Raw genomic sequence first — 72,089 nt, forward strand, 5'->3', positions numbered from 1 at the left:
TCAACCTATTGACTGTGCTGGGGAGGGGAGGTCAGGAAATGCCTAGGGCACATTGGCATCTTCCCCGCCAATGCAGTCACACACTCGCAGAATCAGAACTCACATCCATTGTCCCAAAGGCCAGGACCATCACCATCCCCAGAAACGGCAGGGCAGGCCCCCAGAGGGTGGCAGGTACTCTCTCTGGATGCCTCCAACATTGAGTTCGAATTCCATGACGACTCGATGCATTATGTCCAAGACAGGCCAGGAATTCTGGAGAAGCAGCTTAACAGCAGGTTTCACCAGAGTTAAGAACACGGCAGTGAATTAGTGTTGAACTATCATATCTTCTGTCAGGCGGGACACAAGGAACTCAATGTGCGCGCAGCAAGCTCTACAAACACCAGTGACATAATGGCTAGAGAATCTGTATCATTGATACTAATTGCCAGATTAATATTGGCCCCAAGGCATCAGGTGTAACTCCCCAACTCTTCTTCCACTAGTGGCTTTGGGGTATATTCGAGGGTGGGGGATTGGGAAATCAATAGAAATATATTGACGTTAATTCACAAAGTAAGTGGAGGGAAGATGAAGAGAATGTCTTTATGACGCAGCGAGATGTTGTGATCTGGAATGTGCTGCCTGAAAAGGTAACAGAAGCAGATGCAATAACTCCTTACAAAAGGGAAATTATATGAATATTTGACAGGGCAAGTAATAACAGGGCGATGGGGGAAGAGAAGTTATGGGGGAGGCATGATTTGGTAAACCTCTCAATGAACCAGCAGAGACACGATGGGCCAAATGGCCTTCATCACAGCTGAATGATTCAAAATTTTTCACAGTGAAGAATTCCTTTAATCCTTCACCTGGTCAATCATTACACTTTTCAGTGTCTCTGCTGATTAATAAAATCCGGTTTGGGAGGCAGATTTAGACGTGGATTCCAGTTACTGTCGGACTCAATTAGTAATGTATTCCTTTGACGTGCACAAGGTTGAGCCAACCCTCACCGTGGGTCTGCAATTATCAACGACAGAATTCTCTGTCTGTTCATATAAAGAGCCTCCATATACCAACCATCTCACTGTGACTCTGGCGAACTCAGGGGATGAGGTGGAAAGCATTCGTCTCGGTGCTTTGACTGCTGGAGCTGGTGGAGTCCCAGCGTATTGGTAGGTTATCCAAAGAGGTTATCTCAGAGTTGTCAAACTCTTGAAACATTCTCTGGAACAGGAAAAGGCCATTCAGCCCCTAAAACATGTACACTCATTCAATTGGATCTCGGCTGACAACTGTCTTAACGCCATTGGACAATTTCCGTTCCATGACCATTAAAATCCTGTCCAAACAGAAAGCTGTCAGTCTCAGTGTGAGCCTTTTTTTCAAAAACTGGACAATTTATGACCCAACCTCAACTATTAATCACTCAGGAGCTTTCCTTTGGTGATATCTTGAATTAATCATACAGAATGTTCCCCAAAGTCTCCATTGTCTCGTCCCACTGTCTCTCTGTAATCTCCTTTAACCCAAACAGCCATCCAGATACCCATGCCGCACAAATTCTGCCCTCCAATCCATTCCGAAATATTAACTGGCCTGCCATTGGTCACGGTGCCTTCAACTGATTGGGACCAAGGCCGGAAGTTCCCACTGTAAAACTATCCAATGCTCTCTCCTCCCTGGTATTAGCTCTTCCATCCACCATCTTCGAGTTAGCGTTGGGTCACCTTCCACTAATCCCTGTTGATGTGACTCTGTGTCAAATCATTTTTCTAACATGCTATCTTTAGGCACCGCGTACAATTTCATAAAGATCTTGCATAAGCTGCATCATTCTGAATGTGCACTGTTCTGGACTCCATATCCCTCAGTTCGACCACAGATAGAGCATTGTGCACAATTCTCGTCTCCAATCCTCTTGGTTAGAGAGCACTTTAAGCACTTTGCACAGTTTTGGTATCCATATAGCTCAGTTAGACCGAATTCGGAACACTGTGCACAGTTCTGATCTCAATATCCCTCGGTTAGATCACACTTAGAGCGCTGTGCACAGTTCTGCCCTCTGTATGCCTCGGTTGGACCACACATGGAGCACTCTGCACATTTCTGGTCTTCACATCCCTCGGTTAGAACACACTCGGAGCACTGAGCATATTTTTGATCGCCAGATCCTTCAGTTAGATGACAGTCCGGCAATGTACATAGTTCTGGTTTCCATACTCCACGGATAGACCACACTTTGAGCACTGTGCAGAGTTTTGGTCTTGAAACCTCTCGGTTAGACCACAATCGGAGCACTGTGCTCAGTTCGCTCTCCATATCCCTCGGCTAGACCACAGTTGGAGCACTGTGCACTGCTTTGGTCTCCATATGCCTCGGTTAGACCACATATGGACCACTGTTCACATATCTGGTGTCCATGTGCGCACTTTAGCCCACAACCGGTTCAGGTGCATGTGGGTGCCCAGCGGTTCTGACCAGCGTCACTAATGAGCTCTTTCTTCCTGTTTCCATTCCCTATCGTGCTGTGCGATGGGGCTGGAATGTTCTGTAGAAGACTCCCATGTGAGGATTGTGATGTGTACAGGGCCAACGGGAAATGCAACCTCCCCTTCATGTTCACGTGCTGCCAACATCTTTGAGTAACCAGGAGGCAGGATGTCCCACCGCGAGACCCGCCAGAGTCTCCGACTGAAGCGAATTGGAATTTCTCTTGCTCAGGCTCTGCTTCCTTCCAATGACCAATGATTCAATGTTTTGTGAATCATGTGCATAAATGTGGCTGCACTGATCACCGCTTGTTATCCGTATCTCATTTCTCACTCAAGTCGGTGTATCAACCTACTAACATGGAGTGTGGGGAGGTGAGGTTATGGCCAGGCCATTCTGTCTTTCTTTAGATCCAAAACAGACACTACCACAGTATCTTTCCTTATGGTTAATGCCCTAGGTTCACCTATTGCCATCCCTGTGTACGTTCTGCCAGACAGACCCTCAAAATCTGAAGGCACACTAGTAGACTTCGGGTGAGGGAGGTGGCATAGTGGTATTGACAGTGGGCTGGTAAGCCAGAGACCCAGGGTGAAACTCTGAGGACCTGGTTCCGAATCCCACCACGGCAGCTGTTGGAATTTCGATTCAATTAATTTCTATAGGTAACAATTCTAACAATAACCAATGGGACAAGTATCAATTGTCATAAAAGCCCACTTGGTTCACTAATGCTCTTTAGGGAAGGAGCTCTGCCAGTTTCGTCTGCATGTGACTCCAGCTGCACAGCAATGTGCCTGATTCTTGAAAATCGCCTCTGAACAAGGGCAATTAGGCTTGGACAATACATGCTGGCCTCCAATGTTAAGTTTATAAAGTAATAATCGAGCCCACAACCTTGCCTACAGCATCTATAAAGTCTCGAGGCAACAGAAAAAAAACTCAGGAAAGAAAGGTTCCTCTTGATTTCTGATCGCCAACCCCACCCCTCGTGGCATGAGGACTGAAAAGAGACAAGGGCACCTCATTCTGATTCCTACCCTCCCTCCCTTGGCTGATCAACCTGTTCTCCTCCATGTCAAACAACAATTGGGATACATCTGAACACAAGGGGACACAGGATGTCATCTATATGAAGGGAGAGTGGGTGGGGACTTTAACTTGCGTCACCAAGAGTTGCTCAGTAACTTCACGCCTGACCATAGTCGTCGAGGCCTGAAGGACATACCTGTCAGGAAAGCCTGCGACAGGAGGTCAGAGAACCAACAAGAGGGTGAAATTTCACTTTACCAGGCCTCAGAAATCTACCCGCCGCAGTTGCCTCAGCTTAAGGCGGCATGGGGAAAGGTGACCACCGCCCAGCCCCTGTGTAGATAAATCATCAGGACACACGCCTTTATGTTGTTTGGAATTCCCTTCGTGATAAATGGGATAGATTCAGAGCAGGTCCAGCAGCTCAAAACGGGGGGGGGGGAATCAATGAGCCCAGTTGGCTCACAGGGTGATAGGTGTGTGGGGGGAGTTGAGGAAAGATTCGGTGCATCTGGTTGAGGTGGCAGCTGTTACATGATTTCAGAGTGTTGTGTATCTGACTGCAGGTTGCCTATTGTACTTTGTGCTTACTGTGAGTATTAGAGTGTAAGATAGTTTTTGTAACATGTGCTATCCTTACAAACCTGTATATATCTGTAAAGGTATAGTTGTGGGCAAAGAAATATTCTAACATAGATCAACATTTCTTCTTTAATAAATGTTTTGTTCTTTTCTTAGAAGCTCATCAGCTGTCTCCAGTGACTCTTCAGTAACCCCCTGCGCGTATCTGAACAAACAAGTAAAAGTTAGTGTCTATCAAGTTGAGCTTCAGACTGGAATCACTCTTATCCAGGGGTAACCTCAGCTGGCATTGAAAAGCTGACATCGGATGTACTCTGGGTTTGTGGGGTCCTCAGTGCCGAGGAGTAACAGTGACCCAGCAGCAACATTGCTTACTGACTTGGCTGAGTATTGAAGGATCTATCAGATAGGCTGGAAGGAAAAGAAGGTCCCTGTCCTTCATTGAATTCGAAAGCCTGCTTGGGACTTTTTCCTGTTCCACTCCAATCGATTCTTGGGGGCTTTCTTTAGCTTGGGCTAGGCTATCTGCCCCCTTCTGGGCTGTTTCAGCCTGGCACTTGATGAACAGCAGCAGCTTCAAAATCTAGCTCCTGTTTCTAGCTTTTGCATGTGTTTCTGAGAGACCATTTGCCTTTCTAAGCCCCCGTGAGCAGGCAGCAGCCAAAACCTTCTATTTTTCTCCACTCCCATCTTGCAGTAGCAGGCGGTGAGAGACTTAACAAGAGGAGGAAAACTTGCTTGCCCCTGTCCTCGCTAATCTAACCTTGAGCAGATTAATTTGTCCATGACAGGTATCGGCAGGAGTGATTGGCACAAAGAATTTGCAGGGGAAAAGTCCAGTCTTCACTCTGAGGGCACCTTCCATGGTGTTGTGCGCCACTCCCAAATGTGTCCGGCAGCGCAAAAGTGGGCATCCATGATGTACTGAGGGCCAGCTGCCGTGGAGGCAGGATTGAGCGCAAACCCAATCTGTAACCTCATGTCACAGCGCAAACCTCACTCTCCGACTGTCTGTGGGTGTATAGGCAACACATGGGCTGTAGCGGTACAGGGAAGCAGACCACCAGCAATTTCTCATGTACAGGTAGGAATGGTCAATAAATGGTGGCCTCGCAAGTGGGACACACAATCCAAGAATGAATAGGCGCAGGAGATGAAAGAGGGCGGAATGCTTGTTGCTTTTCACACTGCACCAATTCTGGACACCATTCTGGCCATCCTTGCAACACGTACTGCTCGTCTCCGGCTGCTTATCAGCCTGTTAAACATTTGCTTCGATCACGGAACTGACCGGCCACCGGTAGCCATGCCGTCTGACGACTGTGAACATGGGCGCCAGGATCTGGCAGGAATTATTCGCTCCAGCACAGGGCTCCAGCTGCTTCCCCGCCGCCTGTGTGTAAAATGCACAGGCTGGCATTCATCAAGGTTGTGAAAAATCTGTGATCTGAATCCATATTGTGACCATTGCCTGGGGACATTAATAGCCCTGGGCCACAGAAACCTATCAATTTTACAGTTAAATGTTAGCAATAGATCTCGCTCCTGTTGCAATTTAAAGAAGGGAGTTAGCTTTGTGTTACGCCCTGTACAGCCGTGTTCCCTAAATGTTGCACTGAACAGTCTGACTAGACATTTTAGACTCGGTCCCAGCGCCTGAGTCTCCTCTACCAGTGAAAATAATTTGTGCTTATCGGCCTCACTTGTTCCCCTTAACACCTTGAATACTTCAACACAACTATTCTGGAACATTCCAAAGTCCAGGGAGCACAAGCATTATTTGTGTAATCTCTCCCTGTCTGTTACCCTTCTAGCCCAGGTATCATTTTTGGCAAACATATCCTGCATTCCCTCCACGCCCGACAGCTCACATTAGGGTAACTTGTCTGCACTTGCATCGTTTCTCTCTCTCTCTCTCTGTCTCTCTGTCTCACTCTGTCTCTCTCTCTCTACCTCTCTCTCTGTCACCCCATTCTGAAGTAAGAGCGTGCCTTTCAGAATTAGCCAGCCTGAATGAATTATTCTCAGATGAATGGGACTGCGAATTAATAAAGACCGGACGTCCACAATTTCTCAGCTGTTCTCTTCAAATGCTGGGATGCAAACTATCTGACCCTGGGGATTTGCTATCCTAACGCCCCATTATTTTCTCCATTTCCGTTATGTTGCTTATTCTAGCTCTTTCATGTGCATGATTTTAAAAATTCTGTCATGCTATATGTTATCTTCACTAGAAAGGCCAGAATTTGTTGCGTGTGTTTAGCAATGTTTTTTTTTTGTGATTCTCAACCAATGAGTGCATCCCGACAACATACCACCCTTAGCTAGTACCCTGGTTTGACCATTCTCGACCAATGGGGCGAGAGCCTCTGACTTTCCTACAACAAGCTAGCTTTAACCTCTGCCCATCCCTTACAATTCTAGCCCTCAGTCGACCATTCTAGCCAATCGGCATCCAGTTTTGGCTTCTGGTTGACTGATAACGCTAGACTCTCCAGATCCCACGATCAAAATGTTTCCCATCTGCAACCTCATTTCCATTCTGTGCTGTCGTTTCTCCTTAAAGTTACGTTACAGCACTTTACCATTTGTAGGGTTGCCATCTATAGGTCAAAATAACAGTATTCCAAAATGTGTAGGAATTGAGATCGTACATTTCTCAGCTGATATGAAGGGCCTTTGGCAACTTAAGCCTGAACAACTAGAGCAATGATTCAATGTGGTGACAGCTCACAGGGTTGACTCGTCAGTGTTGCCTGCTGCTCGTCATTTCATCGTCTCCTGCACTCTTACACTGAGTTTGTAAGTGGAGAAACGTTTTGCTTTTGGGTTCTGCAGAGTCTCGGATTGTCATTCAATAGCTGCCAAAACTTAATGCCAATTTGAGGCTAGATTGTTGTAGAAAAATCAAGATTTCTCATTCCATTGTCCATGATCCATGCTTGTTTTCTTGATTTAAAGGTAATGGTCATGGGAGGGTCAGGCGTATATCGGGCCATAATCTTGCAGATTGTGTCTGAATTTAATTCTGCTGCTGGTGACGGCCCAGGTCGTCTCATGTATGTTGAGAGTTGTGCTGTGTGAACTCTTCTGAATCTATCCCATTGAAAGCAATGCTTGTCACAAAAGACAATGGAGTGTGTACTCAGTTTGAAGACAGAGGTCTGTTGTCACAAGGGCTGTGTGGTGGTCATTACTAGCAACACTCTCAGAGAGATTTGAATCTGCAGCCGTTGGTTTGGTGATGCTGAGGTCAAGTGGAAATTTCCCTCCTGTTGGTTCACCTGCCTCAAGCCTATTCTGCCTTACAGGGCTTGGCCATGACCTGATGACATTGGCCAAAATTGAAGCCTCCAGTGGAAAGCCCTTCCGGCTGCATAGCAAAGTGGCACTGCCGGTGGAAAAGGGGCATTCCAGGAATGGCGATGGACACATCTGGGATAATGGCTCTGAGGCATGACTCTGTGAAAATGATTATGTTGGAGCTACAGGACCTGAATGTGGCCCTGCCATTGACGGACCTCCCCATTCCCTTCCTGTCAATGTCAGGTATCTGAGTGAGAAATTGGAAAGCTGCAGGAAGTGGTGTTCAGCGATGCCCGTTTTATTCATATGATTGAGGAACCAGTGGGTCAGGGGGTACGTGGACTACACAGTCCGTGGAGCCTCAAGGCAGTGCTTGAATCACGGGCTCTGAAGTCGGGCTGTTGTCGCTGGCCTTGGTTGGCAACCACTGATTTTTTTTTTTCTCTGATTCGCTTTGCCATGCAGCTTTAAAACAACCAATAGAGGTTGTTGCGATTCAAACTCTTGTTTCTGCGGCAGTGTCCACATCGACAGGTGCCCATTAATTCTGTCACATGCAACGGTCAAACCTGAAATGCAGAATGAAATCCTCTGTTGATGCCACCAGTAAGGACCCTCCACTCTCGCTTAAACGCTTCTTACTTATCACCTTCAAAGTTGAATGCCCTCTTTCATAACCATACCCGATATTGCATCTTTGCCAGTTTGGTCTGTGAGGTATTTCCAAAGGACATGGAGAACAGAACAACGCACAGTGCTCTACGGGTGGCGTAACCAAGGTAGATGCAGAGCAGAACTGCACCCAGTTATCTAGTTGTGGTCTAACCAAGCGATATGGAGACCAGAACTGTGCACAGTCCTTCAAGTGTAGTCTAACCAAGGGATATGAAGGCTACAACTGTGCACAGTGCTTTGAGTTTGGTCCAACCGAGGGATATGGAGACCATAATTGTGCACAGTGCTCCATGTGTGTTTCAACCAAAGGATATGGAGGCCGGAAGAATGCATAGTTCTCCAGGTGTTGTCCAACCAAGGCATATGGTGACCTGAGCTCTGCACAGTGCTCCACGTGTGGTCTCACTGACAGATATAGAGACCAGAAAAATGCACAGTGCTCCATGTGTGATCTAACTGACGAATATGGAGACCACAAATGTACACTGTGCTCCAAGTGTGGTCGCACCGAGGGATATGAAGACCTGAACTGTAATTAAAAACAACAAATTTATAGAATTTTGCTGCAATATTAAGATTCCATCATGTCAGATGTGGTGGCTGGAGCAAAATTAAACAAAAAAATAATCAGTATAAAAACATGTCCTAATTTTGCGAGCATTCCCACACTGAGATTGGAAGGTTTGGGTAACATGGTGCGGTTCATGTTCCAGAACAAAGCCAGATAAATTGATTTAAAAACAGATCAAAATGATCCAGTCGAATGGCAGCACGTTTGATTGGGTGAATGGCCTACTTCTATTCCTGTGAATGGTTTCATAGATTGGCGACAGAGAGGTTAGCTAACCTCCCTAAATATACTTTGCAGCGATGATGTGTCCCGGCATCAGGAATACAATTACCAAGAGCAGTGCTTTCCTCATCTTCCTTTGAGATACTCACAGCTACAGTGAAGTGCCTGGGCTACAGGAGCTCTTTGTATGAACTCAGAGTATAAACTGTAGTAAATGAACACACCTAGATACCCATACAGACAAGCTGAGGATTGGCTCCACCTTGGGCGCATTGAAGGGATAGGTCACTCACTGAGAGGAACAGTGACTAGCAACAATGAGTAAATGTGCCTCGCAGGGCAAGTATGTGTCAATCAAAAGAGACCGCCCTGTGTCAGGATTGAACATGGGAAGGTTTATAGAAATATCTTTCTGCGATTAAGATAAGGATAATACAGCAGAGAAGAGGGCCATTCGGCCCATTGTACTTATGTCGCCTCCCTGAAGCAACTATCCAAGTATTCCCACGCTGCTTTCCTCTGTCAATATGCCAGCTGTTTTGATTGGCCCTCATGATCCACCCTATAGCGTCACGTGTCCCCACACCCACCCTTTCAGTACCCGTTCTCTTACACTGAATCTACTTTCCAACGTACGGGTCACCAGAGAATAGTCAGCAATGGATTCTCTTCCTGTTTCCGAGCTGACACCTTTAGTATTCCCTTAGGATCTGCGACCCTGCCTCCCAACAGCCACACCCCCACCAACCCCCACAGCCACTACCCCACCACCCCTCACCCACCCACAGCTCCCACACATTACGCGAGGGAGAGAACATAAAGGTAAGGATGATATGCTTCAGTTATAAAGGGCATTGGAGAGAACGCACCACGAATACTGTATGCAGTTTTGGTATCCTTATTTAACTAAGTATGTAAATTATTTGGATGCGGTTCAGAGGAGGCTTAAGGGATTGATACCTGGAATGAATGGGTTGTCTTATGAGGAAAGGTTGGAAACACGGGGCATGTTTCCAATGGAGTTTAGAAGAGTAAGGGGCGGTTTGATCCCGCACTGCCTCAACAAGGAAGACTCTGTGCCTCAGAAGGCAGTGGAGCTGGGCTCATTCAATATTTTCAATGCTGAGTTAGATGTATTTTTGTGGGGCAAGGAGAGCAAAGGTTCTTAGGGGTTATGGGCGTAGAAATGTGAATTGAAAACAGAAAATTCTGGAAAGAACCTCAGCAGCTCTGACAGCATCTGCGGAGAGAGAAACAGCGTTAAAGTTTCGAGTCCAAATGCCCCTTCTTCAAAGATTAGAAGGGAACAAATTAACCTTAACATATTCCCTATATTTACAAACCTTGACCAATGTGAAGGGTGCTCCTGGATTCCCTATAAAATCGAATATTTATGTGTGCCTTCTTTGCACTTCTCTAATCCCCAGGCTAACATTCTAGCCAATCGGCATCTAGTTTTGGATTCTGCTTCATGCTATTGCTAGGCTCACTGGCACACAAATACAAAATGCTGCGTTATTCCACTTAGGCTTTTAATATGATGTCAGCTAAAAGGCATTGAAACAACATTTCAATCTTGACATTAATTTAAGAAGGCTAATGGGATGTTACCTTTCATTATGCGAGGGAGAGAACATAAAGGTAAGGTTGATGTGCTACAGTTATAAAGGGCATTGGTGAGACCGCACCTTGAACACTTTGTGCAGTTTTGGTCTCCTTATTTAACAAAGGACGTAAATTCATTTGATGCGGCTCAGAGGAGTTTTAAGGGATTGATACCTGGAATGAGTGGGTTGTCTTATGAGGAAAGGTTGAACAGATGGTGCATATTTCCACTAGAGTGTAGAAGAGGAAGAGGCGATTTGATTGAAGTATACAAGATCCCGCACTGCCTAGACAAGGTAGACGTGGGAAGGATGCTTCATCTTGTGGGTGAGAACAGAACTAGGGTCGGGGAGCAATGTCTCAAAATCAGGGGTCGCCCTTTTAGGATGGAGCTAAGAACAATTATCTTCTCTCAGATGTTTGTTTGGGACACTGTGCCTCAGAGTTCGGTGGAGTTGGGCTCAGTCAATATTTTCAATGCTGAGTTAGATATCATTTTGTGAGGCAAGGTTACCAAAGGTTCTCAGGGGTTATGGGCGAAGATGGGAATGTGGAATTCAAGACACAAAGAGGTCAGTTGGATGTCACAGCAGACTTGAGTGTCCGAGTGGCCCACCCCTGCTTCTACATCGTATCTTTGTATGTAAAATTCCAATAATATATTCCCATTAAGCCGTTTCATTGCCCAGCTTATGTAGAGTACAATTGCTAATGTCAGCCTTACCAATTAGTGCAATGTGTCAATTAGGTGATGTTTAACAAGGTGAGCACCTCATTTTTATAGTTATGCCTGGGTCTGCTCTTCACCTCCTCCCCTTGTCTTTTCTGGGAACCAGGCGTGTTCCCTTGGCATGATGGTATTTGCAGCATGAGCAAAATGCCAGGCCATGACCTTACAGGTTTTGTTCGAATTCAATTCTGCTGCTTCCGATGGCCCACAGCGCCTAGTGGATTCCATGATTGGAGTTCTGTGATCGGCTCTGTGTCTATCACATTGAATATCATTAGTTCCACAAAACACAATGCCCACCATGTGAAGGCAGGAGCCTATCATCAAAAGGACTGCACAGCGTTCATTCCTACCAACACCGTCAGAAAGAGATGCACCTGCAGCAGGTAGATTGGTGAGGATTTGCTCGACTAGAATCTTCCTTCTCATTTGTAAACCAGCCCCGGGACTATTCTGCCTTGCAAGGCTCGGCCACCTGGGTCTGTAACGGTGACCATGAGCAACTCTTGGTGATTGACATTCAGGTCCCACAGCAAAGACCATTATGTGCCCCTGATATGGTCAGTGCAACTTTCAGGTCGTGTTGAACAAGGTTGCTGAAATCTGGAGGTTTTCATTCCCCTGTTCGAGAGACTTGAGTCAATGTCAAGCCTCTATTCACTGTATGTCCCTGTGGCATCATGTCGGACAGGACTGCCCATTCATTGTGATATAACTAACCCAGGGTTGTGGGCGATGAACCTATGACATTGGATTTTAAGTTACGATTCCTAGATTGTGATGTTGTTGGAGCTGCCTGGTGTCAACTTGGCCCTGTCATGTCCTGACCTCCCCCCTTCCCTTTCGGTATGGTGACACATCCATCAGAGTGAGGAATGAGAAACGGACAAGGGGTAGTGATCGAAACAGCCAGTTTTATTCACACGATTCAGAAAGCAGTGGGTCAGGGGTCATTGAATACACACAATGTATCAGAGCCGGGATTACAGGAAATACAATTTGCTTCAGTCGGGATCACGGGCGAATCACACATTGGACATGTTATGTTTATCCAACCAAGTAATATCTGCAGCACCTGAGCCATAATAGGCAGTCTCCATTGATCTGTCTCCAATATCTGGAACATGGTGCCAATCTGCAGACGCCTCCTAAATCCTCGCATCCTTCGAGAGCTTCAGGGAAACAGAAAGGAAGAGTTTATTGATAAAAACTTTCAGAGCCCTGCGGCACCAAGGTGTGAAGTAACCAAATTCTCTGGAGGCTAGAACTGTGAACAGCGCTGCCAGCATTGTCAAAACCGATGTATATGGAGGCAGGAACTGTGCTCAGTGCTCCGGGTGTGTTGTGCCTGAAGGATATGGAGACCGGAACTATTCACGGTGCACTGAGTGTGGTCTAACTGATGTATATGGAGGCAGGAACTGTGCTCAGTGCTCCGGGTGTGTTGTGGCTGAGGAATATGAAGACCTGAACTGTGCACACTTCTACGAGTGTTGTCAAACCGAGGCATATGGAGACCAGATCTGTCCTTAGTGCTCCAAGGGTGGTCTAACTATTGGTGATGGAGACCAGATCTGTGCACAGGGCTCCAAGTGTGGTCTAACTGATGGATATGGAGACCAGATCTTTGCACATTTCTCCGAGTGTGGTCTAACCAAGGGAAAAATAACACAAGATATCACCGAGTGCCAGCACATAGATAGGAAGTACAAGGCGACTAGAATATTCGAGAAGGATGAATAATTTGAAAAAAAAAAACAGGAAACGTGCAAAACTGATATGGACAGCTTTCTGTCTGGGCAAAGTTTTAATGGATGGGGAACAAAGTTGGGCGGATCAAGTTACAGCACCAATCGATTGGTATCACAGGCTGAAGAGGCTGAATGGTCTCTTCTTCAATCACTGAATGTTTCTGCTGAGTTATTCCTGGGAGATTTGTACTCACCGGGCATCCTTGCACTCAGCACTCCACCCTCAGCGATTGGCTGTAGCTGCACCAGGAGTCCAAGCACCAAGAGTAGTGCTTCCCTCATCTTCTGCCGATTCCCTCAGATTCACAATGAGGTGAGTGGTTAACGGCTGCCCTTTATATCAACGCACGGAACATTCTGTAGTTAATATTCACACAGCCACACGATTAGCGCTGGCTCCACCTTGAGCTTGTTAAACGATCTATTCATTAACTGAGACCAACAGAGTGAAAGACTAAATGTTTCTCCCAAGACTTACGTCATCAAGGCTGTGTAAAATCGCAGCAAAACCTCCCTTGAATCCTCTCGATATGAAGGCCAACATACCATTTGCCTTCTTTAACGCCTGCTGCACCTGCATGCATACCATGAACAACTGGTGTACGAGGACACCCAGGTCCCATTGCACATTTCCCTCTCTCAATTCATAGCCATTCAGATAATAATCTGCCTTCCTGTTTTGCCTACCAAAGTGGATAACTTCTATTATCCACATTATATTGCATCTGCCAAACATTTGCCCACTCACTCAATTTGTCCAAATCACACTGAAGCATCTCTGCATCCTCCTCACAGCTCACCCAGTTCGGAGACCCAACTATGTGTCATCTGCCAATTTGGAGACCTAACATTTAGTGCCTTTATAAAAATCATCAATACATATTGTGAATAGTTGGCTTTACATCACCGATCCCTGTGGCATGGCACTCGTCATTGCCTGCTATTCAGAAATGAACCGTTTATTCCGACTGCTTGTTACCTGTCTGCCAACCTATTATCTATTCAACTCAATGCACTACCTCCACACATCAAAGACACACACAAAGAAATATGCACACTCACACACAGAGACATCCACACACACACACAGACACACAGCCATGTACACACAAACAAGCATGCCCACTCACAGAAACACACACACACACATATATACACGCACACACGGACACAAACGCTAGCACACACAGACACACACATACATACATGCACATACATACGTAGAGATGCACACTCACACATACGTGAACATGCACACACATGCACACAGAGATGTGCCAACACACATGCAAACACACAGACAAGCCTGCTTTAAAGTACCCCACAACAATGTTAGGAAAATATGATAGTTCATTGGCAGCATTGTTCAATAGAGCAGTTCATGATTGACTTCTTTACCTGTCCCTATATAGCTTATATTCCGTCTCCTATGTGCGACTCTATGCTCAGCCAGCGCCAGGAACACAAGGACCAGGGACAGTACCTTCTTTACCATTCCCCAAATGGCTCAGAGTAAGAGGTGAGTTGACTGCAGCTCTGAAACTCTTAACATGAGTTCAGGGAGGCATCTGTGGTTAATCTTCACACACACACACACAGTGAGGATAGGTTCTTCTTTCACCTTTTTTTTAAAGGGACAGTCCACTAGCTGAGGCCAGCTAGTGAGATGTCGAATGGAATTAATGTATTTAAGAGATAATTTAAACTCAAGCCAGGTTTTCAATAATAAATGTGTTTGTGGGGGAGGAGGCGCAAAAATATGAGCAACTATTGAACTGGCGTAGGTTAAAAGGAAGGTTTTGGGGTGTTTAATGTAAGAATCCTACAGCAAACAAGGAGGCCATTATTCCCAACGTGTCCATGCTGGCACAATCATTCCTATTCTGTCGCCCCTCCTTCCACATCGCCCTGCCATTAAAAAAAAATCCTTTCGATTATTTGTCAAAATTCCCTTTTGAAAGATGCTCATACGGTCTGCTCCTGCCACCAACTGAGGCAGCACATTCCTGATCAGAACTCTCAGTGCGGAAAGAAATTCTCCTCACTTTCCAACTGATTGACTACGGAAGATTTTCAATGCGTTTCTATTTTATAGTGAATCCTCCACTCTGGACACTATTCCATTCTCAATATTGGAATGAGACTTGTGTGGAGCTCTGCCCAGTGCCCAATTGGGAACAATATTTTCCCACCAACCACTGTCACTAATACCCCTTGCCCAGTGCTGCATGGTTGATGGTGGGAGCTTAATATGAAAACACCGCCTTCCATGTGTTCCTAGTTTAGACCAATTGCTACACTTTAAAGCGATTTCTTTGGTTGTGCTACACGTTGGAACATTCCTATGCTTGGAAAGGTGCTATGCAAATGAAAGTCTTTATTTCATGCCCGCATTTTTCTTCATTTCCTTTGCTCCCAGCCATGTACTCTTTCTCTGTCTCAACCTCCTCTCTGTCTCTACCTATTCATCCACCTATCCAACTATTTATCAATCTATCTATCTATCTGTGTATGCATCTATCCATCTATCTATCCATCTATCTATCTGCCCATCTATCCAAATGTCCATCTATCCATCCACCTATCTATCTATCGATCAAACTCTATAAATCTAACTATCCATCATTCTCTGTTTTTTCTCTCCTCCCTCTCTTTCTTGCTGCAGATTTCTCTGTCTCTCTGCCATTCTACCTTTCACCCCAATCTCTATGCCTGTCTCTCCCTCTGCCTCTCGTAACCTGCCTTTCCCCATCTCTCGCTCTTTCTTTCTCTATCTCTCTCTCTCTCCCTATCTCTCACCCGTATCTTTCTCTTCACCTCTCACTCTCTTTCCTCCCTCTCTCTCTCAGATACACTCTGCCCCGCTCACTCCTCCATTGTGGACTGAAACACTCCCTCTATCCCATTTATCTTACTGCTCCATCTAGCTTTCTCTCACGATGATTTGTTTTCCTCTTTTCCTATTCTCATTGTCCCCTTCTCTCGCTCTCTCTCTCTTTCTCTCTCTCTCTCCTCACTTTTCCCTACTTATCATCGAAACATCGAACGACTGCAGGTCAGTAAGAGGCCAGTTGGCCCCTTGTATCTGTCCTGACTCATTACAGGAGTAACTCACCCTGTGATATTTAGGGTTCTTTCCACTGAAGAGCCACACATGTTTTTCCTGGTTAGGTCACTGTACAATTCTTTTCTCGAAAGGCTCCATTGAGTCTGCCTCCACCGCGCTATCTGCCTGTGCATTCCAGATTTGAACAATTTGCTATGCAAATAAACAGTTTCTCCTTGCACCAACATTGCTTCCTCAGTCAATCTCCTTCAATCAGAGCCCTCAGCTCCTCGAGCCTTCCTCCCTCACCTTCTCCATCTTCCTATCACACTATCTCCTTGTTTTTCTCTCTCTCAATCTGCCTTCTACATCAGCCGAGAGTGTTAAATATTTCTCCTTTTAAGCCGTTGTCAGTCTGTTAAACATTTGCCTCTGAAGCGGACCTTTCCAGTCCCCAGTCACCATTCTGTCTGGTGGAGCTTGTTGCTCAGCCAACCGACAGTTAGTTGATGATCACCCTGCTGGCCCTTGCAACTCCTGCACACTATCATCCAAAGGTCATTGGCTGTGAAACACATTGAGATATCCTTACGCTGGGAAAGGCGCTATAAAAATGAAAGCCTTTATTTCGTGCAGACTTTTACTTCATTTAATTTGCTCTCTATCACTTTCTCTTTCTGAGTCTCTCTCCCTCCATTTATCTATCTATCCATCTATCAATCTTACTATCAATCTATCTATCTATCTATCTATTTATCTATTAAAGTATCTATCGATCTGCCTACCAATCTATCTATTTATCTGTCTACTTATCTATTTATTTATCTTCGAACTGTCTGCCAATCTCTCTGTCTGTCTGTCTACCTATCCTTCTATCTAACTATACACCTACATACCTATCCTTTGATATGCCTATCATTCGATCTATATACCTTTCTAACTATCTATCTATCTAGCGACCTATCTGTCTTTAACTCTCTTTGCCAGCTTCTCTCTATATATGTTTGTTCCTCTGACTTGCTCTGTCTCTCTGTCTTTCTACCTCTGTCCCCATTTTCTCAGCCTCTACATCTCTCTATCTCACCCCAAGCCGTCTCACGAATGCCCAGCTTTGGGCCGCTCGATCTGTTCTGAATCTGTTCCATTTGCACGATGGGAGTTCCACAGCACACTCGAGTGTGTACTTCGTGTGAGGACACGATTTGTCTTGACCAAGACTGTGTGGTGTTCACTCCTACCAAAACGGTCATGGCCAGAGCCACCTTCATGATGTCGCCTCGTGTGGGTGAGGTCAATCAGGTTTAGGCCTGCTGTTTGTTTCCCTTACCACTTGCCGAAGACTTCACATGTAGCATTGTTTACAATTCCGCCCTGCAAGTACCTCGGTTAGATGTCTCCTTCAAAGTTGGCTGAATTGGATCAGCCGTGGTGATATCGAGCCACTCTTGGTGATGGATATTTCAGTGCCTTACTCACTGAATTCTGGCTGATATTTCTAACTCGTTCCCAACAGAAGAGCCAATAAAGTCTGTCAATAAGCATGACCCAGACTTCCCTGTCGTTTACCATTTCAACACACCACCCTGCTCCCATGCCCACATGTCCGTCCTTGGCTTGCTGCAATGTTCTAGTGAAGCTCAACGGAAACTGGAGGAACAGCACCTCACCTTACGACTGGACACTTTACAGCCTTCCAGACTGAATATTGAGTTCAACAACATTAGATCATGAACTCTCTACTCCATCCCAACCCCCTTTCCGATCCCCCTATATTCCAATAATTTATACACATGTTTTCCTTTCCCATTTTTTAAAATGTATTTCCATCCATTGTTTTATCTCAACTTTTAGACTATTTCGATCCCTTCGCCCCACTACAACCCATTAGGACAGTATTTCAGGGCTGCAATGTGTAAACATTGACCTAGGGTTTCATGACCTCCCCTGTCTCAGTGACACAACAATCCGAGAGAGAATTGGCGCACAGACAAAGGGCGCTGAGCAAGTATGGTGTAACCGAGGGATATGGAGACAGGAAATGTGCATAGTGCTCCGAGTGTGGTCTCAGCAAGAGACACAGAAATTAGCACTGTCCACAGTGCTCCAAGTGTGGTCTAACAGGTGGATATGGAGACAGGAAATGTGCACAGTACTCCAAGTGCTGTCAAAGCAAGAGATAAAGAAGTTAGAACTGAGCACAGTGCTCCAGGTGTGGTCCAAAGGGGAATATGCTGACCAGTACTCCGCACAGTGCTCCATGTGTGGACTAACCGAGGGATATGGAGACTAGAGCTGTGCACAGTGCACCGAATGTGGTCTAAACGAGGGATAAGGAGACCTGAACTGTGCACAGAGCTCCAAGTATGTTCCAGCCGAGAGATGTGGAGACCAGAACTGTGCACTTTGCTCCAAGTGTGGTTTCCCTGATAAATATAGCGACTGGAATGTGCATGTTGCCCCGAGTGTGGTGTAACCGAGGGATATGTAGACCAGAATTGTGCACAGTGCTCCAAGCGTCGTCCTACTGCTAAATATGGAGACTGGAACTGTGCACAATGCTCGCAGTGTCGTCGAACCGAGGGAGATGGAGATCATACCTGTGCACGGTGCTCCAAGTGTTGTCTAAATAAGAATGTGGAAAACGGAACTGCGGACAATGCTCCAAGTGTGGGCTAACTGAGGGAAACGGACATAAGTATTTTAGAACCAAGATGGGCAAATGGAGTTAAGGTAAAGATCACATGTGATCTAACTGAACGTCAGTAAAAGCGCTTAAGGTTCTCAGTGGCCTCGTCCTATTTCTATGAATGGTTCCAGAGATTAAATACTGTGAGGAGCATTAGCCTCCTTACAAACCTCTTGCACTCATTCATATGTATCATGTGCAAATTGTGAGACATTGCTTTTAGTTCCCTCATCTGAATCATTGATATATATTGTGAATAACTGGGGTCCCATCTCCGGTCCCTGTGGTACCCCACTCGTCACTGCCTGCCATTCGGAAAATATCATTTTCCTCTTATTCTTTGTTTCCAGTCTGCCAACCAGTTTTCCAACTATCTCAATAAACTCCCTCCAATCTCATGAGCTTTAATTTCACACCCTAATCTCTTATATGGGGCTTTGTCAAAAGCCTTCTGAAAGTCCAAATAAACAACATCCACTGGCTCCCCCTCATCAACTCTACTCGTTACAGCCTCGAAAATTTCCAGTAGATGTGCCAAGTACGATTTCCTTTTCAGAAATCCACGGTCAGTCTGTCTGATTCTGCCACTGTTTTCCACATTCTCAGCTGTTAAATCTTTTATAATAGACTCTAGAATTTTCCCCACTACCGACATCAGCCTGAGTGGACTCTAATTCCCTGTTTTCTCTCTGCTTCCCGTTTTAAATAGTGGGGTTACATTAGATACCCTCAAACCTGTAGGAACTACTCAAGAGTCTATATAATCTCGGAACCTGACCATCAATGCATCCAGTATTTCGAGCATGAATTCCTTAAGCATTCTGGGATTTAGATTATCTGGCCCTCGGGATTTATAGGCCTTCAATCCAATCAATTTCCCCTGCACCATTTCCCTTCTAATGCTGAATTAATTCGGAATTTGCCTCTCACTAAACTCTGTGTTCTACACCATATCTAGAAAGTTATTTGTGTCCTAATTTGGGAAGGCAGAAAAAAGGTACATACTTAGTTGGCCAGCCATTCCCTTTTCTCCCGTTACAAATTTCCCTGATTCTGACTGTAGGGGCCCTACATTTGTCTTCACCAATCTTTTTGTCTTCACATGCCTAGAGAATGTTTAACATTCAGTTTTTATGTTCCACGCAACCTTATTCTCATGATCCATTTTTCACTTTTTGATCAATTCTTTGCTGAATTCTTAAGACCTCCCAATCCTCAGTCTTGTTGTTCTTTCTGGACAATTTGTATTCCTCTTCCTTGGATCTAAAGCTATCTCAAATTTCCTTTGTAAGCCATGTTTTTGCCATTTTTCGTCTTTTAATTTTGCAGCAGACAGGAATAAACAATTGATGCAGTTCACCCATGCGCTCTTGAATGTTATGCATTGCCTATCCACCGTCATCCATTTAAGTAAGGTTTAGCAATGCTTCATAGTCATCACGCACCTCACACCATCGCAGTTTTCTTTGTTAAGAATCGGGACCCTAGTCTCAGAATCAACGACGCCAATGTCCATCTTGATGAAGAATTCTATGGTGGGTGGCGTGGGTGGGGTGTGTGTGAGGATCTCATCAACTTAAGATACTCATCAGAAAATACAATAGGGGTCTCAGGAGAAGCTTCTTCACTCAGTGAACCATATAAATAGCAATGCCAGCTGATTACCACCCCAACTCAACCCCCCCACCCCCCACCACCCCCACCCTCATTGCCAAGCGTTTTCCTCTGAGGCAGAACTGCCCTGTCACGAGTCGCCAACCTTCCTAACGGAGGACGTTGTTCAGTAGGTGGTGCTCCCGCCTCCTGGCTGGGAGTTTCCTGGTCATGTTCCACTCCGTGACATGTCAGCCATGGGCGGTGAGGACGTGACCTGGTTCGTCTTGGACGTATCCAACCCGTTGAACCTTCCATTGTGTGCACGCTGTTCTTCAAAGGGGGTAAGGGGTGTGAGTGCTTGTTTGTGGCAGAGTGCGAGTGTTTAAATGTGTGTGTGTGACTGTGTAAAGTGTGTGATTGTGTAAATTGTGTGTGAGAATGCAAATTTAGTTTAATTGTGTGGGAGTGTGTGAGGATATGTGTCTGAGAGCTTGTGTGTGAGTGTGTGTGAGAGAGAGTGTGTGAGGGTGTGCTTTTGCGCGAGTGTGTGAGAGAGTGTGAGAATGTTTGTGTATGTTTGTGTGTGTTAGAGTTTGTTTGAGTATCTGTGTGCAAGTGTGTAGTGTTACTGTGAAAGTGAGTGTGTGAGTTTGTGTCTGAGTATGTGTGTTAGTGTGTGTGTGATTGTGCAAAGTGTGTGTGCGTGTGAAGTGTGTTTGGGTGTGTGTTTGTGAGTGTGAGAGTTTAAGTGAGTGTGATTGTGTGAGAATGAGTGCTCCTGTGAGTGTGTATGTGTATGTGTATATGTTTGTGTGTGTGTGCCTGCGTGTAAATGTGTGTTACTCTGCGTGAGGGGATGATGCAATCTAGCAACCCTATAGTTAGGCATGAGGATTGAACTGACCCGGAAGGTTAAATAGACACTCACGGTCCATCGTTGAGGCAGCCTACATCTTCAGCACTGCCCCCAATTAGTGTTCGCTCACCTGATTCTTGAAATCACATGGAGTGAATCAGCTAGCTCTTGATAGTAGAATGGGGGTCATATGCCGGGTCATGAGGTTACAGATTGGGGTTTGAATACAATTCTGCTGCTGCTGCTCGCCCAGGGCACCTCATGCCTGCCCCGTTTGGAGCTGCTGGACCTGCTCTTATCAGAAACAAAAATAACAATAAAAATAACTTGAAAATCTCTGCTCTGAATCTATCCCATTTAGCACGAAGGGAGTTCCAAACAACTTAATGGCGTGTGTTCTGACGATTTATCATCACATGGGCTTTGCGGTGGTCACCCCTCCCCATGCTGCCATGAGCAGAGGCAACTGCAGCATGAAGACTGGTGATGACGAGCTGAAGTGAAATTTCCCCCTCTTGTTGGTTCGCTCACCTCCTGCCGCAGGCCATGTCTGACAGGAATGTCAGTCAGAGCTCGACCAGTACAGTCAGGCGTGGTGTTACCTAGCCATTCTTTTTGACGCGCATTCAAGGCTCCCCTGCTCCCCCCTCGACGAGATGACATCCTGTGTCCCGTTGTTCTCGGATGTCACCCAATTGTTGATTCTCATGGAGGGGAACAGGTTGATCAGCCGAGGGGAGGAGGGAGGGTGCGAAGGAGAATGAGGTGTACTTGTGTCTGTTCAGTTTCATGACATGAGGGATTGGGGGGAAGGGATCAGTAATAAACAGGAAACTTTCTTTCTTGAGTTCGACCGCTTGTCTTGAAACTTCATAGATGCTGCAGGCAAGGTTTAGTGCTCCATTGTTATTGTTTAAAATTTGGCGAGGTCAGCTTTTATTGCCGAAGCCTAATTGCCCTTGTTCAGTGGCCACTTTCAAGAGTAAGCACCATTGTTCTGCGTCAGGAGCCAAATGTAGACCAGAGAGTTTAAGGATGGTAGATTTCCTTCCATAAAGAGCAATGGTGAAACAAATGGGCTTTTATGACAATTGGTAACAGTTCCTTGGTCATTGTTAAAATTGTTACCTCTAGATTTGTATTGACTTCAAATTCCATCTTCTGTCTTGGCAGGATTCCAACCGAGTCCACAGAGCATTACCCCAGGTCTCTGGGTTACCAGTGAGAACACCACTATGCCACCGCCCCTACCCATGGCCTCCCTATGTCCTACCAGTGTGCCTTCATACCATGAATGTCTGCCTGGCTGAAGATTCAAGGGGTGAACCTGGGCCATTAGCCGTAAGGTACAAAACTGTGAGGGTGACTGTTTTGGATTTGGAGAAGGACAGTGTGCACCTGCCATATCCTGAGAACTCCCCTCACTCACTGTAGATAGGGTGACACACCGATCTGAGTGGGAAATGCGAAACCGATAAGAAGCGGTCGTCAACGCAGCCAGTTTCATTCACAAATTCAGAAAGCAGAGGTTCACCGGCCATTGGACCTACAGAAGGTAGCACAGCCTGAACGACTGAAATTCCAGTTCACTTTTCAGAGCCTCAGGCGGGTCTCGGGGTAGGACCTACTTCCTCTGGGTTACTCAAAGAGTTTGGCATCACCTGAACACAAAGGGGAAGATGCATTTCCCATTGGCCCCGGCCGTGTCACACTCCTAACATGGGAATCTGCTACATACACTTCCACCCGAGTCACACAACACAATAGGGACTAGGGATCAGTAAGAATGATCTCATTCGTGACGCTGTTCAGAACAGATGGGCGCCCACGTGCACCTGAACCAGGTGTGGGCTAGGCAGCACATATGGAAACCAGAACTGTGCACAGTTCTTCCGATGTGTTCTAACCTAGGGATATAGGGATCAAACTGGGCACAGTGCTCTGAATGTGGTCTAACCGAGAGTTATGGAGACCAGAACTGTGCATAGTGCTCCAAGTGTGACCTAACCGGGGTGGGGGTGGGGGTTGGGGGGGTATGGAGACCAGAACTATTCACAGTGGCTGAGTGTGGTCTAACCAAGGGATATGGACACCATAAATCTGCTCAGTGCTCCGACTGTGGTCTAACCAAGAGATATGGAGAGCAGAATTGTTCACAATGTTCTAAGTGTGCTCTATCTAATGTATATGGAGACCAGAACTATGCTCAGTGCTCCGAGTGCAGCCCAACCGAGAGCAATGGAGACCAGAATTGTGCACAGAGCTCTAGGTGTTGTCGAACCAACGGATATGGAGCCCAGAACTGTGCACAATGAGAATGATACAACTCCATGGAATTTCACCCGGTGCCTCATGAGAGCATGTTAGAAAAATGAATTGACACAGGACCATTTCAACATGTATTAGTGGCAGGTGACGCGACCCTCACTCGAAGAGGTTAGATTGAAGGGCCATCTCCAGGGAAGAGAGACGGGTGAATAGTTTTACAGTGGGAACCCCCAGTCTTGGTCCAAATTAGCTAAAGACACGGTCGCCCATGGCAGGGCAGATAACATCTCAAAATGGGCAGAAGGACAGAATTGGTGGAGCACAGGTATTTGTGAGGTTCATTGAGATGTAGAGATTGCAGGTAGACAGAGGGGCGAGACCATGGCTAGATTGGGAAACATTCTGCATGATTAGTTCAAGATATCACCAAGGGGCAGCGTGTGGGTGGGAAATACGAGGTAACTGAGGATAGCTCCTCGGTGATTGATATTTGATGTTGGGCTCATTAAAAATAACGTGTCCAGTTTTTCAAAACACTCACACTGAGACTGGCAGCTTTCTGTTTGGAATGGATTTTAAAGGTCGTGGAACCAAAATTGACAATGGCGTTAAGACAGCTGTCAGCAGTGATCCAATTTAATGGTTTTTAGCGGCTGAATGGCCTTCTACTGTTACAGCGAATGTTTCTAGAGTTTGGAAACCGAGAGATAACCTCCATGCATAACGTACCGATAAGCTTGGACTCCAGTAGCACCAGGACCCCAGGCACCTAGAGCCATGCTTTATACATCATCAGCTGAGAGCCCCAGAGCCACAGCGAGATGTCTGGTGTACGGATGCTCTTTTTATAAACTGAGAGAGAGTTCTGTCGCTAATAATCACAGACACACGGTGGGGGTTGGCTCTACCTTGTGCACGACAAAGGAACACTTCTCTAACTGAGAGGGGCAGTAACAGGAATTCACGTCCAAATTTGACTTCCAGACTGGATTTTGTTAAATCAACAGAGACACTGATATGTGTAATGATTGACCAGGTGAAGGATAAAAGGAATTCTTCACTCTAACAAATTTAGAATCATTCAGAAGTGATGTGGGCCATTTGTCCCATCGTTTCTCTGCTGGTTTATTGAGAGCTTTACAGAATTATGCTTCCTCCAACACTTGTCTTCACCCATCACCTTGCCATTATTTCCCCTGTCAATTATTGATACAATTACCCTTTTGACACTTTCCATTGAATTAGCTTTTGTTACATTTTCGGGCAACACATTCCAGATCACAACAACTCGCTGTCTCATAATGACATTCTCTATATCTTCCCTGCACTTACTTTTTTAATTATCACCAATGTATTTCTATTGATTTCCCAATCCCAGTGGAAAAGACCCCACTGCCACTACTGGATGAAGACTTGCGGAGTTACACCTAATGCCATGGGACAAATTTGTATCCGGCGATCAGTATCAATGGTACAGATTCTCCAGCCATTTTGCCACTGGTGTTTGAGGGAGCTTGCTTCGGGCAATTTGAGTTCCATGTGTCCCGTCTGACAGAAATGATGACTTTTCAACACTAATTCATCATTTTCTTCTGATCTCTGGTGAATTCTGCTTCTCCAGATTTCCTCTCCTGTGTTTGACCTAATGCCTCCAGGCATCATGGCTCTGGGCTCGAAGTTGGAGGGATCCAGAAACAGACCTTCTCAATATCTGGTGGGCCTGTCCCGCCGGTGAGTCCAGGCCATTCCCGGGGATGGTGATGGCCCGAGCCTGGGGACAAAGGCTGAGAGCTCCGACTCTGCCAGTGTCTGACTGCGCTGATGTGGGAAGATGCCAATGTGCCCTAGGCATTTCCTGATCTCCCTCCCCGCCACAGTAAATAGGTTGACACAGCAGCACTCTGGTGGCCCCAAGGGGTGGTGATCAATGCACGTAGTTGTAGTCACGTGAGTTCAAGAGGAGTGGGTCAGGAGTCATTGGGTCTACACATTACGTCAATGGACCACAGACACTGGGATCTAACCCTCCCATTGCAAAGCCCCACTCCAGCCCTGTGCAGCGATCTGGCCATGCAGCATACTGCCCCCCAGATCCCGGCTGTTGAACGCAGTGCCTGCTTCCTTGGCTGCACGTCCCCAACAACCACACATTCCTATCACCTCCCTCCACTTGAAAGGCTCCCAGTACCATGGTGCCATGGTCATTCTCCCCCTGAACTCTAGAGCTGCCGCATCCAATCTTACAAGCCGCAAGGCCTATTGCACAATCGTTAATCCTGAGGCTCCTGCATTTCTAACTCCAGAATCCCCATGCGCCCTCACTCCCAGCTTATCCCTGACCATTGATCAAATCGGAAGATACTGTCTGGATAGTAGGAGTATTTGCAAGTAGCAAGTGCCCAGGTAAGTGCACCAATCATTGAGGCATTAATTTGACTGCAGATGGGCATCAATCTCACTGTGGCTGTCAAGCTCCCTCTTTCCCTAGCAATGTCTCCCTCCATTTCCCTCTATCAGGCACTATCAAAACCCCCACCACCTTCCATGTTTCTCCACCTCTTTCCTTATTCCATCCCTTTCTGAATCTCTTGCTGAGTTCCTCCCTCTCTACTTCTCCATGTGGCGATTACTATCTCTTGATATTTTTTTTCATTCATTCACGGGATGTGGGCTTCGCCGGCTAGGTCCAGAATTTACTGGACAACCCAATTGCCCTCTTGAGATGGTTGTGGGTGAGCCGCCTTCTTGAACGGCTGCAGTCCGTGTGGTGTAGTTACACTCACCTTGCTGTTAGGGAGGGAGTTCCAGGATCGCGCTCTGTTCCCCTGTGTGGCTATTTTGTCACATTTGCAACCCCTTCCTCATCTCCACCTTGCTCTCATGCTAATTCCCCGTCTCTCTCTTCCTCTCTCTCTCTAACCCTGCCTTCCTCACCTGCCCAGATGGTTAAATATGTATAATGTTAGGCCCCTGTTGGTTTGTTAATAATTTGCACCAGAAGCTGAACTGCCTTTTCCCTGTCGCCATCCTGTCTGACTCTGGATAGGAATGAGCTGTCCCTGGATATGATCCAGAAGATCACTGCCTGCCTGTGGGGACAATACACAAACCCTCAGCTACTGAGTGTCAACATATCTTCAAATTAATTCATCCAATGCTGAGTAGTCATTGAACACATGGACCAAACTGTACATAAAACCCAAACTGAACTCATGGCCCTTAATGAACAGCAGGCAAAAATTGTGTAAAAAGCCCAAGCTAAAAATAGAGCCCACACAGAAAACAGAGCCCACACTGAACACAGAGCCTACACTGAACATAGAGCCCACACTGAAAACAGAGCCCGCACTGGACAGAGACCCCACACTGAGAACAGAGCCCGCTCTGAACACAGGGTCGCATGGAGCACAGGGCACACAGTGAACCGCGGGCCCAGTCTGAACACAGGGAAGGAATTGAACACAGGGACGGCAGTGAACCCAGGGCCCACTCTGAAAGTAAGTACGGAATAGAACACACCCACACAGAGCACTTAATACATGGTCCACACTGATCACACCCCCGCAGAAAACAAAGCCCACATCGAACACAGAGCCCACACTGAACACGAAGCTCACACTGAACACAGAGCCCACACAGAACACAGAGCCCACACCGAACACAGAGCCAAATCTGAACACAGAGCCCACAATGGACACGGAGGTCACACTGAACACAGAGCCCACACTGAACACGGAGCCCACACCGAACACAGAGCCAAATCTGAACACAGAGCCCACAATGTACACGGAGGTCACACTGAACATAGAGCCCACACTGAACATAGAGCCCAGACTGAGCACAGTGGCCACACTTATCACAGAGACCACAGTGAAAACTGACCCCAAACTGAACACAGAGACCACACTGAATACAGAGCCCACACTGAACACAGGGCCCACACTGAACACAGGGCCCACACTGTACACAGAACCAACACTGAACACAGAGACCAAACTGAACACAGAGACCACACTGAACACAGAGCCTGCACTGAACACAGAAACAAGACTGAACACAGAGAACGCACTGAACACAGAGCCCACACTGAACACAGAACCCACACTGCAAACAGAACCCACACTGAACACAGAGTAATCAGTGAGCACATGGACAAAACAGGACACAAAACCCAAAATGAACTCAGGGCCCATAATGAACACTAGGCAAAAATTGCACAAGGAGCCCAAACTGAAACAGAGCCGGCACTGAACACAGAGTCCACACTGAACACAGAGTCCACACTGAACACAGGGACCACACTGAGCACAGAGATAAAACTGATCACAGAGTCCAGACTAAGCTGAGAGCCCAGATTGAACACCGAACCCTCTCTGAAAACAGATGCCAGGCTCTTCTAAAGATCACACTGAGCACAGAGCCAACACGTAAAGCGAGACCACAATGAATACATGGACCGCACTGAACACAGGGCGCGTAGTGAACACATGGCCGGAATTGAAATAAAGAAACCGCACTGAACCCAAATCTGCACATAACACAGCTACACTGATCACAAAGCCAACATTGAACACACAGTTCACAGTGAACACGGAGCTTCACTGACCACAGAGAACACAATGAACACGGAGTCCAAACTGAGCTGTGAGCCCAGACTGAACACCGAGGCCTCACTGAGAAGGGATCCAGACTGGTTTTAATGATCACACTGAACGAAGGGCCAACATTGAACACAGAGCAAACACTGAACACAGCCTATACTGAACGGAAAGCCCACACTGTACACTGAGCCCAAACCAAAGAGCGAGCCCACACTGAGCACAGGGACAACACTAAACAGCGAGCCCACACTGCACACAGACCCCATAATGGACACAGAGTAATCACTGAACACATGGACCAAACTGGACACAAAATGCAAACTGAATTCAGGGCCCATAATGAACATCAGGCAAAAATTGTGCAAAGAGCACAAACTTAAAATGGAGCCCACACAGAACACACAGTCCACACCAAACACATCGCCCACACTGAACACAGAGCCCACACAGAACACAGAGCCCACACTGAACACAGAGACCACACTGAACACAGGGTCCAGGCAGAACAGAGGGCCCGCACTGAACACAACCAAAGAGATCATAAAGCCCACATTGAACACAAAGATCACACTGAACACGGAAGCACACACAGAACACAGAGCTAAGGCAGAACACAGAGCCCACAATGAACACAGAGCCCTCACTGAACAGAGAGCCCACACTGAATACAGAGCCCTCACTGAACACAGGGCCCAGGCAGAACACAGGGAACGCATTGAACACACCCAAACAGATCATAAAGCCGACATAGAACAAAGAGATCACACTGAACACAGAGTCCTAAAAGAACACAGAGCCCACACTGAACACCACGTCCAAACTAAGGTCGAGACGTCACTGATACGAGAACAATGCTGGTTTCGACGCTCACACTGAACATAGGGCCAAGATTGAACGCAGACCACACACACAACACAGAGCCCAAAGTGAACAAAATGCCCACAAAGAACATAGAGCCCACACTGAACACAGAGCCCACACTGAACACAGAGTCCACACTGAACACAGGGCCCACACTGAACACAGAGTCCACACTGAACACAGAGCCCACACTGAACACAGGGCCCACACTGAACACAGGGCCCACACTGAACACAGAGTCCACACTGAACACAGAGCCCACACTGAACACAGAGCCCACACTGAACACAGAGCCCACACTGAATACAGAGCCCTCACTGAACACAGGGCCCAGGCGGAACAAAGGGCCCGCATTGAACACACCCACACAGATCATAAAGCCGACATAGAACAAAGAGATCACACTGAACACAGAGTCCTAAAAGAACACAGAGCCCACACTGAACACCACGTCCAAACTAAGGTCGAGACGTCACTGATACGAGAACAATGCTGGTTTCGACGCTCACACTGAACATAAAGCCAAGACTGAACGCAGACCACAAACACAACACAGAGCCCAAAGTGAACAAAATGCACACAAAGAACATAGAGTCCACACTGAACACAGAGCCCACACTGAACACAGAGTCCACACTGAACACAGAGTCCACACTGAACACAGAGTCCACACTGAACACAGAGTCCACACTGAACACAGAGCCCACACTGAACACAGGGCCCACACTGAACACAGGGCCCACACTGAACACAGAGTCCACACTGAACACAGAGCCCACACTGAACACAGAGCCCACACTGAACACAGGGCTCAGGCAGAACACAGAGCCCTCACTGAACACAGGTCCAGGGCAGAACACTGGGCGTGCAATGAACACACCAAAGAGATCATAAAGCCCACAATGAACACTGAGATCACACTGAACACGGAAGCACACACTGAACACAGAGCCAAGGCAGAACACAGAGCCCACACTGAACACAGAGCCCACACTGAACACAGGGCCCACATTGAATACAGAGCCCTCACTGAACAGAGGGCCCAGGCAGAACGCAGGGCCCTCACTGAACACACCCACACAGATCACAAAGCCAACATCGAACAAAGAGATCACACTGAACACAGAGCCCTCACTGAACACTGAGCCCACACTGAACACAGAGCCCACACTGAACACAGAGCCCACACTGAACACAGAGCCCACACTGAACACAGAGCCCACACCAAACACAGAGCCCACACTGAGCACAGAGCCCACACTAGACACAGAGCCCACACTGAACACAGAGCCCACACTAAACACGGAGCCCACACTGAACACAGAGACCAGGCAGAACACAGAGCCCACTCTGAACACAGAGCCCAAACTGAACGCACCCACAGAGATCACAATGCCTACATTAAACACAGAGATCACACTGAACACTGAGCACACACTGAACACAGAGCCCAGGCAGATCACAGAGCACACACTGAACACAGAGCCCGCACTAAACGCACCCACAGAGATGACAATGCCTAGAGTAAACACAAAGATCGCACTGAACAATGAGCACACACTGAACACAGAGCCCTGGCAGAACACAGAGCCCACACTGAAAACAGCGCCCACATTGAACACAGAGCACTCACTGAACACAGAGCCTTCACTGAACACAGATCCTCACTGAACAGAGTCCAAACTAAGGTCGAGACCTCACTGATAACCGAACAATGCTGGTGCTGATGCTCACACTGAACATAGAGCCAAGATTGAACGCAGACCACACACCGAACACAGAGACCAAAGTGAACAAAATGCCTCCACTGAACACAGAGCAAACAGCTGAACACAGAGCAAACACTGAACACGGAGCCCACACTAAACACAGAGCCCACACTGAACACAGAGCCCACACTGAACACAGAGCTCACACTGAACACAGAGTCCACACTGAACACAGAGCCCACACTGAACACAGAGCCCACACTGAACACAGGGCCCACACTGAACACAGGGCCCACACTGAACACAGAGTCCACACTGAACACAGAGCCCACACTGAACACAGAGCCCACACTGAACACAGAGCCCACACTGAATACAGAGCCCTCACTGAACACAGGGCCCAGGCGGAACAAAGGGCCCGCATTGAACACACCCACACAGATCATAAAGCCGACATAGAACAAAGAGATCACACTGAACACAGAGTCCTAAAAGAACACAGAGCCCACACTGAACACCACGTCCAAACTAAGGTCGAGACGTCCCTGATACGAGAACAATGCTGGTTTCGACGCTCACACTGAACATAAAGCCAAGACTGAACACAGACCACAAACACAACACAGAGCCCAAAGTGAACAAAATGCACACAAAGAACATAGAGTCCACACTGAACACAGAGCCCACACTGAACACAGAGTCCACACTGAACACAGAGTCCACACTGAACACAGAGTCCACACTGAACACAGAGTCCACACTGAACACAGAGCCCACACTGAACACAGGGCCCACACTGAACACAGGGCCCACACTAAACACAGAGCCCACACTGAACACAGAGCCCACACTGAACACAGAGCCCACACTGAACACAGAGCTCACACTGAACACAGAGCCCACACTGAACACAGAGCCCACACTAAACACAGAGCCCACACTAAACACAGAGCCCACACTGAACACAGAGCCCACACTGAACACAGAGCCCACACTGAACACAGAGCCCACACTGAACACAGAGCCCACACTGAACACAGAGCCCAGACTGAGCACAGTGGCCACACTTATCACAGAGTCCACAGTGAAAACTGAGCCCAAACTGAACACAGAGCTCACACTGAACACAGAGCCCAAGGTGAACACAGAGCCCACACTGTACACAGAACCAACACTGAACACAGAGACCAAACTGAACACAGAGCCCACACTGAAGACAGAGCCCACACTGAACACAGAGCCCAAGGTGAACACAGGGCCCACACTGAACACAGAACCAACACTGAACACAGAGACCAAACTGAACACAGAGCCCACACTGAACACAGAGCCCAAGGTGAACACAGGGCCCACACTGTACACAGAACCAACACTGAACACAGAAACCAAACTGAACACAGAGACCAAACTGAACACAGAGACCAAACTGAACACAGAGCCTGCACTGAACACAGAGACCAAACTGAACACAGAGCCTGCACTGAACACAGAAACAAGACTGAACACAGAGAACACACTGAACACAGAGCCCACACTGAACACAGAACCCACACTGCAAACAGAACCCAAACTGAACACAGAGTAATTAGTGAGCACATGGACAAAACAGGACACAAAACCCAAAATGAACTCAGGGCCCATCATGAACACTAGGCAAAAATTGCACAAGGAGCCCAAACTGAAACAGAGCCGGCACGGAATACAGAGTCCACACTGAACACAGAGCACACACTGAACACAGGGACCACACTGAGCACAGAGATAAAACTGATCACAGAGTCCAGACTAAGCTGAGAGCCCAGATTGAACACCGAACCCTCTCTGAGAACAGATGCCAGGCTCTTCTAAAGATCACACTGAGCACAGAGCCAACACCTAAAGCGAACCCACAATGAATACATGGCCCGCACTGAACACAGGGCGCGTAGTGAACACATGGCCGGAATTGAAAAAAAGAAACCGCACTGAACCCAAATCTGCACATAACACAGCTACACTGATCACAAAGCCAACATTGAACACACAGTTCACAGTGAACACGGAGCTTCACTGACCACAGAGAACACAATGAACACGGAGTCCAAACTGAGCTGTGAGCCCAGACTGAACACCGAGGCCTCACTGAGAAGGGATCCAGACTGGTTTTAATGATCACACTGAACGAAGGGCCAACATTGAACACAGAGCAAACACTGAACACAGCCTATACTGAACGGAAAGCCCACACTGTACACTGAGCCCAAACCAAAGAGCGAGCCCACACTGAGCACAGGGACAACACTAAACAGCGAGCCCACACTGCAAACAGACCCCATACTGGACACAGAGTAATCATTGAACACATGGACCAAACTGGACACAAAATGCAAACTGAACTCAGGGCCCATAGTGAACATCAGGCAAAAATTGTGCAAAGAGCACAAACTTAAAATGGAGCCCACACAGAACACACAGTCCACACCAAACACAGAGCCCACACTGAACACAGAGCCCACACAGAACACAGAGCCCACACTGAACACAGAGCCCACACCGAACACAGAGCCCACACCGAACACAGAGCCCACACTGAACACAGAGCCCACACAGAACACAGAGCCCACACTGAACACAGAGCCCACACCGAACACAGAGCCCACACTGAACACAGAGCCCACACAGAACACAGAGCCTACACTGAACACAGAGCCTACACTGAACACAGAGCCCACACTGAACACAGAGCCCACACTGAACACAGAGCCCACACTGAACACAGAGCCCACACAGAACACAGAGCCCACACTGAACACAGAGCCCACACTGAACACAGAGCCCACACAGAACACAGAGCCCACACCAAACACAGAGCCCACACTGAACACAGAGCCCACACTGAACACAGAGCCCACACTGAACATAGAGCCCACACTGAACATAGAGCCCACACTGAAGACAGAATCCACACTGAACACAGGGCCCAGGCAGGACACAGAGCCCGCACTGAATGCACCCACAGAGATCACAATGCCCACATTGAACACAGAGATCACACTGAACACTGAGCACACACTGAACACAGAGCCCAGGCAGAACACGGAGCCCACACTGAACACAGAGCCCACACTGAACACAGAGCCCACACTGAACACAGAGCACTCACTGAACACAGGGTCCAGGCAGAACAGAGGGCCCGCACTGAACACAACCAAAGAGATCATAAAGCCCACATTGAACACAAAGATCACACTGAACACGGAAGCACACACAGAACACAGAGCTAAGGCAGAACACAGAGCCCACAATGAACACAGAGCCCTCACTGAACAGAGAGCTCACACTGAATACAGAGCCCTCACTGAACACAGGGCCCAGGCAGAACACAGGGCCCGCACTGAACACACCCACGCAGATCATAAAGCCGACATAGAACAAAGAGATCACACTGAACACAGAGTCCTAAAAGAACACAGAGCCCACACTGAACACCACGTCCAAACTAAGGTCGAGACGTCACTGATACGAGAACAATGCTGGTTTCGACGCTCACACTGAACATAGGGCCAAGATTGAACGCAGACCACACACACAACACAGAGCCCAAAGTGAACAAAATGCCCTAAAAGAACATAGAGCCCACACTGAACACAAAGCCCACACTGAACACAGAGCCCACACTGAACACAAAGCCCACACTGAACATAGAGCCCACACTGAACACAGGGCTCAGGCAGAACACAGAGCCCACACTGAATACAGGGCCCACACTGAACACAGAGGCCACACTGAACACAGAGCCCACACTGAACACACAGTCCACACTGAACACACAGTCCACACTGAACACAGAGCCTACACTGAACACAGAGCCCACACTGAACACAGGGCCAGGGCAGAACAGTGGGCGTGCAATGAACACCAAAGAGATCATAAAGCCCACAATGAACACTGAGATCACACTGAACACGGAAGATCAGACTGAACACAGAGCCAAGGCAGAACACAGAGCCCACACTGAACACTGAGCCCACACTGAACACAGGGCCTACGTTGAATACAGAGCCCTCACTGAACACAGGGCCCAGGCAGAACGCAGGGCCCTCACTGAACACACCCACACAGATCACAAAGCCGACATCGAACAAAGAGAACAGACTGAACACAGAGCCCTCACTGAACACAGAACACACACTGAACACCAAGTCCAAACTCAGGTCGAGACCTCACTGATAACAGAACAATGCTGGTTTTGACGCTCACACTGAACATAGGGCCAAGATTGAACGCAGACCAAATACACAACACAGAGCCCAAAGTGAACAAAATGCCCACACTGAACATAGAGCCCACACTGAACACAGAGCCCACGCTGAACACAGAGCCCACAATGAACACAAGACCACTCCAAACACAGAACCCACACTGAACACAGGGCCCAGGCAGAACACAGGGCCCGCACTGGACACACCCACAGAGATCACAATGCCCACACTGAACACAGAGATCACACTGAACACTGAGCACACACTGAACACAGAGCCCAGGCAGAACACAGAGCCCACACTGAGCACAGAGCCCACACTGAACACAGAGCCCAGGCAGAACACAGAGCCCACACTGAACACAGAGCCCACACTGAACGCACCCACAGAGATCACAATGCCTACATTAAACACAGAGATCACACTGAACACTGAGCACACACTGAACACAGAGCCCAGGCAGAACACAGAGCCCACACTGAACACAGAGCCCACACTGAACGCACCCACAGAGATCACAATGCCTAGAGTAAACACAAAGATCGCACTGAACACTGAGCACACACTGAACACAGAGCCCAGGCAGAACACAGAGCCCACACTGAACACAGGGCCCACATTGAACACAGAGCACTCACTGAACACAGAGCCTTCACTGAACACAGATCCTCACTGAACACAGTCCAAACTAAGGTCGAGACCTCACTGATAACCGAACAATACTGGTGCTGACGCTCACACTGAACATAGACCCAAGATTGAACGCAGACCACACACCGAACACAGAGACCAAAGTGAACAAAATGCCTCCACTGAACACAGAGCAAACAACTGAACACAGAGCAAACACTGAACACAGAGCCCACACTAAACACAGAGCCCACAGTGAACACAGAACCAACACTGAACAAAGAGACCACACTGAACACCGAGCCCACACTGAACACAGAGCCCACACTGAACACAGAGACCACACAGAACACAGAGCCCACACTGAACACAGAGCCCACACTGAACACAGAGCCCACACAGAACATAGAGCCCAGACTGAGCACAGTGGCCACACTTATCACAGAGCCCACAGTGAAAACTGAGCCCAAACTGAACACAGAGCTCACACTGAAGACAGAGCCCAAGGTGAACCCAGGGCCCACACTGAACACAGAACCAACACTGAACACAGAGACCAAACTGAACACAGAGCCCACACTGAACACAGAGCCCACACTGAACACAGAACCAACACTGAACACAGAGACCAAACTGAACACAGAGAGCACACTGAACACAGAGCCTGCACTGAACACAAAAACAAGACTGAACACAGAGAACACACTGAACACAGAGCCCACACTGAACACAGAACCCACACTGCAAACAGAACCCAAACTGAACACAGAGTAATCAGTGAGCACATGGACAAAACAGGACACAAAACCCAAAATGAACTCAGGGCCCATAATGAACACTAGGCAAAAATTGCACAAGGAGCCCAAACTGAAACAGAGCCGGCACTGAATACCGAGTCCACACTGAACACAGAGCACACACTGAACTCAGGGACCACACTGAACACAGAGCCCACACTGAACACAGAGTCCACACTGAACACAGAGTCCACACTGAACACAGAGTCCACACTGAACACAGAGCCCACACTGAACACAGAGCCCACACTGAACACAGAGTCCACACTGAACACAGAGTCCACACTGAACACAGAGTCCACACTGAACACAGGGACCACACTGATCACAGAGATAAAACTGATCACAGAGTCCAGACTAAGCTGAGAGCCCAGATTGAACACCGAACACTTTCTGAGAACAGATGCCAGGCTCTTCTAAAGATCACAATGAGCACAGAGCCAACACCTAAAGCGAACCCACAATGAATACATGGCCCGCACTGAACACAGGGCGCGTAGTGAACACATGGCCGGAATTGAAAAAAAGAAACCGCACTGAACCCAAATCTGCACATAACACAGCTACACTGATCACAAAGCCAACATTGAACACACAGTTCACAGTGAACACGGAGCTTCACTGACCACAGAGAACACAATGAACACGGAGTCCAAACTGAGCTGTGAGCCCAGACTGAACACCGAGGCCTCACTGAGAAGGGATCCAGACTGGTTTTAATGATCACACTGAACGAAGGGCCAACATTGAACACAGAGCACACACTGAACACAGCCTATACTGAACGGAAAGCTCACACTGTACACTGAGCCCAAACCAAAGAGCGAGCCCACACTGAGCACAGGGACAACACTGAACAGCGAGCCCACACTGCAAACAGACCCCATACTGGACACAGAGTAATCATTGAACACATGGACCAAACTGGACACAAAATGCAAACTGAACTCAGGGCCCATAGTGAACATCAGGCAAAAATTGTGCAAAGAGCACAAACTTAAAATGGAGCCCACACAGAACACACAGTCCGCACCAAACACAGAGCCTACACTGAACACAGAGACCACACAGAACACAGAGCCCACACTGAACACAGAGCCCACACCGAACACAGAGCCCACACCGAACACAGAGCCCACACCAAACACAGAGCCCACACCAAACACAGAGCCCACACCAAACACAGAGCCCACACCGAACACAGAGCCCACACTGAACACAGGGCCCACACCAAACACAGAGTCCACACCAAACACAGAGCCTACACTGAACACAGAGCCCACACAGAACACAGAGCATACACTGAACACAGAGCCCACACTGAACACAGAGTCCACACCAAACACAGAGCCCACACTGAACGCAGAGACCACACTGAACACAGAGCCCACACAGAACACAGAGCCCACACCAAACACAGAGCCCACACTGAACACACAGTCCACACTGAACACAGAGCCCACACTGAACATAGAGCCCACACTGAACATAGAGCCCACACTGAAGACAGAATCCACACTGAACACAGGGCCCAGGCAGGACACAGAGCCCACACTGAACACAGAGCCCGCACTGAATGCACCCACAGAGATCACAAAGCCCACATTGAACACAGAGATCACACTGAACACTGAGCACACACTGAACACAGAGCCCAGGCAGAACACGGAGCCCACACTGAACACAGAGCCCACACTGAACACAGAGCACTCACTGAACACAGAGCACTCACTGAACACAGGGTCCAGGCAGAACAGAGGGCCCGCACTGAACACAACCAAAGAGATCATAAAGCCCACATTGAACACAAAGATCACACTGAACACGGAAGCACACACAGAACACAGAGCTAAGGCAGAACACAGAGCCCACAATGAACACAGAGCCCTCACTGAACAGAGAGCCCACACTGAATACAGAGCCCTCACTGAACACAGGGCCCAGGCAGAACACAGGGCCCGCACTGAACACACCCACACAGATCATAAAGCCGACATAGAACAAAGAGATCACACTGAACACAGAGTCCTAAAAGAACACAGAGCCCACACTGAACACCACGTCCAAACTAAGGTCGAGACGTCACTGATACGAGAACAATGCTGGTTTCGACGCTCACACTGAACATAGGGCCAAGATTGAACGCAGACCACACACACAACACAGAGCCCAAAGTGAACAAAATGCCCACAAAGAACATAGAGCCAACACTGAACACAGAGCCCACACTGAAAACAGCGCCCACATTGAACACAGAGCACTCACTGAACACAGAGACCACCCTGAACACAGGGCTCAGGCAGAACCCAGAGACCACACTGAACACAGGGCCCACGACTGAACACAGAGGCCACACTGGAACACAGAGCCCACACTGAACACACAGTCACACTGAACACACAGTCCACACTGAACACAGAGCCTACAGCTGAACACAGAGCCCACACTGAACACAGGGCCCAGGGCAGAACAGTGGGCCGGTGCAATGACACCAAAGAGATCATAAAGCCACATTGAACACGGAGATCACACTGAACACGGAAGCACACACTGAACACAGAGCCAAGGCAGAACACAGAGCCCACACTGAACACAGAGCCCACATTGAATACAGAGCCCTCGCTGAACACAGGGCCCAGGCAGAACGCAGGACGCTCACTGAACACACCCACACAGATCACAAAGCCAACATCGAACAAAGAGAACACACTGAATACAGAGCCCACACTGAACACAGAACCCACACTGAACACCAAGTCCAAACTCAGGTCGAGACCTCACTGATAACAGAACAATGCTGGTTTTGATGCTCACACTGAACATAGGGCCAAGATTGAACGCAGACCAAATACACAACACAGAGCCCAAAGTGAACAAAATGCCCACACTGAACATAGAGCCCACACTGAACACAGAGCCCACGCTGAACACAGAGCCCACAATGAACACAAGACCACTCCAAACACAGAACCCACACTGAACACAGGGCCCAGGCAGAACACAGGGCCCGCACTGGACACACCCACAGAGATCACAATGCCCACACTGAACACAGAGATCACACTGAACACTGAGCACACACTGAACACAGAGCCCAGGCAGAACACAGAGCCCACACTGATCACAGAGGCCACTCTGAACACAGAGCCCAGGCAGAACAAAGAGCCCGCACTGAACACAGAGCCCAAACTGAACGCACCCACAGAGATCACAATGCCTACATTAAACACAGAGATCACACTGAACACTGAGCACACACTGAACACAGAGCCCAGGCAGAACACAGAGCCCACACTGAACACAGAGCACGCACTGAACGCACCCACAGAGATGACAATGCCTAGAGTAAACACAAAGATCGCACTGAACACTGAGCACACACTGAACACAGAGCCCTGGCAGAACACAGAGCCCACACTGAAAACAGCGCCCACATTGAACACAGAGCACTCACTGAACACAGAGCCTTCACTGAACACAGATCCTTACTGAACAGAGTCCAAACTAAGGTCGAGACCTCACTGATAACCGACCAATGCTGGCGCTGACGCTCACACTGAACATAGAGCCAAGATTGAACGCAGACCACACACCGAACACAGAGACCAAAGTGAACAAAATGCCTCCACTGAACACAGAGCAAACAGCTGAACACAGAGCAAACACTGAACACGGAGCCCACACTAAACACAGAGCCCACAGTGAACACAGAACCAACACTGAACAAAGAAACCACACTGAACACCGAGCCCACACTGAACACAGAGCCCACACTGAACACAGAGACCACACAGAACACAGAGCCAACACTGAACACAGAGCCCACACTGAACACAGAGCCCACACAGAACATAGAGCCCAGACTGAGCACAGTGGCCACACTTATCACGAGCCCACAGCGAAAACTGAGCCCAAAATGAACACAGAGGCCACACTGAAGACAGAGCCCAAGGTGAACCCAGGGCCCACACTGAACACAGAACCAACACTGAACACAGAGACCAAACTGAACACAGAGCCCACACTGAACACAGAGCCCACACTGAACACAGAACCAACACTGAACACAGAGACCAAACTGAACACAGAGACTAAACTGAACACAGAGCCTGCACTGAACACAGAAACAAGACTGAACACAGAGAACACACTGAACACAGAGCCCACACTGAACACAGAACCCACACTGCAAACAGAACCCACACTGAACACAGAGTAATCAGTGAGCACATGGACAAAACAGGACACAAAACCCAAAATGAACTCAGGGCCCATAATGAACACTAGGCAAAAATTGCACAAGGAGCCCAAACTGAAACAGAGCCGGCACTGAATACAGTGTCCACACTGAACACAGAGTCCACACTGAACACAGGGACCACACTGAACACAGAGCCCACACTGAACACAGAGACCACACTGAACACAGAGCCCACACTGAACACAGAGTCCACACTGAACACAGAGCCCACACTGAACACAGAGAACACACTGAACACAGAGCCCGCAGTGAACACTGGGACCACACTGAACACAGAGTCCACACTGAACACAGGGACCACACTGAGCCCAGAGATAAAACTGATCACAGAGTCCAGACTAAGCTGAGAGCCCAGATTGAACACCGAACCCTCTCTGAGAACAGATGCCAGGCTCTTCTAAAGATCACACTGAGCACAGAGCCAACACCTAAAGCGAACCCACAATGAATACATGGCCCGCACTGAACACAGGGCGCGTAGTGAACACATGGCCGGAATTGAAAAAAAGAAACCGCACTGAACCCAAATCTGCACATAACACAGCTACACTGATCACAAAGCCAACATTGAACACACAGTTCACAGTGAACACGGAGCTTCACTGACCACAGAGAACACAATGAACACGGAGTCCAAACTGAGCTGTGAGCCCAGACTGAACACCGAGGCCTCACTGAGAAGGGATCCAGACTGGTTTTAATGATCACACTGAACGAAGGGCCAACATTGAACACAGAGCACACACTGAACACAGCCTATACTGAACGGAAAGCTCACACTGTACACTGAGCCCAAACCAAAGAGCGAGCCCACACTGAGCACAGGGACAACACTGAACAGTGAGCCCACACTGCAAACAGACCCCATACTGGACACAGAGTAATCATTGAACACATGGACCAAACTGGACACAAAATGCAAACTGAACTCAGGGCCCATAGTGAACATCAGGCAAAAATTGTGCAAAGAGCACAAACTTAAAATGGAGCCCACACAGAACACACAGTCCGCACCAAACACAGAGCCTACACTGAACACAGAGACCACACAGAACACAGAGTCCACACTGAACACAGAGCCCACACAGAACACAGAGCCCACACTGAACACAGAGCCCACACAGAACACAGAGCCCACACTGAACACAGAGCCCACACCGAACACAGAGCACGCACTGAACACAGAGACCACACAGAACACAGAGCCCACACCAAACACAGAGCCCACACTGAACACAGAGCCCACACTGAACACAGAGCCCACACCAAACACAGAGCCCACACTGAACACAGAGCCCACACTGAACATAGAGCCCACACTGAACACAGAGCACACACTGAACACAGAGCCCACACTGAACACAGAGCCCACACTGAACACAGAGCCCACACCAAACACAGAGCCCACACTGAACACAGAGCCCACACTGAACATAGAGCCCACACTGAACACAGAGCCCACACTGAACACAGAGCCCACACTGAACACAGAGCCCACACTGAACACAGAGCCCACAATGAACACAAGACCACTCCAAACACAGAGCCAACACTGAACACAGGGCCCAGGCAGAACACAGGACCCGCACTGGACACACCCACAGAGATCACAAAGCCCACATTGAACACTGAGATCACACTGAACACTGAGCACACACTGAACACAGAGCCCAGGCAGAACACAGAGCCCACACTGAACACAGAGCCCACACCGAACACAAAGCCCACACTGAACGCACCCACAGATTTCACAATGCCTACATTAAACTCAGAGATCACACTGAACACTGAGCACACACTGAACACAGAGCTCAGGCAGAACACAGAGCCCACACTGAACACAGAGCCCACACTGAACGCACCCACAGAGATCACAATGCCTAGAGTAAACACAAAGATCGCACTGAACACTGAGCACACACTGAACACAGAGCCCAGGGAGAACACAGAGCCCACACTCAACGCAGGGCCCACATTGAACACAGAGCACTCACTGAACACAGAGCCTTCACTGAACACAGATCCTTACTGAACAGAGTCCAAACTAAGGTCGAGACCTCACTGATAACCGAACAATGCTGGTGCTGACGCTCACACTGAACATAGGGCCAAGATTGAACGCAGACCACACACCGAACACAGAGACCAAAGTGAACAAAATGCCCACACTGAACACAGAGCAAACAACTGAACACAGAGCAAACACTGAACACAGAGCCCACACTAAACACAGAGCCCACAGTGAACACAGAGCCCACAGTGAACACAGAACCAACACTGAACAAAGAAACCACACTGAACACAGAGCCCACACTGAACACAGAGCCCACACAGAACAGAGAGCTCACACTGAATACAGAGCCCTCACTGAACACAGGGCCCAGGCAGAACACAGGGCCCGCACTGAACACACCCACGCAGATCATAAAGCCGACATAGAACAAAGAGATCACACTGAACACAGAGTCCTAAAAGAACACAGAGCCCACACTGAACACCACGTCCAAACTAAGGTCGAGACGTCACTGATACGAGAACAATGCTGGTTTCGACGCTCACACTGAACATAGGGCCAAGATTGAACGCAGACCACACACACAACACAGAGCCCAAAGTGAACAAAATGCCCACAAAGAACATAGAGCCCACACTGAACACAGAGCCCACACTGAACACAGAGCCCACACTGAACACTGAGCCCACACTGAACACAGAGACCACACTGAACACAGGGCTCAGGCAGAACCCAGAGACCACACTGAACACAGGGCCCACACTGAACACAGAGCCCACACTGAACACAGAGCCCACACTGAACACACAGTCCACACTGAACACAGAGCCCACACTGAACACAGGGCTCAGGCAGAACACAGAGCCCACACTGAACACAGGGCCAGGGCAGAACAGTGGGCGCGCAATGAACACACCAAAGAGATCATAAAGCCCACATTGAACACTGAGATCACACTGAACACGGAAGCTCACACTGAACACAGAGCCAAGGCAGAACACAGAGCCCACACTGAACACTGAGCCCACACCAAACACAGAGCCCACATTGAATACAGAGCCCTCACTGAACACAGGGCCCAGGCAGAACGCAGGGCCCTCACTGAACACACCCACACAGATCACAAAGCCGACATCGAACAAAGAGAACAGACTGAACACAGAGCCCTCACTGAACACAGAACCCACACTGAACACCAAGTCCAGACTCAGGTCGAGACCTCACTGATAACAGAACAATGCTGGTTTTGACGCTCACACTGAACATAGGGCCAAGATTGAACGCAGACCACACACACAACACAGAGCTCAATGTGTACAAAATGCCCACACTGAACATAGAGCCCACACTGAACACAGAGCCCACACTGAACACAGAGCCCACAATGAACACAAGATCACTCCAAACACAGAACCCACACTGAACACAGGGCCCCGGCAGAACACAGGGCCCGCACTGGACACACCCACAGAGATCACAAAGCCCACATTGAACACAGAGATCACACTGAACACAGAGCCCACACTGAACACAGAGCCCAGGCAGAACACAGAGCCCACACTGATCACAGAGCCCACACTGAACACAGAGCCCACGCAGAACACAGAGCCCGCACTGAACACAGAGCCCACACTGAACACAGAGCCCACACTAAACACAGAGCCCACACTGAACACAGAGCCCACACTAAACACAGAGCCCACACTGAACACAGAGCCCACACTGAACACAGAGCCCACTCTGAACACAGAGCCCAAACTGAACGCACCCACAGAGATCACAATGCCTACTTTAAACACAGAGCCCAGGCAGAACACTGAGCCCACACTGAACACAGAGCCCGCACTGAACGCACCCACAGAGATGACAATGCCTAGAGTAAACACAAAGATCGCACTGAACACTGAGCACACACTGAACACAGAGCGCAGGCAGAACACAGAGCCCACACTGAAAACAGCGCCCACATTGAACACAGAGCACTCACTGAACACAGAGCCTTCACTGAACACAGATCCTTACTGAACAGAGTCCAAACTAAGGTCGAGACCTCACTGATAACCGAACAATGCTGGTGCTGACGCTCACACTGAACATAGAGCCAAGATTGAACGCAGACCACACACCGAACACAGAGACCAAAGTGAACAAAATGCCCACACTGAACACAGAGCAAACAACTGAACACAGAGCAAACACTGAACACAGAGCCCACACTAAACACAGAGCCCACAGTGAACACAGAACCAACACTGAACAAAGAGACCACACTGAACACCGAGCCCACACTGAACACAGAGCCCACACTGAACACAGAGCCCACACAGAACACAGAGCCCACACTGAACACAGAGCCCACACTGAACACAGAGCCCACACAGAACATAGAGCCCAGACTGAGCACAGTGGCCACACTTATCACAGAGCCCACAGTGAAAACTGAGCCCAAACTGAACACAGAGACCACACTGAACACAGAGCCCAAGGTGAACACAGAGCCCACACTGTACACAGAACCAACACTGAACACAGAGACCAAACTGAACACAGAGCCCACACTGAACACAGAGCCCAAGGTGAACACAGAGCCCACACTGTGCACAGAACCAACACTGAACACAGAGACCAAACTGAACACAGAGACCACACTGAACACAGAGCCTGCACTGAACACAGAAACAAGACTGAACACAGAGAACACACTGAACACAGAGCCCACACTGAACACAGAACCCACACTGCAATCAGAACCCACACTGAACACAGAGTAATCAGTGAGCACATGGACAAAACAGGACACAAAACCCAAAATGAACTCAGGGCCCATAATGAACACTAGGCAAAAATTGCACAAGGAGCCCAAACTGAAACAGAGCCGGCACTGAATACAGAGTCCACACTGAACACAGAGCACACACTGAACACAGGGACCACACTGAACACAGAGCCCACACTGAACACAGAGACCACACTGAGCACAGAGCCCACACTGAACACAGAGTCCACACTGAACACAGAGCCCACACTGAACACAGTGTCCACACTGAACACAGAGTCCACACTGAACACTGGGACCACACTGAACACAGAGTCCACACTGAACACAGGGACCACACTGAGCCCAGAGATAAAACTGATCACAGAGTCCAGACTAAGCTGAGAGCCCAGATTGAACACCGAACCCTCTCTGAGAACAGATGCCAGGCTCTTCTAAAGATCACACTGAGCACAGAGCCAACACCTAAAGCGAACCCACAATGAATACATGGCCCGCACTGAACACAGGGCGCGTAGTGAACACATGGCCGGAATTGAAAAAAAGAAACCGCACTGAACCCAAATCTGCACATAACACAGCTACACTGATCACAAAGCCAACATTGAACACACAGTTCACAGTGAACACGGAGCTTCACTGACCACAGAGAACACAATGAACACGGAGTCCAAACTGAGCTGTGAGCCCAGACTGAACACCGAGGCCTCACTGAGAAGGGATCCAGACTGGTTTTAATGATCACACTGAACGAAGGGCCAACATTGAACACAGAGCACACACTGAACACAGCCTATACTGAACGGAAAGCTCACACTGTACACTGAGCCCAAACCAAAGAGCGAGCCCACACTGAGCACAGGGACAACACTGAACAGCGAGCCCACACTGCAAACAGACCCCATACTGGACACAGAGTAATCATTGAACACATGGACCAAACTGGACACAAAATGCAAACTGAACTCAGGGCCCATAGTGAACATCAGGCAAAAATTGTGCAAAGAGCACAAACTTAAAATGGAGCCCACACAGAACACACAGTCCACACCAAACACAGAGCCTACACTGAACACAGAGACCATACTGAACACAGAGCCCACACTGAACACAGAGCCCACACAGAACACAGAGCCCACACTGAACACAGAGCCCACACTGAACACAGAGCACGCACTGAACACAGAGACCACACAGAACACAGAGCCCACACCAAACACAGAGCCCACACTGAACACAGAGCCCACACTGAACACAGAGCCCACACCAAACACAGAGCCCACACTGAACACAGAGCCCACACTGAACACAGAGCCCACACTGAACACAGAGCACACACTGAACACAGAGCCCACACTGAACACAGAGCCCACACTGAACACAGAGCCCACACCAAACACAGAGCCCACACTGAACACAGAGCCCACACTGAACATAGAGCCCACACTGAACACAGAGCCCACACTGAACACAGAGCCCACACTGAACACAGAGCCCACACTGAACACAGAGCCCACAATGAACACAAGACCACTCCAAACACAGAACCCACACTGAACACAGGGCCCAGGCAGAACACAGGGCCCGCACTGGACACACCCACAGAGATCACAAAGCCCACATTGAACACAGAGATCACACTGAACACTGAGCACACACTGAACACAGAGCCCAGGCAGAACACAGAGCCCACACTGAACACAGAGCCCACACTGAACACAGAGCCCACACTGAACGCACCCACAGAGATCACAATGCCTACATTAAACACAGAGATCACACTGAACACTGAGCACACACTGAACACAGAGCTCAGGCAGAACACAGAGCCCACACTGAACACAGAGCCCACACTGAACGCACCCACAGAGATCACAATGCCTAGAGTAAACACAAAGATCGCACTGAACACTGAGCACACACTGAACACAGAGCCCAGGCAGAACACAGAGCCCACACTCAACGCAGGGCCCACATTGAACACAGAGCACTCACTGAACACAGAGCCTTCACTGAACACAGATCCTTACTGAACAGAGTCCAAACTAAGGTCGAGACCTCACTGATAACCGAACAATGCTGGTGCTGATGCTCACACTGAACATAGGGACAAGATTGAACGCAGACCACACACCGAACACAGAGACCATTGTGAACAAAATGCCCACACTGAACACAGAGCAAACAACTGAACACAGAGCAAACACTGAACACAGAGCCCACACTAAACACAGAGCCCACAGTGAACACAGAGCCCACAGTGAACACAGAACCAACACTGAACAAAGAGACCACACTGAACACAGAGCCCACACTGAACACAGAGCCCACACTGAACACAGAGCTCACACTGAATACAGAGCCCTCACTGAACACAGGGCCCAGGCAGAACACAGGGCCCGCACTGAACACACCCACACAGATCATAAAGCCGACATAGAACAAAGAGATCACACTGAACACAGAGTCCTAAAAGAACACAGAGCCCACACTGAACACCACGTCCAAACTAAGGTCGAGACGTCACTGATACGAGAACAATGCTGGTTTCGACGCTCACACTGAACATAGGGCCAAGATTGAACGCAGACCACACACACAACACAGAGCCCAAAGTGAACAAAATGCCCTAAAAGAACATAGAGCCCACACTGAACACAAAGCCCACACTGAACACACAGCCCACACTGAACACAAAGCCCACACTGAACATAGAGCCCACACTGAACACAGGGCTCAGGCAGAACACAGAGCCCACACTGAATACAGGGCCCACACTGAACACAGAGGCCACACTGAACACAGAGCCCACACTGAACACACAGTCCACACTGAACACACAGTCCACACTGAACACAGAGCCTACACTGAACACAGAGCCCACACTGAACACAGGGCCAGGGCAGAACAGTGGGCGTGCAATGAACACCAAAGAGATCATAAAGCCCACAATGAACACTGAGATCACACTGAACACGGAAGACCAGACTGAACACAGAGCCAAGGCAGAACACAGAGCCCACACTGAACACTGAGCCCACACTGAACACAGGGCCTACGTTGAATACAGAGCCCTCACTGAACACAGGGCCCAGGCAGAACGCAGGGCCCTCACTGAACACACCCACACAGATCACAAAGCCGACATCGAACAAAGAGAACAGACTGAACACAGAGCCCTCACTGAACACAGAACCCACACTGAACACCAAGTCCAAACTCAGGTCGAGACCTCACTGATAACAGAACAATGCTGGTTTTGACGCTCACACTGAACATAGGGCCAAGATTGAACGCAGACCAAATACACAACACAGAGCCCAAAGTGAACAAAATGCCCACACTGAACATAGAGCCCACACTGAACACAGAGCCCACGCTGAACACAGAGCCCACAATGAACACAAGACCACTCCAAACACAGAACCCACACTGAACACAGGGCCCAGGCAGAACACAGGGCCCGCACTGGACACACCCACAGAGATCACAATGCCCACACTGAACACAGAGATCACACTGAACACTGAGCACACACTGAACACAGAGCCCAGGCAGAACACAGAGCCCACACTGATCACAGAGGCCACTCTGAACACAGAGCCCAGGCAGAACAAAGAGCCCGCACTGAACACAGAGCCCAAACTGAACGCACCCACAGAGATCACAATGCCTACATTAAACACAGAGATCACACTGAACACTGAGCACACACTGAACACAGAGCCCAGGCAGAACACAGAGCCCACACTGAACACAGAGCCCGCACTGAACGCACCCACAGAGATGACAATGCCTAGAGTAAACACAAAGATCGCACTGAACACTGAGCACACACTGAACACAGAGCCCTGGCAGAACACAGAGCCCACACTGAAAACAGCGCCCACATTGAACACAGAGCACTCTCTGAACACAGAGCCTTCACTGAACACAGATCCTTACTGAACAGAGTCCAAACTAAGGTCGAGACCTCACTGATAACCGACCAATGCTGGCGCTGACGCTCACACTGAACATAGAGCCAAGATTGAACGCAGACCACACACCGAACACAGAGACCAAAGTGAACAAAATGCCTCCACTGAACACAGAGCAAACAGCTGAACACAGAGCAAACACTGAACACGGAGCCCACACTAAACACAGAGCCCACAGTGAACACAGAGCCCACACTGAACACAGAGCCCACACTGAACACAGAGCCCACACTGAACACAGAGCCCACACTGAACACAGAGCCCACACTGAACACAGAGCCCACACTGAACACAGAGCCCACACTGAACACAGAGCCCACACTGAACACAGAGCCCACACTGAACACAGAGCCCACACTGAACACAGAGCCCACACTGAACACAGAGCCCACACTGAACACAGAGCCCACACTGAACACAGAGCCCACACTGAACACAGAGCCCACACTGAACACAGAGATCGCACTGAACACAGAGCCCACACTGAACACAGAGCCCACACTGAACACAGAGCCCACACTGAACACAGAGCTAAAAACTGAACACAGAGCCCACACTGAACACAGAGCCCACACTGAACACAGAGCCCACACTGAACACAGAGCCCACACTGAACACAGAGACCACACTGAACACAGAGCCCACACTGAACACAGAACCCACACTGCAAACAGAACCCACACTGAACACAGAGTAATCAGTGAGCACATGGACAAAACAGGACACAAAACCCAAAATGAACTCAGGGCCCATAATGAACACTAGGCAAAAATTGCACAAGGAGCCCAAACTGAAACAGAGCCGGCACTGAATACAGTGTCCACACTCAATACAGAGTCCACACTGAACACAGGGACCACACTGAACACAGAGCCCACACTGAACACAGAGACCACACTGAACACAGAGTCCACACTGAACACAGAGTCCACACTGAACACAGAGCCCACACTGAACACAGAGCCCACACTGAACACAGAGTCCACACTGAACACAGGGACCACACTGAACACAGGGACCACACTGAACACAGAGACCACACTGAGCACAGAGATAAAACTGATCACAGAGTCCGGACTAAGCTGAGAGCCCAGATTGAACACCGAACCCTCTCTGAGAACAGATGCCAGCCTCTTCTAAAGATCACACTGAGCACAGAGCCAACACCTAAAGCGAACCCACAATGAATACATGGCCCGCACTGAACACAGGGCGCATAGTGAACACATGGCCGGAATTGAAAAAAAGAAACCACACTGAACCCAAATCTGCACATAACACAGCTACACTGATCACAAAGCCAACATTGAACACACAGTTCACAGTGAACACGGAGCTTCACTGACCACAGAGAACACAATGAACACGGAGTCCAAACTGAGCTGTGAGCCCAGACTGAACACCGAGGCCTCACTGAGAAGGGATCCAGACTGGTTTTAATGATCACACTGAACGAAGGGCCAACATTGAACACAGAGCAAACACTGAACACAGACTATACTGAACGGAAAGCCCACACTGTACACTGAGCCCAAACCAAAGAGCGAGCCCACACTGAGCACAGGGACAACACTAAACAGCGAGCCCACACTGCAAACAGACCACATACTGGACACAGAGTAATCATTGAACACATGGACCAAACTGGACACAAAATGCAAACTGAACTCAGGGCCCATAGTGAACATCAGGCAAAAATTGTGCAAAGAGCACAAACTTAAAATGGAGCCCACACAGAACACACAGTCCACACCAAACACAGAGCCCACACTGAACACAGAGACCACACAGAACACAGAGCCCACACTGAACACAGAGCCCACACAGAACACAGAGCCCACACTGAACACAGAGCTCACACTGAACACAGAGCCCTCACTGAACACAGAGCCCACACTGAACACAGAATCAACACTGAACACAGAGCCCACACTGAACACAGAGCCCACACAGAACACGCAGTCAACACCAAACACAGAGCCCACACTGAACACAGAGCCCACACTGAACACAGAGCCCACACTGAACACAGAGCCCACACTGAACACAGGGCCCACACTGAACACAGGGCCCACACTGAACACAAGGCCCACACTGAACACAAGGCCCACACTGAAAACAGAGCTCACACTGAACACAGCGCCTACATTGAACACAGAGCCCGCACTGAACACAGAGCCCACACTGAACACAGAGCCCACACTGAACACAGAGCCCGCACTGAACACAGGGCCCAGGCAGAACACAGGGCCCACACTGAACACACCCACAGAGATCACAAAGCCCACATTGAACACAGAGATCACACTGAACACTGAGCACACACTGAACACAGAGCCCAGGCAGAACACAGAGCCCACACTGAACACAGAGCCCACACCGAACACAAAGTCCACACTGAACGCACCCACAGATTTCACAATGCCTACATTAAACTCAGAGATCACACTGAACACTGAGCACACACTGAACACAGAGCTCAGGCAGAACACAGAGCCCACACTGAACACAGAGCCCACACTGAACGCACCCACAGAGATCACAATGCCTAGAGTAAACACAAAGATCGCACTGAACACTGAGCACACACTGAACACAGAGCCCAGGCAGAACACAGAGCCCACACTCAACGCAGGGCCCACACTGAACACAGAGCCCACACTGAACACAGAGCCCACACTGAACACAGAGCCCACACTGAACACAGAGCCCACACAGAACACAGAGCCCACACTGAACACAGAGCCCACACTGAACAAAATGGCCACACTGATCAAAGAGCCCACACTGAACACAGTGGCCACATTGATCACAGATGCCACACTGAACAAGGAGTCCACGCATAACACAGAGCCCACACTGAACACAGAGCCCAAACTGAACACAGAACCAACACTGAACACAGAGACCACACTGAACACAGAGCCCACACTGAACACAGAGCCCACACTGAACACAGAGCCCACACTGAACACAGAGACCACACTGAACACAGAGCCCACACTGAACACAGAGCCTACTCTGAACACAGAGCTCACACTGAACACAGAACCCACATTGTACACAGAGTCCGCACTGAACACAGTGCCCACAATGGACACAGGGCCCACACTGAGCACAGAGATCACACTGAACACCGAGCCCACTCTGCAAACAGAACCCCCTCTGCACACGTTGAACAGATGGATCAAATAGGACACAGAAGCCAATCTGAACTCAGGGCCCATAATGAACACATGGAAAAAAAAACATTGCAAAGAGCCCGTACTGAAAAAAAAGACAACCGCAAAGAGAGAGCCCACACCAACACAGAGCCCACACCAAACACAGAGCCCACACCAGACACAGAGCCCACATCGAACACAGAGCCCACACCGAGCACAGAGTTGACACCAACCACAGGTCCCACAGTGAGCACAGAGACGACACATGAGCACAGAGAATGCACTGAACACAGAGCCCACTCTGAACACAGAGCCCACACTGAACAGAGAGCCCACATTGAACACCGAGCACACACGGAACACAGAGCCCACACTGAACACAGTCCAAACTGAACACACAGCCAGCACTGAACACAGAGCCCACACTGAACACAGAGCCTACAAGGAACACAGAGCCCAGGCAGAAAACAGAGACCGCACTGAACACAGAGCCCACACTGAGCACAAAGCCCAGGCTGAACACCGAATCCACTCTGAACACAGAGCCCACACTGAACACCGAGCCCAGGCTGAACACAGAATCAGCACTGAACACAGAGCCCACAGTGAGCACAGAGCCCAGGCGGAATACAGGCACCAAACTGAGCACAAGAAACAAACTGAACATAGAGACTACACTGACCACAGAGATCACACAGACCACAGAGATCATACTGAACACAGAGCCCATACTGAACACAGAGCCCACACTGAACACAGAGCCCACACTGAACACAGAGCCCACACTGAACACAGACCACTCACGGAACACAGAGCCCATACTGAGCACAGAGATCACACAGATCACAGAGTCCAGACTAAGCTGAGAGTCCAGATTGAAACTGGTCAATAAGCGTCAGCATTATTCGGTAATTCAGTGTCTGAGACTGCTTGATGGTTCTGCCTTTGTCAAACAATCTCAGCTTGAAGTGTTAGTTCTAGTTCCAGAAATTAGCCTGTTTACTGCTAAATTAATTCAAGACAAATCTGACCAAAAAAAAAACACAGCTTCTTAAAAATAACTGGTGAGTTTTGCCTTCTCCATTCCTACTCTACTGTTCTGCAATGGCTGTTCCGTGAGCTACTCCAGGGTGCAGGCTGTTTTTTTCTGCTCCCACCACCCACACTCTGGGGCCATTGTCAATAATGAGGTTGTGTATGCAGGGAGGCACAGTGCGGAGCAGATTTGAATGCAGCACATCATGTATCAGGAACAGGAAAAGGTCAGCCTCTAAATGATTGTGAGGTCACTGTGTTTGGCAGCAACTGTTGGGAACCAGAACAATAGTTCAGCAGGTGAAATAAATGACTGGGAACTAGTGAATATGGCCAGTAGGACTAAGAGGAAGAGCAGGCAGGGAGAAACAACTGAACACAGTGGGACTGCGTGTCTGACATGCATTTGTTTCAATGCAAGAAGTATAACAGGCAAGGCTGATGAGCTTAGGGCTTGGATTTGTACTTGGGGCTATGAGGTTATTGCTTTACAGAGAATTGGTTGAAGGATGGAGAGTATTGGAAGACAAACGTTCCAGGATTTTGATGTTTCAAGCAGAATACAGAGGGATGTAGAAAAGGTGGGGGAGTTGCACTGCTGGTTAAGGAGAATATCACAGCTGTACGACAGGAGGACACCTAGGAGGGCTGATGCATCGAGACAACATCGTTAGAGTTCCGGAAAAGGAAGGGTGCAGTCATAATGTTGGGAGTTTACTATAGGCCTCCCAATTGCCGACGGGAAATTGAGGCACATTTATGTAAGCAGATTTTGGAAAGATGCAAAAACAATAGGGCTGTTGTGGTGGGTGTTTTTAACTTTCCATATATTTACAATGAATCACTTTGCGCTGTGGGTTTGGATGGTGCAGAATTTGTAGTGTGCAACCAGGAGGGCTTCCTGAGACAACATGTAGATAGTCCAACTAGGGATGGGGCAATATTGGACCTGGTATTAGCGAATGAACGCGGCCAGGTGGTCGAAGTTTCAGTAGGGGAGCAGTTCCATAATAGTGGCCATAATCCAGTAAGTTTCAAAGTACTGTTGGATAAGGATAGCTGAAGTCCTCGGGTAAAGGTGCATAATTGGGGAAGGCTAATTAGAAAAATATTAGGCAGGAACTCAGGAACCTAGACTGGAGGCGGATGTTTAAGGACAAATCAAAAAGTGACATGTGGGCGGCTTTCAAACGTCAGTTAATAAGAATTCAGGACCGGAATGATGAACGATAAGTATGGCAAGTTTCAGGAACCTTGGATAACGAAGTATATTGTGAGATTAGTTAAAAAAGGAACAGGAAGCATTCGTAAGGGTTAGAAAGCTGGGAACAGATGAAGTCCGTGCTGAATATAAAGAAAGTAGGAAAAACTTAAGCAAGGAGTCAGGAGGACAAAAAGGGGTCATGGAAATAAATTTACAACCAGGATTAAGGAAAATGCCGAGGTCTTTTTTACATATGTAAAAAAAAAACAAGAGGGTAGCCTGGGAGATGGTTGGCCAGCTCAGGGACAGAGGTGGGAATCCGTGTGTGGAGCCATAAGAAATGAGAGAGATACTAAATGCGTGCTTCTCATCAGTATTCACCAAAGACAAAGAATTAGCGTTCTATTTGGCAAGGGAAGAGTATGTAAGTAGGCTGGATCATGCTGAGATCAATAAATAGGAGGTGTTAGGCGTATTGAAGAATATTAAGTTGGATAAGTCCCCAGGGCCAAATGGGATCTACCCCAGAGTACTGACGGAGGCAAGGGAGGAGATTGCTGGGTTCATTTCAGAAATCTTTGTATCCTCACTGGCTACGGGTGAACTCCAAGTTGACTGGAGAATGGCCAATGTTGTTCCATTGTTTTAGAAGGATAGTAGGGATAACCCAGTAAATTACAGGCTGGTGAGCATTACATAAGTGGTAGGGAAATTACTGGAGTAGATTTTCCGTAACAGGATTTGCTACCATTTGGAAGCAAATGGCCGTATTAATGAGAAGCAGCATGGTTTTGTGAAGGGGAGGTCTTGTCCCACTAACTTGATCGAGTTTTTCGAGGAAATGACAAAGATTATTGGCAATGGAATAGCAGTGGATGTTATCTAATTGGATTTCAGTAAGTCCTTTGACAAGGTCCCTGATGGCAGACTGGTAAAAAAAGGTGAGCTGGCAAGATGCAAACAGGCCTTAGTCATAGAAGACAGAGGGTACAGGTAGAATTGTGCTTTTCTGAATGGAGAGCTGTTACTACTGGAGTTCCACAGGGATCAGTGCTGGAACCTTTGCTGTTTGTAGTATACGTAAATAATTTGGAGGAAAATGTAACTGGGCTAATTTGTAAGTTTGCAGACGACACTATGGTTGGATTTGTTGCACATTATGAAGACGATTGTCAAAGGATACAACGGTATATAGATCGGTTAGAGGCTTGGGTGGAGAAAAGGTAGATTGATTTTAATCCAGACAAATGCTGGGTAATGCATTTAGGAAGGTCCAATACTGGTAGGAATTATACATTAAATGGCAGAACCCTTATTGCATCGACGGGCAGAGCAATCTGGGTGTACAGGTGAACAGGTCATTGAAAGTGGCTACGCAGGTGGATAAGGTAGTCAGGAAGGCATATGTCAGCTTGCCTTCATCGGTAGGGGCATTGAGTATAAAAGCTGGGAAGTGATGCTGCAGCTGCATAGAACCTTGATTAGGCCACACTTGGAATATTGCATGCAAATCTGGTCGCCACATTACCAGAAGGATATGGAGGTGTTGTAGAGGGAGCAGAGGAGGTTTTCCAGGATATTGCCTCGCCTGGGGGTTATTAGCTATGAGGCGAGGCTGGATAAACTCGGATTGTTCTCAGTAGAGCGCCGGAGGTTGAGGGGCGACTTGGCAGAAGTTTACAAAATTATGAGTGGCATGGACAAATTAGATAGTCAGAAGTTTTTCCCAGGGTGGAAAAGTCAATTACTAGGGGACATAGATTTAAGGTGAGAGGAGAAAACTATAAAGGAGCTGTGCAGGGCAAGTTTTTTACACAGAGGTTAGTGAGTGTCTGGAATTCGCTGCCAGAGCAGGTGGTGGAAACAGGTACGATAGTGGTTTTAAAGAGGCTGCTTGGGAAATACGTGAATTGAATGTGAATAGAGGGAAACGGACCCCGGATGTGCAAAATGTTTTAAATTGACAGGCAATATGTTCAGAACAGGGTTGGAGGGCTGAATGTCCTGTTCCAGTCCTGTACATTTCTTTGTTTGTTCTTTGTTCATGTGTGGATTTCCTCAGGTGAAATCCTGAGAGGAGAACCTGAGAGGATTTCCGGAGAAGTGTTCCGGAGTGTGTTAAATGAATAGAATTCCTCAGAGGATTCCTGGGAGGAGATCCTGAGAGCGCTTCATGAGACAGGTTAAACAGAGGAGTTTCTGGAGAGGGCTTCAGCATAGGAGTTCCTGATAAGAGCTCCTGAGCGGGGTTCCTGAGAGGAGTTATTGAGAGTGTATCCTGAGAGGAGTTCCTGAGTGTAGGTCATGACAGGGTTACATTCGAGGGGTTACTGAGGCGTGTTCCTCAGAGAATCTACTGAGGGGCGTTTGTGGGAGGGGTTCATGATAGGATTGCCAGAGACCAGTTACTGAGAGGAGTTCCTGAGGGGGGTTCCATAGAGGGGATACTGAACGGGTTCCTGAAAGGTGTTAAAAAGAGGGCTTACTGAGAGACGTTACTGGGAGATGTTTCTGAGAGGAGATCCTGAGAGGAGTTAAAGATGATAGTAAATGAGAGGGGTTATTGAGAGTCGTCCCAGAGAGGGGTTCCCTGGAGGAGGTCAAGAGAGAAGTTCCAGAGAGGAATTCCTGTGAGGGCTTCCTGAAAGCAATTCCAGAAAGGGGTTCCTCAGAGGGGTTCCTGAGAGGAGTTCCTGAGAGCAGTTCCAGATAGGAGATTCTGATATAATTTCCTGACAGGATTTCCTGAGAGGTGTTCCTGAGAGGAGGCCAGGACAGGGGTTGCTGAGAGGAGATCATGAGAGGGGATGCTGAACAGGCGTTCGAAAGAGGGGATCCTGATAGGGGTTCCTGAGAGGGGTTCCTGAGAGGAGATACTGATAAGATTTACTGAGAGGGGTTCATGAGAGGGGTTCCTGAAAGGGATTCCTGAGAGGGGTTCCTGAAAGAGGTTCATGAGAGGAGTTTCTGAGAGGAGTTCTGTGAGGGGTTCCTGAAAGGAGATACTGAGAGGGGTTCCTGTTAGGAGTACCTGAGGAGAGTTCCATAGAGGTGTGCCTGAGAGGAGTTCGTGAGGACACTTCCTGAGGAGAGTTCCTGATCAGGGTTTCTGAGAGGAGTTCCTGAGAGGAGATCCTGTGAGGGGATCCTGAGATGTTTTCCTGATAGGGGATACTGAGAGCGTTTCCTGAAAGGGGTTCCTGAGACAGCTTCCTGACAGGAGTTCCTGAGAGCAGATGCAGAGAGGAGATCCTGATATAATTTCCTGACAGGAATTCCTGAGCGGTGCTCCTGAGAGCTGTCCCTGACAGAGGATCCTGAGAGGAGATCGGGAGAGGGGTTCCTGAAAAGTGGTTCACACAGGAGATCCTGATAGGGGTATCTGAGAGGGATCACTGAGAGGGGTTCCTGAGAGGTGTCCTGAGAGGACTTCATGGGAGTAGCTATTGAGAGGTGCTCCTGGAGGCGTTCATGAGAGGAGTTATTGAGGGGATTAACCAAGAGGGTTCCTATGAGGCGTTCCTGAGAGGAGCTCCTGAGAAGGGATCCTGAGAGGAGTTCCCGAGACGAGTTCCTGAAGCATGTTCCAGAGAACAGTTACTGAGATAAATTCCTGAGAGGGGTTCCTGACTGGAGTTCCTCAAAGGAAATCCTGAGAGGGATTCCTGAGAGGCTTTTCTATGAGGAGTTCCTGAGGAGGGTCCATGAGTGGTGTTATTGAAAGGAATTCTTGAGAGAATTCCAAAGAGTAGGCCCTGAGAAAGCTTCATCAGACGTGTTTCACAGAGGGCGTGCAGAGGTGATACACCAGGATGCCGCCTGGGATGAAACATATAATTTATGAGGAAATGTTGGATAGACATTGGTTGCCTTGGTTGGAGCAGAGAAGACTGAGGAGCGACCTTATCAAGGATTGCAAGGTTATAAGGGGCATGGACAGGTTGGATAGGGAACAGCTGTTCCCTTAGTTGAAGGGACAATCAGGAGGGGAAACACGTTTAATGTGAGGGGCTGGAGGTTTAGGTGGGGATGTGAGGAAAAACTTGTTTTTTACCTAGAGGGAGGTGCTGGTCTGCAATGCGGTCCCTGGGAGTCTCGTGGCAGCGGGTTGCCTCACATCCTTTTAAAAAGTACCTGGATGAGCAGTTGGCATGTCATAACATTCAAGGCTATGGGCCAAGTGCTGGTCAATGGGATTCGGTGGGTAGATCAACTGTTTTTTAAATGTCGGCGAAGACTCGACATGCCAAAGTGCTTCTTCTGTTCTGTGTGATTCTCTGATTCAGTAGAGGTGTGTCTCCGATTAGGAGACCATCTGGCAGAGTTACGGAACAGTAATGGTGATTAGCTAAACCAGAGCCGCATTGCAGGTTGATATATCTCTACGTTTTAACTCTTTACCTGAGGAAATTTGCAGTAGAGTCTCTCCATTGTTATGTCCTGCCCTTGTTGAGCTGATTCCTATTGAAAGTGACCTGTTATCCTGTACCTTCCTCCTCCTGTAGGCGACAATCTAGTGCCTCAAGTGTTGCTGGAGAAATGGGGGCTCCGTTTCCCAAAATCCCCTGCGGCTGGGAAAGTCCTCTATCATGGACACGGACCGCGCTGCACTCTGGCCGGGAGTGACCAGCGCACATGCGCACCTGCGCTCCCCAGAGTTTGCAAAGAAGATTGCTTCTTTATTATTATTATCATTACTATTATTATTATTATTAATAATAATAATAATAATAATAATAAGCACCTCCCCGCCGGATCAGAATCCCAGTTCCCCGTTCGGCATGAAAGTTGCTTCTTCCTTTTCGCTTTATTAAACATAAAAGTGGAGGAGCTGTCGGTGACTGCACGTCCTCTGGCAGTTGGGACAAAAGCAGCGGCTGGACGGGGGCTGGCAAGAGGTGACCCTAGAGGAGAACCGGGTGAAGCAGGGGGTCCTGCGGGGAGCGAGGGCGGCTTCTAGCGGAAAGGAAGTGAAACAGCAGCAGGAACTCTATCCCATCCCAAGGGCCCCAGTTCAGATGTTAAAGGTTGTTGCAAAACTCTTCAAATATAAATTTCAGCTTCTAAGTTCACCAAGAAGCTTTCACTCTGCAGAGCAGCTTCACTCTCCATTCCCACACTGTATTCCATCTATTTCACAACTGTGCCCTCAGATACTTTGCACCCTGATATATTAACAGCAAAAACTAGCCATGAGTCACATTTAATATTTGTTTTGGGGTCAGACATCAGTCACATCAGTTACACTTCCAGGCTCTACTAAGTGGATACGTTCGTATTGTCTCATTACCGATTAAAAAAAACTCAAAGAATTTCAACCCAGCTTGTGTTTTTATTCGAAAATATTATCTGGTTGACCAGAGTAAGATTGACATCAAACCTCCCTGCACTCTCTCCGTGTGTGTGTTTGTGCTGAGTTTTGTGAGGCTGTGAGAATGTGGGTGAGTGTGCATCTTTTTGAGGGTGTTTGCGTGTGTGTGTTTATGTGAGTGTGACAGAGTGAACTGTATTTTAGAGGAGAAACATATTTCATAATGAAATCCACAGATTTTCAAATTTGCTTGTGTTATTCCTCTAATAAACTACGTCTAGACTGAGATTGATATTAACCATCTGTGCTGTCTGCCTCTGCTGCTGTATATGTGTGTCCATACTTGTCTGTGACTGTGTGTGTGTGTTTATGTGCATATGAGTGACTGAGTGTATATGTATGAATTTTGGGCGAGCGTGTGGGAGTGTCTGTCTATTGCATGTGAGTGTGTGTGTTTGTGCATTTGTGAGCATGTTTGTTTGTGTGTGTGTTTGTGTGTGAGTGTGGTTGATTGACATTATAAAGCAGCAACACATTTCACCTTTGGAACATAATCAATTTATCCACTCTATGCCCTGTTGATCTTAACAGCTTCCCAAAGTAACCGAGATATAACACAGCCTACTATTTCAGCTCAGTGCCGTTTCTAAAACTGGACGCAAATACCTGTGCACAAAAAGTCCAGTTTCGGATTTCTAATCGGTGTTGGAAAAGCCAAGAGAGAAAAGTAACTTATCTTGTTCTGAAAAACGGCACACAGATATTGGCAAGGTAAAAGTGGGGATTTGCCTTTCATCGAACTCAGAGCAAAAAAAAATGTGTTACTTTGGAATAATCACTGATCCACATTTAAATAATCAAACAGACCCAGAATTCAACAGGTTCATTGAATCAAAGCAATAATGAGTCGTTTGACTTAAAGAGGTGTAAGAGTAATACGGTGAATGATAGATGTTGGAATAATTACTGGATAAATTGTCTCACCATGAACAACAGTAACTGTGAAGAGAAGAGACAATCAATGACAGGAATACAAATAAAATAATATCCATCTGACAGAAACAATGCTTGGTGCAGAGACTTACCAGTAACTGCAAGAACAGTGTGTAATGGATAATAGCTTCAAACTCAGAGAGGAATATTGCAATCCACACATCCAATGAATAACCCGGGTACATTGTGGGGCTCTCTGTAAAGGTCCGGGTCTTTGTAAGTGCCGGAGTTGATGTTCACACTGTCTATGTGGATTGACAGTTTAGAATTGTTTTCCCCATTATTATCAGCGGGAATCCCTCTGGTGGCAGAGTGAGTTTGTGTCCGGGGGGACTGATGCTAACTATCTGAATAAAGGAATTAGTTCAAACCTGTCCAACAACCAGTTATCATTTTCCACACCTCATAACTTATGTTTCCCTCGTTGTGAAAATAATATCCTCAAATCTTACAATGCAGTTCCCCAAATATTTAAGGGCAGTAACGGGGTGAGTGGCAGATCTGTTCTTCAATGACAGAGACACTTACAGAAAAAGAGAGACGACAAAGCACTATTAAGATCACAGAGCATTTCAACCATCATAAGCACTCAAAGAGCCCAGAAATTGAATCAGGCCCAATAACCCGACCGATCATCTCTCTGTTCATCCGTCACCAGAATTTGATTAATCAGCTAACAGGCTGGGTGAGCAATGATACACTCAACCAATGGCTCTTAGATGGCCGCTCAGTGTCTATACATTCACACTCCTCATTGAACTGGTGCAGCACCTAGACCTTTACCACATTCGAGCAGAAACAGCCCATAACCACACCACCCAGTTCACATCACACAATCTGACATCTGATCCTCTGCTGAACCCAACCAGACAGCTGATCCCCTGACACTTATATACCCACTGACCTTCAATTTCCTCTGTTATCTTGACGCAACTGACAACATCTCCCTTGATACAATGTCCAACACGGTTTCCCCCTGACCATTTCCAACGCCTGACACTCTGTCTAACCCCTGACACCCTGCTGAACCCTTCCCGCTCTGCCTAACCCCTGACCCTCCACCTAAACCCGGACCCTCTGCCTAACCCCCTGGCCATCCAACTAACCACTCGCCCTCTGCTAACTCCTGACCCACTACCTAAACAGTGAGCCTCACTCAGACCCTTCGCCTAAAACCTGCCCCTCCACCTAAACATTGAAATTCAGCCACTAATCCGACGCTTTGCCTAACCCCGACCCTGTGCCCAGCACTAACCCAGTCTGTCTCCTAACTCTCATATAACCTGTGACCTTCAAGCTAGCCTTGGTTTTCCTGACGCAGTCTGACCTCTGCCCACTCGACCGTGCGTCTTACCATGATTCCCATGACCCTCTGCTTTATCTCTGACCCTCTACTCGGCCCTTCTCCTCCGACACAGAGAGTAGCCTCAGACCCTCAGCCTATCCCCACCCGGGTCAATCCCATCACCAACCCACCCTGGGGCTGACCCTTTGGCACCCCGACCCCTGACAATGTCGAAAGTGCCTGTGTGGTGTCTCTGCGAGCAGTGACCACTTTCTGGTTTATTTATTTTGTTTGGGCTTTTGCTGTGCCCTCAGATTCTTCTGGGTGTGGGACAGCTGGACAACGCCTTCAAGAGGACAAATAGGATAAGGGAAAATGGAGGCCTCAAGAGGCAGCGGCGCTGGTACGACGAGACCTGACGGGCGAATTCCCCATCCATCTGCGAAAAGTACGCCATCCGCCTCCACATGATTTTCAAACAAATAATGCATAGTTAATAAGGGACAGTTGGGCTGGCATCTGCTCCATCATTCCTACCATTGTCCTTCATCTGTATGGGGGCTGGGGAGCCAGAACGATGGCCAACTTCTCTGCATCCGTTTTTGTGTCAGTTCATTTTCTCAAGAAAGGGCAAGGTTAGGATGGGGTGCGTGGTGGTGGGATTGCCCGAAACACAGAGACGGGTCAGAAGACGTCCATCTCTAAGGGGCCCTGCGATTGTTCATGGAAGCGGGAGTTGACAGAATCCAATCTGTTTGAGAAGCAGACATCGTGACCAGACTTTTTCTTCATTGAGGGAAACTGTTGACTTATTCAGCCTGTCTACTTCCTCCCAAACAGAGGGTCAGGGTTCAGGTGGAGGTCATGCGATTGACATGGTCAGGGGAAATCAGGGTTAGGCAACAAATCTAGTGAGCAGAGGTTAAGCTGGGTCAAGAGAACAGAGGACACTTGATGGTGTTTGGTGATATGAGGTTCAGGATTTCAGGGGTCAGACTGAGTTAGGCAGAGAGTCAGGGGTCAGATTGTTTAATTTGAACGGGACGGGGTGGTTGCTCGGATGAGATAAAGGATCTCAATCCCGCCAGCTGAGCACTGACTGATTTTTTGTTTGTTTTTTTGCATTTGCATTGCTCGCGGAAGGGTCTGGGGGCCGGGACAGCAGGAAAACGCCTTCAACAGGCCGTACAGAATGACGGAAACCTGCGGCCTGATGAGGCTGCAGCGCTGGTACGATGAGGCCTGCGGGGCCAGGTTCCCAGCCATCTGTGAGAAGAAAGCCATCCGCCTCCACCTGATCTTCCAGCGAATGATGCAGAATTGCTGGGGGAGCTTTGTCATTCATCAGGGTGGGGGCTGGGGAAACAAAACGGTAGGACACCTTTCTGAAGCCGTTTTTGCCATTGTTCACATTTTCAAGAGTGGGTGGGTGGTTGATGGTGCGTCTGTAATGTAGAGAGGTGTAAGAAGGTGGCTGTCTCTATGGGGCACTGCGATTGTTCGTGGCAGTGGGTAGTCCACATGCTCCAAACTGGCTTGTGAATCATAAACCGGGAACAATACTTTTCTTCATGGAGGGACTCTTTTGACTTTCTAAGTCGCTCAGCTCTCATCCCACACAACCAGTGCCCCAGCTATCCCCTATTTATTCACTTTGTTTCATTTTATTGGCTAACTTATCCTCTGCAACGGGCACAGAAACAAAAGGCACAACCTTAAAGAGAACTTATTGAATTAAATTAAAATGATGTTTAATCCACTTATATGTACAAAACGCAAGGTTATAATCACCATCTGTTTGTCTTTACACTATCAGACCCGATCTTTCGCACTCAAAATACAATCTCATGGGCATGAAAGAGCGGCAGACTCTGTCGATCATTCCCTAACGAACATTTAGAATCTGCTGTCCATCGAGCCATGGGAGATTCCAAGCAGCCCTTCCCTCATCAACCACCATCTCACCCCCACCTGCTTCACCACCCACCCCCCCACCCCTCCCCGCCCTACAAAATGCCACCGCCCTCCAATACATAGGAACTGGGCCATTGCTGAGAGGGGTTCCTGAGAGTGTTTCCTGAGAGTGATTGTTGAGAGAAGTTCCTGAGTAGAGTTCATGTGCGGAGTTCCTTAGAGGAATTCCTGAGTGGATTTCCTGGGGGAAGCTCCTGAGAGGGGCACCTGAGAGCATTTCCTGAGAGAAGTTCCTGAGAGGAGTTCCGGAGAGTAGTTCCTGAGAGGAGTTCCTGGGAGGATATATGGCTTTGTAGAAGACTATGTGGTGGGTAGGATTAGCAAGTTTGCGGATGACAAAAAGATTGGCCGGGTGGTCAACAGTGAGGTCGAGTGCCATGGGTTAGAGGAAGATATAGACGGGGTGACCTAATGGGCAGAGAATTTAGAAGATGGAATTTAATCCTGAATAGTGTGAGGTGATACACTTTGGAAGGACTAATTTGACAAGGAAGTATTCTATGAACGGCATGACACGAGGAGGTTCCTGAGAGGGGTTCCGGAGAGGATTTTCTCAGAGGCAGTGACTGTTCTGTTTCCCCTCTTGCATCAATCAGCATACAATTATGATGAGCCTCTATCTCGATGATTCTGTTAAAAAATCAAATATAAACATGATGTTCAAACCTGAATGGATTCTGATGGAACAGAGACATGGAATCATACATTTGAGGAAGACGCCATGTGACCCATAGTGACCGTTTCGACTCGTTTCCAGACCTATCTAATCAGCCGTTCTCTTCACTCCTCCATTTGCTGTGTAATTATCCACTGCCTGTGCTCAGCCAATTCTATTTTCACAGTTAAATGTTTATTTGCATTTGCGAGCCTTTCAGGAAGAACATTCCAGATTTATTTGCAGTAAGAACTCTTCAACCGCTCTATGCTTCTTTGTCAATCACATTGAAACTCCCTGAGTTGGTTACTGACTGATTTTCCAGTATCACCAGTTTCTTGTTACTTACTCTATCAAATACAATCGTGATTTTAAATATCTCCATTAAACCTCCCCTTTCCCTGGTCTGCTCGAAGGAAAACAATCCCAGCTTCTCCAGTCTCTCCAAGTAATTCAAGCCCCTCATCACTGTTCCAATTCCAGTAAAGTTTCTCTGCACCCTCTCCAAGGCCCTCACATCCTTCCTGAAAAATGCTCGCCAGGATTAGACACAAGGACTTCAATTGAGGTTTCACCAATATTGACACATATGTTGTCTGATTTTCTTAGTTTTGAAAACTCTGATTCTGTTTATCAATAAAAATATATTGCTATTTTGATACTCTAAAAGGCTTGCGCTGCCATCTTCAACAACATGCTTATGTCCAACCGGTATTTTAGCTAAACAACTCCAACATTTGCCCGATTTTGTGCTTCACACTATTCTCTTTACACTATTCCGCCCTCAGAAACCCTCTTACGTCCCAGCCAAAACAGCTAACTGTTTCAATTTCGTGTGGTGCAAGTACAACTGGACTGGTGGGGTTAAATGAGCCTGTTTGTTCAGTGGCTGTAATTAATGTCACTCTCCATGGATCCTAAATATCTCACTGGGGGCTTCCCACTGTTGTTAATAAGGGAGTCGCTACATTGTGTTACCTCATATTGTCAGCGGGGGCATCAGCTCCCTGAGGAACAAGGACCCGCTGTTATAAGACAGGGAGAGAGGATATCAGAATCTGAGAAGAATATATTTGAATGTTCCAACAATGGATCAGATTCTGAGAACAATGGATTGGAATGTTACAGAAATGGATCAGAGTAGGAATTTTTTGGAGGCGCTTTATGAACTTTCCACACGTTATGATTGGATGTCAGTGGAAAGCCGGATCTATCGGGCACTCCATGTTATTCAGGCGGGTTACTATCCCATCCTCGCTATTATTGGCATCCCTGGTAAGTCTCACAGTATATGGTTATTAATTCTTTATTCCATGTTGAAGTGAATTATTTCTTTTTCATCAAAATTACAAGTATTTTGGAGATTGCAAATTTGTTATGCAAGTTGTTGAATCCAGGGGGCCAGGATTGTGATTAACATTCCAGTTCAGCAATTTCAGTAACATATTTATTGTCATTTAATCTCTATTGTCTTCGAACATATCAGAGACATTTCTGTCTATTATTGCATATACAATAGTTTTAAAACGGCACTGGGCGCAGAACCATAGTGGAAAATTTCAGCGCCTTCAGGCAAACTGATCCTGGTTATTTACAAGCATTCTGATTGTTTATTGGGAATGGTTTCCTTTCCTGTGGACCATGGGTCTGTGTCATACCCATGCCGTCCTGCTTTATGCAGCCACTGGCCTTTGTGTGTGGTTCTGTGACTTTCACATTTGATCGGTTTGTGGCCATGTCTTTCCAGAAACTGAAAAGTAAATATTGCACTGTTAAAATGGCTGGGTGAAGACTGACTGTGCTGAGCTTTTTAAAGAATATTTTCTGTTATTTCATGTTACCAGATCCATGTTTGCTGATGAACAACCCATGATTTTGTTTTGTAATATTAGAAATTCAAACATAGAATAATAGAGTCACATTGGTCTGCAGCACAGAAAAGTCGGCGCATCGAGGCTGCGCCAGTCAAATAAGTACCTAACTATTCTAATCCCATTTTGCAGCATTAGGTCCATAGCCTTGTATCCCAGGGCATCACAAATGCACATCCAAATACTTCTTAAATGATATGAAGTATTCTGCCCCGAAGACCGTTTCAGGCAGGGAGTTCCAGATGCCCGCCACCCTCTGGGTGAAATAATTCTTCCTCACATTCCCTCTAAACCTGCTGCCCCTTACATTAAATCTATGCCCTCTGGTTATTGGACACTCCACCAAGGGTTAAAGTTCCATCCCGTCTACCCTATCTATGCCCCTCATATTTTGATACACGTGTATAATGTCCCCTCTCAATCTCCTCTGCTCCAGCGAAACTAACCCCAGTTTATTCAATCTCTCCTCATAACTAAAAATATCCAGGCCAGGCGACATCCTGGTAAATCTCCTCTGCATCAGATCCAAACACACCCTTCCTATAATGTGGATTCCAGACTGCATGCAATACAATAGAAGTTGCCTAACCAGCCTTTTATACAGTTCAGCAAATCCGTCCTGCTCTTATATTCAATGCCTCATCTAATAAAGGTAGGTATCCCATATGCTTTCTTAATCACCTTATCTACCTGCCCCATTATAATTACGGTACCTCTGGAAATGCACGCAATGATCCCTCTGATACGTGGAACTTCCCAGGATCCTAACATTCATCATATTGCCGTGTCGTACTTGTGCTGCCCAAATGCATCACCTCATGCTTATCTGGATTAAATTACATTTGGAAATGTTCAGCCTTTCGCTATGCCCCTGAAATCTAAGGCTTCTTACTGCTTACCACCCCAACAATTTTCGTAGCATCCGCGAACATACTGATCAAACCCCTACATTCTAATTTAAAACGTTTATATATACAAGAAGCACGGGACCCAGAACAGACCCATGTGGAACCCGATTGACATAGGGATCCAGTCACAACCACCCCCGCCCCCCCAGCCCCCACCCTCCTAGACAATCACCATGTGCTTCCTGCCAATCAGCCAATTCTGGGCCCAATTCGCCAAACTGCCTTGGATCCCATGGGCTCTTACCTTCGCTATCAGTCTCCTGAACATATCAAAAGCCTGGCTGAAATCCAAGTAGAATATATCAAATGCAATGCCATAAATTACATAGCTGGTCACCCCTTCGTAAAATTCCCTTACATCCCCTTAACCAAACCAAGCTGATTGTCCTTGATTTTCCCTTCCTCTCCTAGTGTACAAAAACTATCGCCCTCAGAATTACTTCCGATGATTTACCCACTGATGTTAGACTGACTGGCCTCTACTTCCCTAGTAAATCCCTTCCCCACTTCTTGAATAACGGTGCCACATTGGCTCCTCTGGCAACTCTCCTGCGGTGAGAGACATGTTGAAAATTATTTCCAGCGCCCCTGTTGTCTCCTAAATTGCCTCACTCAACAGCCTGGGATCAATTTCAACTGGTCCAGGTTAAGCCTGTCAGACCGCTTAGAACTTCTTCCATTTCTGTGCTAATTTACTTAATTATCTCACAGCCCTTCTACATGATTTCTATCATCCCTCTCATTTTTCAACACCAATACAAGTCATTCCTTTAGAACCTGACCTATGTCTTCCAACTCCACAAGCAATTTTCCACCGTGGTCCTTTATAGCCTCAATTATTTCCGTTCTTATCCTCTTGCTCTTAATGAAATTGTAAAAGAACTTTGTATTTTTCTTTATTTTTCCAGCCAATGATTTTTCATACCGCCTTTTTCCTCTCCTAATGTTCTTATTAAGTTGCCCCTTGTACACTATATTCTCTGATAGGGCTTCGCCTGTTTTGAGCTCTTGATAACTGCCATCAGCCTGTCTTTTTCTCATTATCCAATCCTCTATATCCCTCGAGATCCAGGTGTCTCTGGATTTATGGGTCCTGCCCTTTATTGTTATTGCTATAAGCTGGTCCTGCACTCTCCATATTTCCATCTTGAATGATTCACACTGCTCTGAAGCAGATCTACCTGAAATAAGCTGCTCCCAGCCCACTCTGGTAAAATCATATATGATCTTATAAAATTGTCCTTCCTTAAATTTAGAACTCTGATTTCTGGCACTCCCTTGTCCTTTACCATAACAATGTTAATCTAACGGAGTTATGATCAGTAAGTACAAAACGCTCGCCCACTGATACCTCTACCACATGCCCGGCTTCATTCCCTAAAATTAAGTCCAGGACCGCCTCTACTTTGTAGGACCTTCGACGTGCTGGCTTAAAAGCTCTCCTGCTTGCAGTGTAAGAATCGATCTCCCTCTAAACCTACCACACTATGACTGTTTTTGTTTTGGATTTCCAGCATCCACAGTTTTTTTTTCTTTTTCATCCAAGCAATGCTGGGGAAATATAAATCTCCCACTATTACTATTGTTTTATTTTTACACTGCTCTGAAATTTGCCTAGATATCTTTTCTTCCATTTCTCTATGAATGTTTGGTAGCCTGTCGTACACTCCCAGTAATGTGATTGCTCCTTCTTCTGTTTTTTTTTTTCAGTTCTATCCATATGGCTTCTTTTGAAGAGCTTCTAGGATGTCATTCCGCCTTACTGCGGTCAGTGATTCCTTGATCAATATTGCAAAACCCTTTCCTCTTTTTCCTCCTTCCTTGTCTTGCCTGAAGACTCGAAACCCTGGGATTTGGAGTTGCCTATCGTGCCCCTCCCTCAGCCATGTCTCTGCGGCAGCAAGGACGTCATACTTCCATGGTTTAACTTATCCCCTCAAATGGGCCAGATTTTTCATTCTCCTTGCATTAAATTAAATACCACCCAACTTTGCCAAACTCGCTTCTGCATTAATTGGCCTATAAGTTCTCTGCCTTCAAGACTCACCTGCTCTCTCTTCTAATTTTCTCTGTGAAACTCCCCATGCTGCGCCACCTCTCAGTATCCCATCTCCCTGTCAAGTTAGTTTAAACCCTCACCAACAACACCAGCAAACCTCCCCGCAAGGATGTTGGTCCCATTGCAGTTAAAATGCTGCCTGTCTACCTTGCACAGGTCCCATTTCCTCCCAAAATCGCCCCAATATGCTTGAAATAGAATGCCCTCTCTCCTGCACCATCTATCCAGCCACGCATTCATCTGGACTAACCCCATATTTCTATACTCACCAGGGCGTGGCACTGGAAGATGTCCAGTGATCACTACCTTTGAGGTCCTCTTTTTTAGTCTTCTTCCTGGATCCCTAAATTCTGTCCGTAGGACCTCATCCGTCTTTGCAGCGGTGTCGTTGGTACAAATACGTACCATAATCTCCATCTGTTCGCCCTCCCCCTTTAGAATTCCCTTCAACCTTGATCCTGGCACCAGGGAGGCAACATACCATCCTGGAGTCACGAAAATGGCCTAAGAGACAGCTGTCTGTTCGCATCAGTATGGTCTCTCCAGCAACTCTTGCAATTCGCCTCTTTTTCCTTCCCTGTTGTGCAGCTGAGCCACTCAGTGCCATGAGCATGGCTGCACTCCCCTGTCGAACCATCACTCACATCGCTTTCCAACACAGAAATATGGTTCTCGAGCGCGATGCACCCTCGGGATTTCCTGACTACCTGCCTGACACATCTCTTCTGACTGATGGTTACAAATTGAGCTCTGTCTGCTTTAGGGTCACCATGCCTAAAAACGTTCCAGCCACCAAACTCTTAGCTTTGCCGATGCACTTCAGTGGATCAAGCCTCTGCTCCAGCTCTGAAACTCGGAGGTGAATTAGCATCAGTTGACCGCACTTCCTGCACACGTGTTCGGTCAGACAGTAAGGAGCCTCTAAGACTTCCCACATGTTGAAGGCCGTACATAACATGGGACGGAGCTGCCCTGCCATGCCTCTAGTTTGAAAAAAAAAACACCCGTTCTTTACTTTAAATTAAATACAGTAAAATAAACCTGATCTTATTTATGTATTTTAAATAAAAAATAGAACTCTTACCTTTCCTTAGCTTAACCTGGGGAAAACGCTTCCCTGTGACTCACCAATCAGCTCTCACCTTTGTGCTGACATGACCTTTTCGAGCATCCTCACACTCGCGCTGGTTCTGATCGCTCCATCGCTCTCTCACACTTTTTTGATGACAATACTCTTATTCTCAAAAATAGCTGCAGGATACTCTTTCTAGACTGTTTCACCGCGATGTGGACTGCAGGATTCTCTTTCCAAACTGCTTCACCGTGATGCTGACTGCAGGGCACTCTTTCCAGACTCCTTCACCGTGATGCTGTCTGCAGGTCACTCTTCCCAAAACCATCTCCCAATTGGACAGCTGTCGAGTTCCTCCAACACATTCTTGTTTTATTCACTCAGGGAACGTGAGCGTCTCTGGCTAGGCTGGCATTTATTGCCCAGCCCGAAATGTACTTGTTCAGAGGGCAGTAAAGAGTCAACAACATTGATATAGTTCTGGAGGGACATGTTCCCAAGCAGATTTCCTTCCCTAAAGGGCATTATTGAACCAGGTGGGATTCTGCAACGATTGGCAATGGTTTCATCGTCATCATTGTGCTTTTTATTCCATTTTTATTGAATTCAAATTCTAACATCTGCCAGGGTGGGCTTCGAATACCTATTCCCAGAGCCTGATGCTGGGTTTTGCGTCCAGTGACAATTCCTCTACACAATCGCCCCCTGAATTTGTACCCTCTGTGTCACATTTGTCCCAATTGTGTTGCTCAATGTTCTCACCGTCACATACATTTTAGTGAACAGCCGAGCCCGCAGGAGACTCCAGGCTCACAGCAGTGGGGAGAGTCCCAGAGACCCAGAGGCGGAAAATCGGATGAAATCCATGATTTTACTAGTTATTATCACAAACAATTTCAACCTTTTGTGTGCAATGTTAATATTGTTTTATCTGTGGAGCCGGATATCATGCTCCGGGAAATTGCACGTTGATCTAGATTATATTGTGGTGGAATTGGGCTTCATGCTGCAGATCCTAACTTGCTGCACAAACACTGGGATTTACGCCGTGACTGAGGATAATTTCAGGGAGCAGTTGAAGAATGCACAGAAATATAAATCAGAATGAGCAGTATTGTTCAGTGCCATTTCCTGCCATTTCCCCATAACCCGACTCATTGTTTCTATTCAAATTCTCATCTAACGTGCATTTGAAAGCCTCGGTTATACATGCCTCCACCACTATTCCAGACAGTGAACTCCAACCCAGAACCAGCTGCTATATGAAAAAGGCTTTCTATCCCC

This window comes from Carcharodon carcharias (genome assembly GCF_017639515.1).
Source record: "Carcharodon carcharias isolate sCarCar2 chromosome 38 unlocalized genomic scaffold, sCarCar2.pri SUPER_38_unloc_1, whole genome shotgun sequence".
Lineage (NCBI taxonomy): Eukaryota > Metazoa > Chordata > Chondrichthyes > Lamniformes > Lamnidae > Carcharodon > Carcharodon carcharias.